The sequence below is a fragment of the Astyanax mexicanus genome, chromosome 21 (genome assembly GCF_023375975.1).
Source record: "Astyanax mexicanus isolate ESR-SI-001 chromosome 21, AstMex3_surface, whole genome shotgun sequence".
Lineage (NCBI taxonomy): Eukaryota > Metazoa > Chordata > Actinopteri > Characiformes > Acestrorhamphidae > Astyanax > Astyanax mexicanus.
In genome coordinates, this window is record NC_064428.1 from 14,570,402 (window position 1) to 14,642,490 (window position 72,089).

A 72,089-nucleotide genomic window follows, 5' to 3' on the forward strand; every position below is an offset into this window, starting at 1 on the left:
CTACATCTCAATTTGTGAAAGTTAGCCAGGATAAAGTACAGCTTTTAAACATGGTGGAGGTAGTTTTTATCATCTAAAACTCACAGTAAGAGCTAAGCAAGATAAAGTACAGCTTCTAAACGTGGTGTAGGTAGCTTTGCTCATAAGAATAAGTACGTATTACATATCTAGGCGTATTTTCCGTCCAGTTTTTTACTGTCGTCCTGCTTTATGCTCCCTCATGCCGTTCTTTAGCTCAGGGCTGTTTGAACAGAAAACATCAGAAGGAATGAGATGCAAAAGGAGTAGCGTGAACTCGTCACGTCCAGCGATGCCGGCCGCCCACGCGGCGACAGCGGCTCTCTCGCATTAGCATCCGCGGCAGTAACCGTCCGATTCGTCACACACTGCCATTCATATGTGCATGTATGATCATTAGCGCTAACGCTAACCCCGGCTATTACCGTCCAGTACAGCGAGCCAGGCCTACTGTACGTACATGCATGCATGCATTCGCATGTATATATGTATATATATATATATATATATATATATATATACAGATAGAGAGAGAGAAAAAGCAAGAGAGAGAGAAAGAGAGAGAGAGAGAGAGAGTGAGTTGGTCACACTCGCAGATTCAGCAGCGCTGCAAATTTGACTTTTCCACTTGAATAAGTGCAGAACACTCCAGGGCCCATTCAGGCAAGCGAGAGAGAGAAAGAGAGAGAGAGAGAGACAGAGAGAGAGAAAGAGAGAGAGGAAAACACACCCTCCTGCACTGTAATCTCCACAGAGCTTGTTAAAACACTCATCCCGGACTCCCTCGCTCTCGAATTAAATAAATAAAAAGATCTGCATTGGCTCCAGAGTCCGATCCACTCGAGACGCCGCTGTCCAAACTATTTAAATCGCCATTCGGGTCGATAGCGAAGAGGACGTCCTCGCCGTGTCTCCTGCATGCTAATCGCTGTGATGTCATCACGTCTCAAACCTTTTTGGGGAGTTATTTTCACCTTATTTTTTACCACTACAGATCTACTAAGGGTTCATCTGTATTTATTTAGTTCAAAGTGACCTATCAAACTATGAAGGAACACCTAAGGGATCATTTAGTAACTCAAAAAAGTCTTAAACAAACCAAAATACTTAATGAACTTCCTGTGCAAGAGAGGAAATTCAGAAAAAGAACATCCTACATCAAGTCAAGTCAAACATGGTGGTGGTAGTATGATGGTATGGGGTTGCTTTGGTGCTTCAGGCTCTAGACAACTTGCTGTAATTTATAGAACCATGAATTCTGGTCTCAAACAGAAAATCCTGAAGGAGAATTGGAAATCTGTCCAGCCATCAGTTTATAACCTTAAGCTCAGACAAGACTTGGGTTCTGCAGCAGGACAATGACCAGAAGTTCACCTCGCAATGGCTTTAGAAAAAAAAAAACTAAATGAATGTTTTGCATTGGACTAGTCAAAGTCTGATTGAGATGCTGTGGCACGATTTTAACCCTTATGATCGCTTGCATTTCCTCCTCTGGGCCGGTCCTGATGAGTGCCAATTTCACCGTTATAATGTTGAGTAGTTGTTGCTTCTCATAATCCAGATTAGAACATTATTAGAACAAATTCCAAATAAAAATATTTAAGTCATTTAGAGCATTTAATTGCAGAAAATGAGAAATGACTGAAATAAGAAAAAAAAATGCAGAGCTTTCAGACCTCAAATAATGCAAAGAAAACAAGTTCATACTGATGAAGTCTGAACTCTTAAAACTACTTTATAAGTATGAACTTGTTTTCTTTGCATTATTTGAGGTGAAACCGGAGCCCGACGGCACAAAAACACACATTAAAACACATTCTGCCCTGAAGACGTGAATATCATCACATGCCCACACTGCTACACTTATCATTTTTAGCTCTACTCACTGACCTGGAATCTGTGTATATGGTATCAGCAGGCGGTGCATGAGCTACATTAATAAAAGCTTGTAGCACGAGTAGAGTATAGCAGTGTGAGTGTAGCAGTGTGGGCATGTGATGATGATATTCACGTCTTCAGGGCAGAATGTGTTTTAATGTGTGTTTTTGTGCCGTCGGGCTCCGGTTTCACTCAGGAATGCAGAAACGCTCTTTTCTCAGGAACGTCCCCCCGGGCCCCGGGGCCTTTGTTCCGCAGTGAAAGGCCGAGTGCTATTAGCCCTGCTGGAAACACACCTGTGGAAAGGTAAAGCTGCTGCGGGGGTGAGGGTCGGGTTCTGTTCTCTGGTGTTTCAGAAGTTGATTGTTGGAGGAGTCTGTGGTCACGGCGTCGGTGTTCAAACATGCAGGAGTTCAGAGCCGGGGGTCTACGCTTTAGACCCACCCGCCCTGAGGAATCAACGTCTTTATAACCTTATAAAACCAACAGGAACTTTCAAACCAGTCCAGATCTTCAGCTACAGCACCTGCTGACCAGTAGAGCTGGGTATCGCTTAAAAAATCAATACCTGTATTGATACAATACTTTTATTATTACCTTTTTTGTATTTATTTAACCCTGCTATTATATGTTCACTTGTTATTTTACAAAAGATGACCTGAAACCCCAAAAAATCCAGTGAAAACAATCAGTGTACATATATTTCATTACTAACTCCATTAGTAATTATTCTATCAATATTTAAAGCAATGGTGTTCCTCTTAGAGGTAATGCTTCAGTTAGGATAATTTATGTAATTTGTTTTTTTGTTTTTTTTTTTAAATACATGTTTGAACTTTTTGAATGTTTTACACCTTTATTACTCTTAAAATACCAACATATAAAACAATACTATTACACAACATTAAAACAATTGCAATTTAGTTTTTGCAGGGGGTGGTTGTTGCAAATATGTGAATAAAAGCATTTTCACATTTTATCATATATTATATGTTGATTACAGTAATTAATAAAGCAAGCAGAAGAAGTTTCATACTGAAAAAAAAAAAACTAATCTTCCTAGATCTTCATACATTAAAACGGGTTAAATTGACCCGGAACATAAAAGTAGGGGTTATTACCCGACATGTTTTGCATCTCATTCTCATACTGTCACCATCAGAGACTCCATCTTTCTGGATCTAACAACAAACAACAGCTATACTTGAGCATAAACTCAACTAAAATCATGATTACTTCTTAGTGTAAATGCTGGAATTTCCCAGTATTGTTGTGAGGGACGGTAATAATAGTGTAGTGTGGTTTAGGTCTGTCAGACTAGATAATTTGTACTGTATTATAATATCTCAGGGTAGAGTTATATACTGTATATAACATTTAACCATTATTATAGTACACTATAATTATGAACCCATCAGAAACAGATACTCTAACTCAAACACTGCAGTATTGTTTATCCAAAAATCAAACGAAAGATAATCGATTAGAATAAAGAGGTGCATTTATTAGGTAATTTATTAAACACATATGTTTGTAATTATTGTGTAAGTCTTCTGTTTAACTATGTTTAGCTGTATATGTAAATGGTTACCACTTTAAAATAAGACTACCTTTATAAAGGGTTTATAAATGGTTTATAATTAGTTTATTAATGGTTACTAATTAGGTTGTAAATGCCTTTAAAATCATTAATAATCAGTTACAACACATACATAGAAAGGGAAACAATGACCTGTTGTTTGCCAAATAGTGAACCCACAGCCATCTATATTGTTGCCCTTTCTATGTGTTATAACTGATTAGTAATGATTTTTAAGGCATTTACAACCTAATTAGTAACCATTAATAAACTAATTGTAAACCATTTATAAACCCTTTATAAAGGTAGTCTTATTTTTAAGTGGTACCTTTTTCTTTTTTATAAAAGTGTGCAATAGTAGAAAGAATAAAGTAATAAGACTTTTATGTAATAAAAGACTCTTTGAATAAAACTAACAATATCTTACCAGGATTTAACAAATTGAGTGAAAATGTCCTGGTATGAAGCAGTCTGTATCTGTTTGAGACTGCTGGTCACTGGGTGAGGTTATATGCAGCTTCCTGTCAGTGAGAGTAAAAAATAAATCATGAAGGATCTTCAGTGAGAAAGCCTGTCCAAACTTTTGACTGGTGCCGAGATGCTGAGATGCCTTCAGATCAGTGTGGGCTCTTCACCCTCTATTGCGCTCACTTTTCGTCATCACCTGTAGAAACCGCAATGCCCTGAAGCAGCAGGACGGTGTCCTCATCCTCCTGGTGCAGGAACACAGAGCCCGAGAGTCCTGTCCAACCGTGTCTTCGCCCGCAGGATCTCAGAGCTTCTGTCAGAATAAAACATCCGGCCTTCAGCGAGCCTTAGATAAAAATAAAAAACAAAGGTCGCGGGATCACGTCCGAGCCGGCGGTGCTCACACCCTCGTTTTTCCTTCAGGTGAGACTCAAGGCTGCAGGACACTCGTCCAGCAGGACAGGCGTGATCTGAGCCTTGAAAAGACATTTGAGGACATGGAGTTCCAGGCGCAGTGAAAAGATAAAGCAAAATCATTCAGTCAGAGATCTAGAGATCAAGAGATACAGATAAAGAAAGGATGAGACAAATAGAAAGCAAAACGAGGATAAAGACAAAGAAAGCCATGCAAAAAGACCTGAGGACTCAAGATCAGGTGCATCACCAGATTATATAATTTTAGAAAGGGGTTCATGAGACAGCTCTGAGTTCAGCTCTTTGCTAAACTTTGCTGCGTAAGATTGCAAGAATTTATTCGATTGATTCCAAAGAGAAAATTGTCCTGATCTTTCCTCCTGATTCCTTCAGGTGGGACTCAAGGCTGCAGGACACTCGTCAGGCAGGACAGGCATGAGCTGGGCCTAGATCTGGAGTTTTTTGGTCACTAAAAGACATTTGAGGACATGGAGTTTCCAGGCACTGTGGCGAGATGAAGCAAAATCATTCAATCAGAGAAAGAGTGACAGAGAGATCAAGAGATTAAGAAAAAGAAAGAATGAGACAAATAGAGATAGAAGGAGGTGTACTGTATGTGAGAAAGCAAAACAAGGTTAAAGACAAGAGAAAGCCATGCAAAAAGACCTGAGGGCACAAAGCACAAAGTTACTGGGCAATGTGGAGCGATGAAGCAAAATCATACAGTCAGAGACTTGAAGAGAGATTGAGAAAAGATGAGAAAAATAGAAAGAAAAACGAGGATAAAGACAAGAGAAAGCCATGCAAAAAGACCTGAGGTCACAGATTACGTGATGTTTGAAAGGGAATAGAGTTCAGCTCTTTGCTAACCTTTGCTAAGTAAGATTGCGACGACTTATTCGATTGATTTCGAAGAGAAAAGTTTCCTGATCTTTCCTTCTGATTCCTCCAGAAGGGACTCATGACAACAAGACACTTGTCAGGCAAGACAGGCGTGACCTGAGTCTTGATCTGAAGTTTTTTGGTCACTAAAATACATTTGAGGACATGGAGTTTCCAGGCACTGTGGCGAGATGAAGCAAAATCATTCAGTCAGAGAAAGAGAGACACAGAGATCAAGAGATTAAGAAAAAGAAAGGATGAGACAAATAGAGATAGAAGGAGATGTACTGTATGTGAGAAAGCAAAACAAGGTTAAAGACAAGAGAAAGCCATGCAAAAAGACCTGAGGACACAAAGCAAGTTCAGGTGCATCGCTGTATTATGTAATTTTTGAAAGGGAATCGAGTTCAGCTCTTTGTTAAACTACGATAAGTAAGATTGGGACGGTACATTTGATTGATTCCACAAAAGAGGAAAGCGTCCTGATCTTTTCTCCTGATTCCTCCAGGACGGCTCATGACTGCAGGACACTTGTCAGGCAGGACAGATGTCATCTGGATCTTCATCTGGAGTTTTTTTTTTGGTCACCAAGAGACATTTGAGGACATGGAGTTTCCTAACGCTGTGAAGAGATGAAGCAAAATCATTCAGTCAGAGAGATCAAGAGAGATTGAGACAGTAAGATAAAGAAAGGATGAGACAAATAGAGATGGAGGGTGTCCTGTATGTGTGAATGCAAAACATGGTTAAAGACAAGAGAAAGACATGCAAAAAACCTGAGGACACAAAGCAAGATCAAGTGCATCGCCGGATTATATGATTTTTAAAGGGAATTGAGTTCAGTTCTTCGCTAAACTTTGCTAAGTAAGATTGCAACGGTCCATTCGATTGATTCCAAAAGAAGGAAAGTGTCCTGATCTTTCCTCCTGATTCCTCCAGGTGGGACTTAAGGCTTTAGGACACTCATCAGGCAGGACAGACATAATTTCAACCTTGATCTGCAGTTTTTTGGTCACCAAGAGACATTTGAGGACATGAAGTTTCCAGGCACTGTGAAAAGATAAAGCAAAATCATTCAGTCAGATATCTAGAGATCGAGTGATTAAGATAAAGAAAGAATGAGATAAATAGAAAGTAAATCGAAGTTAAAGACAAGGAAAAGCCATGCAAAAAGACCTGAGGACACAAAGCAAGATCAGGTGCATCGCAGGATTACATAATTTTTCAAAGGGAATCAAGTTCAGCTCTTCGCTAAACTTTGCCAAGTAAGATTGTCCTGAGAAAAGTGTCCTGATATTTCCTCCTGATTCCTCCAGGTAGAACTCATGACTGGAGGACACTCGTCAAGCAGGACAGGCGTGATCTGGACCTTGATCTGGATTTTTGAGGACATGGAGTTTTCAGGCACTGCGGAGCGAACAAAGCAAAATCATTCAGAAAGAAAGATCAAGAGAGATTGAGAAAGTAAGATAAAGAAAGGATGAGAAAAATAGAAAGCAAAAGACAAGAGAAAACCAAGGAAAAAGACCTGAGGACACAAAGCAAGATCAGGTGCATTGCTGGATTACATAATTTTTGAAAGGGAATCAAGTTCAGCTCTTCGCTAAACTTTGCTAAGTAAGATTGTGACGACTTAATCGATTGATTCCAAAGAGGAAAGTGTCCTGATCTTTCCTCCTGATTCCTCCAGGTGAGACTCATGACCGCAGGACGTTTATCAGGCGAGACAGTCGTGATCTAGACCTTGATCTGTAGTTTTTTGGTCACCAAGAGACATTTGAGGACATGGAGTTTCCAGGCGCTGTGGAGTGATGAAGCAAAAGGCCACAAAGCAAGTGAATAAGATTGCAACGGTCTGTTCAATTGATTCCGAAAAGGAAAATGTCCTGATCCTTCCAGAATCACAGAGGACGCCGGCTTCACCCGCAGGTTCCCAGCACTTGTGTCAGAATAAAACATTCAGCCTTTGGCGAGACTTAGATAAAAATAAAGACAAAAGATTCATGTTCATGCAGCTGTGCGAATATCCTCGTTTTTCCTCAAGGTGGGACTCAAGGCTACATGACATTTGGCAGGCGGGACAAGCGTGATCTAAACCTTGATCTGGAGTTTTTTGGTCACCAAGAGACATTTGAGGACATGGAGTTTCCAGGCGCTGTGGAGAGATGAAGCAAAATCATTCAGTCAGAGAGAGAAATAGAGAGAGACAAAGGGTGAGAGACCGAGCGAGAGAGATTAAAAAAGGATGAGACAAATAGAGACGGAAGGAGGTCTATGTGCGAATGCAAAACGAGGTTGGAGAAGAGGAAACCACACAAAGACCTGAGGACAAAAAGGGCATCAATCAATTACATCATTTTTGAAAGAAAATCAAGTGCAGCTCTTCGCTAAATTTCAAGACTGCAACAGTTGACATCAAGGGGGAACAACAGCATCGGATAGATTTAAAATTTGCACCATAAAGTCTCAAATCTGAATTTTGGTATATCCAGATTGATTGCTGTGGTATCTGTAGTCTGGGTTGCTGTGGTATCTGTATACATTGCTCTGGTATCTGCGTGGGTTGCGTTGATATCTCTGTGGGTTGTTGTTTTATCTGTATGGGTTGCTGTGGTTTCTGCATGGGTTGCTGTGGTGGTATCTTTATGAGTTTCTGTGGTATCTGTATGGGTTACTGTGGTGTGATTGTGGGTTGCTTTGAAATCCGCATGTGTTGCTGTGGTATCTGTATAGGGTTTGCTGTGGAAACTGCAAAGGTTTCTGTGGTATTTGTATAGTATAGGGATGCTGTGGTGTTGCTGTGGTATCTGTATTGATTACTGTGGTGTCTGTATGGGGGTTGCTGTGATATTTGGGAGGGTTGCTGTGGTATCTATTGTACAACAACTTTTTCTGTCATTGTGTAATTTTTTTTGTGTATAGGTTGCTGTGGTATCTGTATGGGGGTTGCTGTGGTATCTGTATGGGTTGCTGTGGTATGTACTGAACTACAACTTGGCACACAGCATTATTTCTGTATATTATACATTTGATATTATGGATAAAATGCTGATATTGCTGAACAGATATAGTGAAGTTTTTGTCCACAACTGGCCAATCAGAGCTCCTCAGGTGTTTGAGACAGTATAATCAGGATCAGATCTATGATCAGGAGAACGAGGTTAAAGAGAAGTGCGTTGCACGACTGTGTAATGTTAGAAAAGTCTAGAGAGCAGCTCTGCTCTGAACTCGGCTGGTCGGGGCTGCAGTGATCCGTTTGATTGATTTTGAAGAGGAAAGCCGGAGGTGCAACGAGGGACGACAGCTATAAATAGCCCCGGGGTGGCGAGACAGACAGGACGAGGAGGTAGCGGGACTCCACCGCTGATGCTGAGCAGGGGCTGACAGGCCAGTCATCTGCAGATACCAGCGGAGAGGATACCGGAGCAACCACCTGACCTCGCTTCTCCCCTCACTGCTCACAATTCAGAGAATATAATAATAATATCTCCCAGAATCCACTGCACAAAACACTGCACCCAGAACACCACAGATAACTACTGTACATCCACACCATCAAGAAATTAATCAGAACATTAATTGCATCTTGGAATTTCAAAATTCCTCAATCCCCAGAATTATGTTCACTAGGAGCTCTACTTACAGCTCTAACCATCAACCGCCAAGAAGAAAACTATCCTCATCAACTGGAAATAAAAAAACAGCATCACTATCAATCAATGGAAAAAAATATATCCATGGAAACAATATATAGTATATATATAATATCTGCTTCTGTCAAAAATAAAATCCCTGAATACAATCCACCATAAGTACAGCTAAACCAAGATCCAACACCCAACCCAACACTACACTCACACTTACCAACACCTGCAAAAATACAAAGCAAATAACAAAGCAACACTTGATATTATTTAAGAAATTTTAATTTTTTCCATTAATTATTTATTTATTTTTCCTCTTTTACTCTTCTATTCTATCCTTACCTATTTCTGATTGATTTTATGGGATTCAGAAACTCACCGATCTGTACACACTGCAACTAAAACACATTGGATAATTATATTAAATAATTATATAAAAATCTGGTAAAATTGGATACTCTAAATTGCCCAGAAAAATTGATACTCTAAAATGTATCTGGTGAGTGGTAGGTATGTAAATGTGTGTGTGTGTAAAATGTATGTATGACCAGGTATTAATTGGCACTCTGTTCTGGGTAAATGCTGTAGTGCTGGATGCAGTCCTCCTCCAGGTGGATGGTGGTTTCCAGTTGAGAGTACGCTGTGCGCTATTGGCTGCCGCTTCTCACCGGTGTGTGGATGAGTGTTGAGTATTAATGCTTGAGGGTAAAACATGAAGTAAATTGTAAAGTGTCCTAGGGTTTCTAGAAAGGCGCTTTATAAGTTGAACTTCATTCATACATCAATCACTATGATTATGATACTGGATTTTGGTCATTTGTATATTTTCGTTTCTTTCTTTTTCTTTTTTCTTTTCTCCTCTCGCAGCCCCTCCTGCATCTTACTCCCCAGTCCATTGAAAAAAAAAAAAGAAATTTGAGTTTATCGAGAGTTTTTCTTTCTTTCAGGATTGGGCGTATCTCCTGACCTTGGTCAGGTTGAAGTCTAAGTGATCTGGAGTGAAGTTGCACCGTTTCACCATTTCACTGTTTTGTAAGAGTGCAGCGCGAAAGCAATCCGCCGGCGAGTCTCAGAGTTCAGAGCAGAGAATACGAAGCCCGAGGGCTAGAGTGGTAAATGAAATAAGGGATGGTGCGGAGGAGGTCGGGGAGGTTCTCCTCTGGGAAAATCGTTGTTTAAAAAAACAGTATATTTTGTGACATTTTCCAAACGGATGCTGGAGGACGTGTGGAGGACTCTGACTGCACTGCGCTGTTCCAGTAAACAATCATTAATCCAGAACTGTGACACACAGCTGAGTATCGGTGGTTCATCCAGGACAAACTGCAGAGTATCTAACAATCTCGAATCAATTGTATGAATTGTTGACTCTAGGATTGGATGTTCTAGAGTGCTACAAAAAAATTTGTACAACAACACCTCAGCAATGACCTACTATGTTGACAGCATAGCAACAAGCTGGGATGTCATAGCAACTGCCTAGCAACCTCCTAGAAACCACCAAGCAATTATAAAGCAACCACTCACCACCAATTACCTACTTCCATCGCCAACCACTTCTGACACCAATCTTAACATATGAAATAATTAATAAAAAGGTCCATACTATCAATATCATTTTGAAAAATTAATACAGTATATTGATACAGTATTTTACTATATCCCTAATCGGCATTGCCTTTTCTACATAACTCTCTTTTCTAGTAAAGTATCTATCATGAATTTCACAGGAACCAAAAATGGGTGTTTTATTTGCCTCCGTGTTCTATATGTTTTAGGTAACTAAAACCATAAAAATGGGACAATCTGCATCATATTTAGCCTGAAAGTAAATATGGAGCGAACCTTGTCGCCGTTGTTGTAGTTAAACCCACATTGGGTACCAAAGCAACCAATTTGCAACACTCAAGCAATCACCTACTATGTCGACAGCATAACAACAAGCTGGGATGTCATAGCAACTGCCTAGCAACCTCCTAGCAACCACCAAGTAATTATAAAGCAGCCACTTTTCAGCAATTACCTACTTCCATCACCAACCACTTCTGACACCAATCTTTACATATAGACTAATAAATAAAAAGTCAATACCAGTGTTGGGAGTAACGGCGTTAAAACTAACGGCGTTACTAACGCCGTTACTTTTTTCTGTAACGAGTAATCTAACTAATTACTCTGACTGTAACTATAACGCCGTTACCATTTCCGACACCCCGTTACTGCACGTTACTTTAGCCGCTCTATGAACTTTTTTTTTGTTGTAACTTTGCTTTGCCCTGGTTAACCCCTCTTCTTTCCGGTGAACTTGAGCTTCTGGCCGCTGTGCCTGTGGTTTGGCATGGTGAAGTGAGGCACAATTGTGACTATTTGCTGCTCTAATTAATTCAGTGATTGCCGTGGACAGGCCAAGTTCCGAATTAAGGAAGTTAAGCTCTTTTTAGCTGCTCCAGTTTTTGTGGTGCTGCTGCTTTCTATTTTAGAGCTTAGATTCTCTGCCCGAACCCGACCTGACCCGAGGACCGTCCCAAAATCGGGCTCCTATTTTTATTTTATATAAAGCTCTGGTGTGATAATCACAATGTTGCTAAGTAACCAATTATTATTGTTCACTAAAGCGAACGAAATAGCGAAAATTGAAAGTGAAAAAACATTTGTGTTAACTGAATCTAATAAAAACGGTAATTAAAAGGAAAAAACATAACTATCTCGAACTGTATTTTGTGTTTATAAAACTAACTAAAACGAACTAAAATTACTGAATTTTCGTGTTTAATTTATTTAAAAGCGCTGTTGTACAGCGGAGTTGTACAGCGGAGTTGTACAGCGGGCGGTGTTGCTGAGCGCGCATCACCTCGTGGTCTGTGGCGTTAGTTCTTGTGTAAAGCGCTCGCGCTAGCCGCAAAATACGACAGAAAACACTGAAAAACTGCAGATTACATGGGATTACAATATGAGCGCAAGGCAGATGAAAGAGAAACAGGAGATACAGTGTGTGAGAACATTTACCTGTGAGTAGCTCATTCCAGAACAAGCAAATCTCTCGCTCTCTCTCTCTTTCTCTCTCTCTCTCTCTCTCACGTTTATTAGATTGATCTCTCTGATGAGATGTGTGAAAACTAATAAAAACTAGCAAGCCCACCCTAAAAACAAATTAAAACTTACTGAATTAAACTATAATAAAATGAAAAATGTAATCACGTAGCTCTGGGGGCACGTGAACGCCTCCGCGTTTGACTTGCAGCACTGTGTGTAGCTGTTCTTAAAATCATTTTAATTAAATAATAGTTTTATGCTATGTTACAGTGTTAATTAACATAATTTTGATTATATTTCGCTCATTCAATCAGTTTATGGTTTGGGTCTCATAATGACAGTTCATGGTTCGGGCTTGGGCAGAATGTGCACGGGCTCCGGCTGGGTCGGGTCGGATTTTTTGGGCTGATCTAAGCTCTATTCTCTTTTGGTGAAGCTATTATATTAATACTATTTTAACGGTCATTAACGTTTTTCCGTTTTTTCCCTTTTTTTCAGTATTGTATGTTTTAGTAATTTTCTTTGGTTGTGTGGAGAATTTCGTTTTTATTTTTTGTAATTCGTTAGATTATATTTTTGTCAACATTTTGGGTTTATTTTCGTTTGTTATTTTTCTAATAATAATAGTAAATACATAATTGATTTCCTTTTTTTTTTTGACGGGCGAATAATAAAAGTAACGCGATAGTTACTTTTACTGGTAACTAGTTACTTTTATAGTGGAGTAACTCCGTTAGTAACTCAGTTACTTTTTTGGAGAAGTAACGAGTAACTATAACTAATTACTTTTTCAAATTAACGTGCCCAACACTGGTCAATACTGTCAATATCATCTTGAGAATCAATATAGTATATTGATACAGTATTTAACTACATCCCTACTAGCCAATGTCTTAAAGTGGGGAACAGTTTTCTCTATAACTCTCTTTTCTAGTAAGGGGAAGAAAGGAAAATTGATCATAAATTTCACAATTTGCAAAAATGGGCAATTTTATTCGCTTCTGAATGGGTTCTGAATCAATAAAACCCTAAAAAGGGACAAACTGCATCATATTTGACATGAAAGTAAATATGTAGCGAAACCTGTCGCTGTCGTTGTAGTTAAACCCACATTGGGTACCACAGCAACGAATTTGCAACACTTTAGCAATCAACTACTATGTCAACAGCATAGCAACAAGCTGGATATATATATTTATGGTATTACATCTGCATAGCAACCTCCTTGCAACCTCCTAGCAACCACCAAGCAATTATAAAGCAACCACTCACCACCAATTACCTACTTCCATCACCAACCACTTCTGACACCAATCTTTACATATAAACTAATAAATAAAAAATCAGTTCTATCTATATATTAATTTGAGAATTGATACATTACTGTGAAACAAAGTATCACTATACTTTAATGTATTGATACAGTGTTTTACTAAATCCCTACCAGCCAATGCCGTGAAGTGGGGACCACTTTTCTACATAACTCCCTTTTCTAGTAAAACATAGAGAGGAAATCTATCATAAATTTCACACAAGGCAAAATTGTTTTTTTTGTGCTTCTGAATATGTTCTGTATGTTTTACATCACTAAAACCCTAAAAATGGGACAGTCAGCATTATATTTGGACTGAAAGTATAATTCCATATCCATATTGTAGGATATTTCTGTAAAGCATGAAGTGTTTGTCAGTCCCTAAATATGGAGAAAACCTTCTTGGCGTCGCTGTTCTGCAGGACAGGAGTAACGGCTCTCAGAGGCCTAATTATCCTCTGCAAGAGGCGGCCAACCACCGGCTTCATCCTCCAGCTAAACACCAGCCGTTAGTGGAGAAGAGCTAACCTGCCATGCTAATGTTAACACGGCGAAACAGGCCTGAACAGAGCCAACTACATCAATTAATTATTTATATATATATATATATATATATATATATATATATATATATATATATATATATATATATATATATATATACATATATAGCTCTGGAAAAGAAATTAGAGAGCACTTAAAGAGCTTCTTTGATTTTACCAAATTGAAAACCTCTGGAATATAATCAAGAGGAAGATGGATGATCACAAGCCATCAAACCAAACTGAACTGCTTGAATTTTTGCACCAGGAGTAAAGCAGCATAAAATTATCCAAAAGCAGTGTGTAAGACTGGTGGAGGAGAACATGATACATAAAAAAACTGGGATTAAAAACCATCAGGGTTATTCCACCAAATATTGATTATTTCTGTACTCCTAAAACTACTTTATGAATATGAACTTGTTTGTTTTCTTTGCATTATTTGAGGTCTGGAAGCTCTGCATCCTTTTTTTGTTGTTATTTCAGCAATTTCTCATTTTCTGTAAATAAATGCTCTAAATTACTTAAATATTTTTATTTGGAATTTGGGAGAAATGTTGTCTGTAGTTTATAGAATAAAACAACAACGTTCATTTTACTCAAACATAAACCTATAAATAGCAAAATCAGAGAAACTGATTCAGAAACTTAAAAGTGGTCTCTTCATTTTTTTTTCCAGAGCTGCTTATATACAAATGAGCTTTTGTCTGATTGGCTGGCCTTCCGTCCACTTTCAGGGGGGTTACTGTACCTGGTGAAAGTGTAAGTGTAGGGGTGCTGATATTTATTTTTTAGCCGTTACTGTATATATATATATATATATATATATATATATATATATATATATATATATATATATATATATATGAATGTATTAAAATGTAAATATGAAGGTAAGGAAAGGCTGTGGGCTCTTTAAAAACTTTGAAAGAGGTTGTTAGAGGATTTCAGTTTGTTTACCTGATCTTCTCTACCTGTCTTATCTTCAGGCAGGTGATGGGCGCCGGCGTAGGCGGTGTAGGGATGCCTGGCGAGGAGCACCCGGAGCGCTGGAGGGCTCGCTCCCAGCAATGCCGGCCTGAGTGGCAGCTGTGGATATGAGTGTGAGCGTCTGAGGCGGCTCATCCCCTGCACCACCAGGCCGGCGTGCCGGTTTTTGTCACGGAGAGAAACGGCGTGAATAAAAACAGGCCGCGGATTAGCAGCCGCCGAAAACACCCCCGACCGCACCACAACGACGGCGCTGATCCGCAGCAGGACCGAATTACCGGGATGTGAGAGGCTGTAACTGTGCCGGCTCTTCTGTGGATTTGGTCTCTTGGGGGGACGAGCCGGAGAGAGGGGGGCGTTTATCTCCGGCAGGATGAAAAGACCAATTCAACCGAAGTTCGACCGCCTCAAAAACCCTCCTCAACCCTCAACAATGGTCCTGCCGCTGCCACCGCCGTCCACGGGACACTGAGCACTGCGGATTAGAGCGCCGGGAGCGCGGGAGGAGTCTGACGCGTGACGGACGGACTGAACCGGCCCGGCTCTGGAGAAGGACAGAAGTAAAACGCTGGCCGGCGATGAATCGTTTAATTACTTCGCTGATGAAGAGGCAGAATAGCTCGAGGGAATTTTCCACGCCTCAGCTCAGCCCGTCTGCAAAGATGAGAAGAGTGAAGGATAGAAAGGAAGGATGGGAAGGAAGGATTGAAAGGATGGGAGGAAGGAAAGAGGGACGAAGGAGTAGATGTTGTATTCTGGTCTGGTCTGAAATAAAGCTACTCATATAAATTTAGATTAAGAAAGAAAATACTAATGTAGAGAACAGTACAGAGCAAACAGCCAAAAGAGAGTGATTGCAGCAGCTCAGAAAACAATGCTTGTTCCTACAGCCTAGAACATTCAGTAGAGACCATCATATACTGTATGATGTACTAAAGAAAGAAAGAAAGAAAGAAAGAAAGAATGAAAGAAAAAAGAAAGGAAGGAAGGAAGGATGTGAAAAAGAATTGGAGGAAGGAAGAACGGGAGGTAGAAAGGAAGAAAATATAAGAAAGAGAGAAAGAAAGAACAGATGGAAGGATTAAAGAAAGGAAAGAAGGAAAAACATAAGAAAGAAAGGAAGGAAGGAAGGAAGGAAGGAAGGAAGGAAGAAAAGATAAGAAAGAAAGGAAGAGGAGGATGGAGGAAAAAAGAAGAGATGAAGGATGAAAGAAAGGAAAGAAGGATGCAAGGAAAGAAAGAATGATGGAAGATTATTCTGGTCAGATTTGAAATAAAGTAATAAAGAGAACAGCAAAGAGCTCTGAAAGTGATGCTTGTTCTTACAGACTATAAAGGAAGGGAGGAAAGAAGGACAGACGGAAGGATTGAAGAAAGAAAGGAAGGAAGAAATGAAGGAAGGAAAAAGGATAAAAAGGGAGGGAGGAAGGAAGATATAACGAAAAAAATGAAAGATACAAATGAAGGAAGGAAAGAAGAAACATAGACAGAATGAAATAAATAAAGGAAGGAAAGAAAAAGTGGACAGATGGAAGGATTGAAGAAAGGAAAGAAGAAAAATAGAATGACAAATAAAGGAAGGAGGCAAAGGGGGACAGATGGAAGGACTGAAGAAAGGAAGGCAGGAAGAAAGGAGGAAATAATTAAATAATCTATAATGGAGTCCCACAGGGTCCATTTGAATATTTATTTAAATATATTTTGGAATTATTTATTTATAAAACTGATGTTTTTAGTAATTCCTGTGAATCATTAACATTTTTTATCACTGGGTTTGACAAATCTAACCATGTCCCACAGGGTTCAATTTTGGGCCCTGGAAACTGTTCTATTTTAGAAATTACTATGATAATGGTGTTTTCTGTTAACTGTTTTTTATCTATTTTTTTTTACAATTGTTAATCTTTATGCAGAAACCGTTATGAATTTTGTTTTTTAATCTCTTTTGTGTAACATATGGAGTCCCTTGAGATTAAATAAAAAGTTAAAGTGATGTTAATTATGACAGTAATGTCGTTACGAGATTAACAGAAATATCTGATTAATTACAGGGTTTTAAACAAAAGGTCCCTTATAATCTGTGTTTTACAAACTAATCTCTCTTTATCCCTTACGATTAAACATCCATTCGACTATTCGTCAAGACGACCTTCACAAGACGAGACGTCTTTGATATCTGACATTGTTCTTCTTTTGGCAGATTTATGTTGCTAAGAAACGCTGGATTTGAATTGTCTCCAGTCTTATCTAGCTGAGGACATGCTGTAATCCTTATTGACTTACTTTGAACAGTCTGAACCCAGGATATTTGATGTTTTGTTTAATGAACTTCATTTCCTTCACTTGCTGTTCTTTCTCACAACTCTTACAAGACAATTTAGCCCTGAAGATGCCAAGTGATGGAGAGTTTCAGGCGTAACTTTGACCCGTTCTTCCTGAAAACACGTCTTAATCACGTTAAGTCAAGTCAAGAGGCTTTTATTATCATTACATTTGAATCCAGGTACACAGTGTGTCACGGATGACCCAGGCAGGGAGACGAGGAGGCGGACACAAGTGCAGGTAGGGTGAAAATAAATAATAATTTAATAAATAAATAACAAGAAAACAAGGAACAAGTAACATGAAACAAAGATATAATAAATAACCAATAACCAAAACAAATAAGGAGTTAACGATAACAAAACAGGGAGACTAAAGAAACAAATGAGTAACTGAAACAAGACTAAAATAACTAAACAGAACAAGGATAACCAAATAATAAAATAAAACAAATACTAACAAACAAGGAACTAAAACAAGACAGGATTAACCAAACTGGGCAAGGGAGAAAAGAAGCAAAATAAACAAGGAGCTAGAAGTAAAACGAGATAAACACTGAACTAGGAAACGGGATATGAAAACACAGAGAAACGCTGAGAGACAAAACGACATGGGAAGGTGCAAAGACCGACGGAGGACAAGGTGGCAGAGGAGGGCTATTTATAGTAACATAAAACACACTAGAATTGGAAACACCTGGGGAAGGGGCGGAGCTACAAATGAGAAACACATGGTGGAAATCTACTGACAGGAGACACAGAGAGGCACAGGTCACGTGGGGAAGACACACAGAGACATGAGACAGGGCTAAGACGTGACAGTGTAACGAATAAAAACAAAAAAGTGCATGAACATCTCTGAAAAAGATGGAAAAGTGCTGCTGAAGGCAGGATATGTTGCTGTAAGATCTCCATTATCCAGTCATACTATATTTTAAACCATGCAAATATTCAAACGATATAGATCTGAGAGAATTAAGAGTAACGTATGTTAAAAAATAGCATCTATTGTTTTTTTTAACTAAGGAAAATACACTACAGTTACCAAACACGATCGAGCGGCTGATCGATCGATTAAGTCGTTAGGAAATAAGTAGGAAATAAATATGGAACTCAAGCATGCCCAGAAATATCTTTACCTAATGGCTGAGGATGGTGGTCTTCCTTCATTTGGTCCACTGAAAATTAAATAAATAAAGCAAAGGAACTATCTGCTTATCTGTGTTGGGTTGGTTTGGTTTTGTTTGGGTTGGCTGGTTGGGTTTGGGTTGGGTTGAGTTTGATTAAGTAAGGTTTGGTTTGGGTTCAGGTAGGGAAGGGTTTGATTTGGGTTGGATTGGGTTTGGATTAGGTTTGTTTGGTTCATGTAGGGATGGGTTAGGTTTGGGTTGGTTGGTTTGGTTGGACTGGCTTGGCTTGGCTGGGCTTGGGTTTAGGTTGGATTGGGTTTAGTTTGGTTTGGCCTGGCTTGGTTGGGCTTGGCTTGGTTTGTATTGGCTTGGTTGGCTTGTCTTGTCTCAGCTTGGTTGGCTTGGCTTGTCTTGGTTTGGCTTGTCTTGTCTTCTCTCGTCTTGTCTCAGCTTGGTTGGATTGGTTTGGTTGGCTTGGCTTGATTTGGCTTGGCTCTGTCTTGTCTTGTCTTGTCATTTCTTTTCTTGTCTTGGCTTTGTCTTGTCTAGTCTTGGTTTTGCTTGTCTTGCCTTGCCTTGCCTTGGCTTTGTCTTGTCTTGTCTTGTCTAGTTTTATCTCTTGGTTTGGGTTGGCTTAGATTGGTTGGGCTTTTGTTACATCCCCCAGGCGTGGGTAGGTAGTAGCAGTTATGCGACCCTGGGGTTAGCAGGGCCTGGATAGAATCTGGATGCAGGATACAGAGAAGACACGGTGAGACAGTGTTTTCAGTTTCAGGTCTCAGATTCAACTCTTTTCTTTATTCAACAACATACACAAACCAAATCACTTTAGTCTTTTTTTTCCTCTTTCTTTAGCAGTTTCACGAACACATTGCATATTTCTGCACTCCTCATACAGATCACACAGAAGATACTTAACCTTCTTAGTTACCCAAAACTCTGTATCTCACAATACATCTCTAGGTCCACATTACTGTTACCTTGATCAGCAAACCTCCTCAACACTGTTACTACAATATATATATATATATATATATATATATATATATATATATATATATATATATATATATATATATATAAGAATATATAAAAAATATTACTTCATATTAATATATTTATATACGCATACATATACTAATACTCACACATTCTACATTAACACCCTTCATTACACAGTTATTAATTAACTTGTACTAAGCACACTTTAACTCCATGTTAGTGCTTTTAATATCTCATTTTAAGTTGAGTTTTTAAAACTTGTATCTGCTTAGAGTATTTTTAATTGACCAAAGTAATAAACATGAACATAACTAAATAAAACAGGAATACTAATTAGAGAAATGTAAAACTGTAGCTTATTCAACTATAATAAACCCCATGCTGTGGTTGGCAGAGGCTCTAGCTTCACCTAACAAAGCCAAACAGGCTCTTTAATAGAGAGCAGAATTAAACTGGACACTTTAGAAACACTTACTTCACCTACAGAGACTTAGTTTAGTTTTATATATACAGATTTTTAATTAACTCAATTATTTATGTGTTTTTAACATACACAATGTGTGTTACTGAGTCAAAATGGCTGGTGCCGCTTAATACAGGCGCGAAATGGCGGCAGCAAGGCGCGTAATTACTCCAATGAGTTAACTAGTGTTAGCGGGAAGAAAATAGAGAACAATAGCGTCGGCCAGGTGTATAATTAGCAGGCCACGGTAGCTAATGCTAGCGTCAGAGTAATAAGAAACAATAGCGTCGGCCAGGTGTATAATTAGCAGGCCACGGTAGCTAATGCTAGCGTCAGAGTAATAAGAAACAATAGCGTCGGCCAGGTGTATAATTAGCAGGCTGCGGTAGCTAATGCTAGCGTCAGAGTAATAAGAAACAATAGCGTCGGCCAGGTGTATAATTAGCAGGCTGCGGTAGCTAATGCTAGCGTCAGAGTAATAAGAAACAATAGCGTCGGCCAGGTGTATAATTAGCAGGCCACGGTAGCTAATGCTAGCGTCAGAGTAATAGGAAACAATAGCGTCGGCCAGGTGTATAATTAGCAGGCCGCGGTAGCTAATGCTAGTAGAACTACACGAGAAAATAGCGACAAACGGACACTATTACAGAGCGGAGATAACAAATACTACAGCGAAAACACACGAGAGATAGCGACGGACTGAAACACGGTTAAAGAGCGGGTATATCTCACGCCAGAGCGAGGGGAATAACAGCGGAGCGCCGGCTAGGTGCGGTTAGCGAGCGGCGGTGGCTAATGCTAACGGCGGAGAAATACAGCGAGAGCGCCGGCCAGGCGCGCAGTTAGTGGGCTGCGGGAGCTAACGCTGCCCGATGCTGAGCGTCCACCAACACACAGGACCATAGCGGCTCATATTACACACCGTAACACTTTCAAAGCATATACACACTCAAATAACCCTATTATAGTGCTTTACAAACATGTATACTTGCACAGTTTCACATATTTCCCCACCTGGATACAGGATACAGAGAAGACACGGTGAGACAGTGTTTTCAGTTTCAGGTCTCAGATTCAACTGAGACTAATCTGCTGATGCCCACCTAAGCCTCTGTATAGCGCCCGCCCCCTAGCACTGCTCCCTCTACTGGACTGGATGATTCACAATACAATACAATAAACCCATTTAAAGCAGAAAAGAGTATATATACAGATGCAAATAATATTAATATATAATATATAAAATAAATAATCACTTAAATGTGACTACACTTTTAAGGGTGTCACACTTTTCTTGGCTTTTTTGGCTTGGATTTGATTTGGCTTGGCTTGGTTGGCTAATCGAGTGAATCTCTGGTACATAATCAGTCATGTTCATATGATTTTATTTCAAATGAATTTCATCACTCTGAAAAGTGCGTCAACACAGACATTCGGTGAGGCTGGAGTGGACAACAAGTCTTGGAATTCGTAAACACGTCGAAAAGGTCAAGATTCTTTCCTGACAGTCGTTCAGAAATAAATACGGAACTCAAGCATGCCCAGAAATGTCTTTACCTTAATGGCTAAGGATGTTGGTCTTAATTTATCCGGTCTATCGTAAATTAAAGCGATAAATGGTCTAAATCAGAGTAAGCAGTTTACTAAAGACTATCTGCCTCCTTTCCAGTAGAGTGAATAAGTCTTAAAAAGTTACGCATGATAATATTAGCCTCGGCATTTCCTCTTTAAACAAATAAGGACCTCTAGCAGAGGCAGCATCTCGAGAATCCAGGCCCGGTCCATTCCAGAGTATTAATGCAGGTCTGAAAGCACTTTCTCTGGGCGTATATACAGTATATATATAAATATATATATATATATATATATATATATATATATAATACCAGTGTTTATGTGCACTCAGCTACCGGCAGGGCTCTCGGCGGCAGGGGCTGGGCGGGGGCGTACAGTCTGGGGCTGTAACTGGGATGTATGATGTGCAGCTTAAGTGGCGACATGCTGTACTGGATATCAACTCTGTCCTGTAAGAGAGTGCCAGCCGGCGACAGTGAGCGGCAGCTGAAGTGGCAGGAGTGTTCTGTATGTGCGGATGTATGTCCCTGCTGAAATATCCAGCTCAACATATCCAGTTTCTGCTGCAGTGTAAAAAAAAAGTAATTTCGCTGGTCTTTAGCCAGTTCTCAAAATACCCAGTACAGTAAAGTACAGTACAGTACAGTACTGTAGTATAGTTACATAATTTGACATAATGACGTGACCTGCCTTTGAGTATTTTTTGGTCCTTTCGTTTATGGGCCATTTCACTGAATGGGTGCCATTTGCTTGTTGTAACTCTTCCAAATTAAACCCATTTTTATTTTATTTTTTCATATCGCTTTTTTAATCTAATAACACATATATTAACTATTTAAAACATGTACTGGTCTACATTATGTCTGTCCATTTTATGTCTGTGTTGTAACTAATTGTTACCTAGTTAGCTGTGTTTTATATAAATTATAGACATTTTTAAGACTTACACTGGTGTTTTACTTTGGAAAAAGTCTTCATTGTTGCTTTGTTGAGAGTACTACCATACTTAATAATATAAAATTGTGTTTTTATATGCAGTAACTTAAAAATATTTGTTACACTTTATAGTTAGTGTCCAAAAACAATCACAAACAGTCCTAATTACATGTTTAATTACATAACCTGCACAACTGTAATTAATCTATTTGTAACAATGTGCACTTGTGTTCAAGTAGTTACACTGTTATTACATGATTGTTAATGTGTAACTACACAGTTACACATTAAATACCAAAATATAATCTGACTGTTATGAATGTGGTATAAACTGGTCTTTGATGGTCATAATGGTTGTTTTAATCAGATTAATCAGTTTGATCTTCTTGAACTGGAACTTCTCTTCACGTCTCTGGCGTTCGCTCCATCGCTCTGCCGTATCCACGGCTACAGCGTGAAGTGTTGTATAAACCGAGTTTCCATGAGCGTGTTAGCGCTGGATGCTAATGTAAACACTGTCTATAGGCCAAGTTTAAACGGCCGTAACTTATAGACGTACCTAAGCTCAGAATATCCTCCAATAAACACTCGTAAAACACTCTGATGCTCAGGAAAGAGCAGCGTTAGCATGTTCACTATACATCAACCAGCTCTGGATCTGGCTTTATTACAGTGTTCAAAATGAAGCCAGTCTACGCTAAATATATATATATATATATATATATATATATATATATATATATATATATATAAGTACAAATACGGGGTTTAAAATAAAATCAAATATAAAATCAGATTCTCAGTCTACATTAGATCGTATCAGATACTCAGTCTACATAAGACTATATCAGATACTCAGTCTACAGTTGATCAGTCTAATCTTAGCTAAAACCAAGTGTAGACCAACTGTTCTACAGTAGATTAATCTAGTTCTGGATTAAGAAAGCGAAGATCAAACCAGTCTACAGTATACCCATTTAGTTCTGAATTAACACAGTAAAGATCAAACGAGTCTTCAGTAAATCAATTTAGTCTACAATTCCTTCTGGATCAACCTATTTATAGACCAGTGTAAAAACCAGTGTAGATTAACCCAATGCAGACTAAACAAGGGTAGACCAAACCAGTCTACAATAGATCAATGTAGTTCTGGATTAACACAGCGAAGATCAATCCAGCCTATAGTAGATCAATGTAGTTCTGGATTAACACAGCGAAGATGATTCCAGTCTATGGTAGATCAATGTAGTTCTGGATTAACACAGCGAAGATCAATCCAGTCTATAGTAGATCAATGTAGTTCTGGATTAACATTGGAAGATCAATCCAGTCTATAGTAGATGAATCTAGATCTGGATTAAAGCAGTGAAGATCAAACCAGTCTACAGTAGATCAGTGTAGTTCTGGTTTAACACAGTGAAGATCAAACCAGTCTACAATATGTATGTTTCCTTCTGTGTAGATCAATCTAGTTCTGGATTAATGCAGTGAAGATCAAACCAGTCTATATTAAGTAAGTTTCCTTCTGGACCAACCCATTTATAGACCAGACCAGTATTCAAACCAGTGTAGACCAACCCAGTGCAGATTGTCCAAGTGTAGACTAAAGTGCAGTCTACAGTAGATCAACCTAGTTATATTTTGATATGACTAATATGAAATAAAATTAGAGCAGGAGGTTCTAAGGTGGGTCGGTCACTGTGTTGTCATGGTCGTGGGGGTGGTTACAGAAGCAGCGGTACAGTCGTAGACGGGTCCGGTTGTGGGCTGTGTGGTTTTTGGGGTATGTGATCTGGTTATCTCCACAACATTAGTCTCATTACATGCAGAACTGTCCTGCATTCAGAAAGAGACGACCTAAAATCACTGCTGTGAGGGTCTGCTGTCGTGATGCCAGTCTGCAGGCTGGTGCTTATTAGCTGGAGCGTATTAGCGTTAGCGTCAGCGGGGCAGAAGTTTGTGAATGCCTTATTTTCTTTGTTTTGACTTTATTTTATTTTCATTGCATATCAAACCCAGTGAAGCTTGTTTAATGACCCAACTCCCACTCGCTGCTGTCCTCAGCGCCGTCACATCACGCAAAACCGTCGTTACAGCTGCAGGCAGCGTGACTGCGAGCGACTGCATTATAAACGGACAAACTTTTAAGCCCCTCCCCCACCACCTCCACCCCCACCTCTTCTGAAATATTCAGCGTCACACTGATTTACACACTTGGAATAAATACAGAGCTCCAGAACGAGAACATTGTTTTGCACTTTGCTGCAAAGCCGAGAGCAGCGGACTGTCAAAAACTAGCGGGACAGAGCACGAGTTCAACCAGCACATCCCTGCACTTGTTGTTCAGTCTTAAAGTGAAAGTTCAGACAAGAAAAAATAATTAAATAAACATTTTTGCAAAGTTTTTGTATTAAATGTTATCTATACAGTGGATACATACCATATGCTATGATGCTAATGTGTGTGGCTAGCAAACACTGAAAGCATACACACACCAATTAGCATGATGCTAAAATCATGGTGTTCAGTAATCTCTAACAGACTCACCTGAATAGAAGGTAAAAATCAATAAAAGCTCATCTACACCAATCACCACAAACACAAACACATAAACACAGTGTGAAATAGTTTAGTAATCTATAATAATTACTTAATTGTGCAATTTCAAACACTTTGTATGATTACAAAGAACACAGAGACAGAAAATTCCCAATGCGTTCACTATTAAAGCAATACAAAATGTAATATAATTCATCAACCACCATTCCATAATATAGACCTATATATTTTATATTTGCCTTTATAATGCCATGTCCATTATATAGGCATGATTACTGTACAGGCCTATATATTACATATGCTACTATATAGCAGTGTCCATTATGTAGGCTATTATATAGGCATTTATATTATATATGCTATTATAGAGGCATAAATATTTTCTAGTCTTATAAAATATATAGGTTATTATATAGCCATGCCCATTATATTGACCTATAAATTATATATACTATTATATATGCATGAATATTATCTAGGCCTATATAATATATAGGTTATTATATAGGCGTGATTATTATATAGGCATTTATAATATATAGCCATGTTCATTATATAGACATGTTTATTATATAGGCCTATATGCTATATAGGTTATTATATATCCATATAATCCATGATTATTATATAGATCTATATATAATATTTATTACTATATATCTATGTCTATTATATGGTGATTACATAGGCTATTATATAGACATGTATATTATATTGGCCTATATATTAAATATGCTATTATATAGGCATGTTTATTATATAGACTTATATTTCATATATATTACATTATGCTATTATATATGATTTTTATATAGGCCTATATATTATATAGGCTGTTATGTAGCCATGTGCATTACATACACTATTATATAGAAATGTTTATTACATTAATAGGCATGTATATTACATAGATATTATGTATCATATTTATATAATGTGCATTATATAATCAATACAATATTACAACATTAATAATGAAAGAAATGATATTGATTAGAGATCAAACAGTAATCCTTTATTGACCAGTCCCAAGGAATTGCACCTGCATAGGGAATATGATATGATATGAAATGATATATAAAAGAAACAAACCCAGTGCTGGACGTCTGTTAATGCTGCTAATTTATGTTACATTTACTGTATATTTAGAGTTTAGGTGGCCGGTATATTGTAACACACTCAATATAAACTTTATTTACATCTCAGAGATCAATCAATTAATCAGACAGTCAGCCCATCAATCAATCAATCAATCGATCATAAACACATGAAAAGGCACACAGACATATATAAATGTAAAATTATGTACAAATATAATTATATATACATACAGAATAAATAAATCTGATCTACGTCGGTACAAAATAAAGCTATGGTGCTCTTACGTACAGTGAAACATTTCAAGGCTGAGCTTTGCTTTGACGTTGTTTTTTTTTGTAACTTTTTTCACTTTTTTTTTTTTCGTCAAACAAAGATGTGATAAAACACCCTGCATAAGAAGAATCATGCTGAGAGAAAATATAGAGTCTGTTATAGAGTTCTGGAAAAAAAAAAAATTGGAAATAAAAAAAAAAAAACAACCAGTAGCTGCACTCACCAGGTATCTCAAATGGACAATTTCCCACCCATAGATCCGCCTGCCTTCCTCACAGTACTTTGATTGTCGGGTGCCATCTTTTTTATTTATTTATTTATTTTTTCGTAAATGGCGTTTGGAGTAGTGCAATTCTATTTTTTTTTTCTCGTTAAATTACGACTCTGCAGCAGACGGGACTTCAAAGCTGTGGGCTGTGATGAGATGCGAGTGCTTATCTTATCTGAACGACGGAGGAAACGACGGCACGGACAGGGAGGGTTGTAACTGTCGCTGCTGCCGCTCACTGTTATATATGGGATTTTTGTGGCTTTTGTGTCGCCGGTATACCGATAAAAAAATAAATATGAATTCACAGACCTGTCGCATGGGGACAAAAGTGGTGCGTATTAAAAAAAAGAAAGTGCTAGACGTACATTTCAGGTGTGGGAAGTAAGTAGAAAGTAGTTGTGTTTTCGCTACATGGCACGTGAAAGACGCTTATGGCAAATTTTCAAGAGTCGCAAGACTTGGCAGAAAGAACGGAAAAAGGAGAACGCCTACCAGACCTGATGTGTCTACCTGCTGTAACAACATCCCTTCCCCCGTCCCTCGGTGGAATTACAAAAGGGCTAAACGTCCCTCTTTCTTTACAAGAACCTGTTAAACCATCCTGTCTGACCCCTGGTAAACCAGGTAAACGAAGATAAGAGGCAGGTGTCTTACCTCTTACCTTACTGTCTGGCTTTTTGATTCAGTTCGTTTTGTAACAACTCTAAAGACAGCTCGAAAAAAACTAGTGAAGGCACTTTTTTATTGTGGAATATCGTCTTTTATATCTAAGCTATCTTTCAAACCATGCACCACTAATGTGGAGCGTGACTCCAAAGTACAACAGCAGTTCATGCATCCTAACGTCCTAATTGAATGCTGTCTGATGCTCTAGCACTTCCAGGTAGTCTGGTTCAGTGTGCAAGTTGGCTTTCAGCTCAAAGTACTCGTTCTTAGTCTGGTGTTCCACCATGACCTTCCTCGGCCTGGTGTACATGAGCGTCTCCATCAGTTTCAGCTCCTTGTGGTGCCCGGGGACTTGCATGTCCACGGCTGGCTGTAGCTGCGAGATGTTTTTCCTGAGGTATTCCGTGATGCTGAGCTGCTGGAGCTCACGCTCTCGCTCCAGGATGTTTTTGTACAAGGAGCTCGCATCACCCAGAGCCACAAACTCAGCAGGGTACTCGCTCACGGCCCTGTATTTCAAAGTGGATCCCGTTAAAGGAGAACCGTTCTCCTTGTCCGTGATGCTGTGGCAAAGGTGGTTGGGTTTCTCCGTCTCGTAATCCTCAGTGTCGTACTCTTTGTGCTGAGAGCAGTAGCTGGGATTTCGGCACACCTGGACGATGGGACTTCTGGAAGCTTCGTCGTACATGGCCGTGGCGTGCCTCTCGGCGACGTGGTGCGTCGTCTTCTGGCCGTACATGCTGTAATGTAAGTGGATGGGGCTGCTTTCACGTGGCTGTTCCTCAACCTGCTTTTTCTTGGACTGCCGGCGACGCCGGTGCAGGACAAAGACCACGATCCCGGCGGAGCAGAAGATGACAGTTAGCAACAGGATTAGGAGGCAAAGAATGAGGACAGAGAGAGGGACGGCCTCCGTCAGGGATCGAAAGAAGCCACTGGTTCCACCGTCAGGGGCTGCAGTTGTGGCGACACCAAACTCAGCTGAGTTCCCCAAAGAGTCATGGGTGACCAGACCTGGGCAGAGGAGGTCATGTCTTAAGCTCCTGATCTCTGCATTTGCCACCTTCCTAGGACTGTGGCACAAGATGGTACCCACCAGTGTGTCCTTCCTCAGCTTTTCCGCCCATTGCTTAAGACCCACCAGGTCGCAGGTACAGTCCCAAGGGTTGTCCTCAAGATAAATCTGCTCCAGAAAGTCCAGCTGGTCCAAGACATTGCTGACCGGCAGGTGCATGAACAGGTTCTTTCTCAGGTTCAGCTTGGTCAAGGGCACGTTTCGGAATATTTGCGCCGGAAGAGCGTTGAGATGGTTGTTGTTCAAAAACAGGAGCTTGAGGTTGGTCAAGGGGTTGAACGACCCCGCCTCTATTTCCTTGATGATGTTGTATTCCAGGTACAAGTATTCCAGATTGTGGAGACCCAGAAACATGGTCGCTGTGATTTTCTCAATCCTATTTCCATTCAGGTAAAGCTTTTTAAGGTTGCTCAAACTCAAGAACGTCTCGTTGTCGATGTAGTCGATTTGATTGTTGGCGAGGTTCAGCAATTCCAAACTGTCGAAGGTGACAAAATCGTACTTCAGGAGTCTCTGGATCATGTTCCCAGTTAAAACAAGCTTACTGGGACTCTGCTGGAGTATTCCTAAATCCGATATCCTCTGAATGCCTCTGTCCTCACAGTGGATCAGGAACCCCGCACTGGGATGGTTGTGACAAGAGCAGTGTGCAACACAGGCTGTCTTTGGGATGTGGGCAGGTGTTGGGATCTTTGCGTCGTCTCTGGCATCTGGAATCTGCATGACCTTTGTGGAAGGGGTGACCACCATGTCCAGGGACTTGGACGGTTCCTCGAGGTTGATGTCTGCATGCGAGGGACAAAGTACGTCCCTCTTGACCTTGGCCAGGGTACTCCCCCTGAGGTGATGGGGACTGCTGCAAACCACCTCACCGATGGACGACTGGGCTCGCATGTTCTCGATCCAGATCTTTAAGTGCAGGATCTGGCAGTCGCAGACCCAGTCGTTGTCCTCCAGCAGGAGCTCGATGATGCGTCCGATGTGCTCAAGGAAGCCCACGTAGGGAAGCGTTTGGAGCTTGTTCCCTCGCAGGTCCAAGTGCGTCAGAGGCACAAAGCGGAAGATGTTGTTCGGGAGGAACTCGATGGAGTTGTCGTTGAGGATCAGGACCTTGAGACGGACGAGTTTGCTGAAGGCCCCAGGCTCCACGACCCGGATGAAGTTCGTGTCGGCCTGGAGGTACTCCAAGTTCACCAAGCCGTGAAAAGTGTCCTCCTTCAACATGACCAGGAAATTGCTGTTGATGTGCAACTTCTTCAGGGAGCCCAGCGCGCTGAACACCCCCGGCTCCAGCTCTTGTATGCTGTTGGCGCCGAGATGCAAAGTGACAGCGTTCTTGAAGGGTTCCATGTCCTCCGGCAGGAGCTCCACTAGGTTGTTTTTGTACAGATTCAGGTGGAAAGGTCGGTCCGGCGGCACCTTCACATCCGAGATTCTGGTGATGCCGCGTTCCTCGCAGTTCACGTACAAAACCCCGTCCTTTTCTTCGCAAAGGCACAACGCTTCACAAGCTCCCTTGTACGATGCCTTGAAGCCCTCGACATCCTGCAACTTGGCGCCGGCGAAGAAGGAACAAAGGAGAAGAATCCTGGCCAGCATTTTCTCTCTTCGGTATCTGCAGAGACAAAACACAAGAGGAAAAAAGGAGGATTATTGCAAAACTGCAGTCGACAGAAGAGGGGAGTTTTTGACAAAAGATGCATTTAAATATAAAACCGAACTGATTAGATTGCGGTGTAACAAAGGCAGCGGCAGGTAGTGATATAACACAAAGCAAAACTCCTTTATTATATATTTTAGGCATATATAGTCATATATAAAGATTATTTATCTTATAGATCTATATGTATATTATTAATATACATATAAAAGCTGCAAAGTAGATTCAGAGGACATTTGCTTTTGTCAGAAACCTGTAGAGAGGTCTTTCATATAAAACAGTGCTTTACATTTTCCTTAAATAAAAAAAAAAAAACACAATAAAATACGAGGAGGCTATTTTATGTTTACACTGTGTTTAATATAAAATTCACATGTAAGACTGAAGGGAGTTGCATAGTATTTGTAAAAATAAATAAATAAATAAATAAAGGTTGAAATTTGATGGAAAGGAAACATTAGGTTGCAATTCAGTTTTTTTCATAATGCTGTCTATTTTTTACTTGATGCACATTCATATCAAAACTATGTATACAGAATACATGGTTCATGTTCATGTTAACATTTTTATATAACACTACATTATATTATATAGCCATATACAGCTCTGGAAGAAAAATGAAGAGAGCACTTCAGTTTCTGAATCAGTTTCTCTGATTTTGTTATTTATAGGTTTATGTTTGAGTAAAATGAACATTGTTGTTTTATTCTATAAACTACAGAAAACATTTCTCCCAAATTCTAAATAAAAATATTTAAGTCATTTAGAACATTTATTTGCTTTCAGACCTTAAATAATGCAAAGAACACAAGTTCATATTCATAAAGTTTTAAGAGTTCATAAATCAATATTTGGTGGAATAACCCTGATGGTTTTAATCACAGTTTTTTTTTCTTTTCATGCATCTTGGCATCATGTTCTCTTCCTCCACCAGTCTTACACACTGCTTTTGGATAACGTTATGCTGCTTTACTCCTGGTGCAAAAATTCAAGCAGTTCAGTTTGGTTTGATGGCTTGTGATCATCCATCTTCCTCTTGATTATATTCCAGATGTTTTCAATTTGCTAAAATCAAAGAAACTCATCATTTTTAAGTGCTCTCTTATTTTTTTCCAGAGCTGTAATATGCATACATGAACATATACAGTATATATATGGTTCATTAAAATTAGTTCTATTGAGAGTGTCGATTAAAAACCTCTGTAAAATATATCCTACTTTCGCTCCTCTGTGAGAGATAATTCCTTCATTTGCACAATCACTTCACTTCTGATCACATGACTGTGAGTCTGAGTGTTACATAATCCCAGCCTTCAGCGTTTCACACTTACTAAAAACACTGTTTTATCACCAAAGCTCTAAAGGTGTCCACAGGCCACGGTCTGCAGCGTAACCGCTCATGAAACACAGTGTACTAAATATATACTGGATTTATAACACACACACACACACACACACACACTATACAGACACACACACACACATGCATATATATATATATATATATATATATGCATTTGTAACACGCTAAAATTGTAGTACAGTATATTAAAATATATTTGTATACCCAACGAAGTATACCAGAAGTGTTCTACCTACAAGAAGCATATTTATACTGTACATTGTAATGTAAATATATTTAACTTCAGTTTTTGGTACATTTCTAATATACCCTGTGTATAAAATAGTGATACAGTTGTAATACTTCATAAATGTATAAACATTTTACTGTAAAGCATATATAAAATATGGGGTTACACACATGAAGTAGTTTAAATGTTTAAATGTTACTTAAGTATATTTAAAATACTTTCATTTTAGTACGGTTAAGTACACTTAGCACAATTTAACATTTGAGCATTCTTTAAATATACTGATTAATAGCAATGTGGCTACAAGAACTCTTTAGTGCACTATAGCATAATAATACTTAGTATACTTTAATCTACTTTTTTCACTAGTAAACCTCATAAAACTGACTTAGCTGACTAAATGTTTGTTTTTTTACAATACAATTTACAACAGCACTGATAATGTTCATTTACAAACATAATAGCATTCCTGAAGTACATATATGAATAGAACAGCACTGCTGAAGTAAATATATGATTAAAATAGCACTGCTGAGGTAAATGTATGATTAGAATGGCACTTCTGAGGTAAATATATGATTAGAACTGCACTGCTAAGGTACAGTAAATGTATGATTAGAATAGCACTGCTGAGGTAAACGTACGATTAGAATAGCACTACTGAGGTAAATATATAATTAGAACTACACTGCTGAGGTACAGTAAAGGTATGATTAGAATAGCAATGCTGAGGTACAGTAAATGTTTGATTGGAATTACATTGCTGAGGTAAATATATAATTAGAACTACACTGCGGAGGTACATTAAATGTATGATTAGAATTACATTGCTGAGGTAAATATATAATTAGAATAGCACTGTACAGCTTGTTCTATACCATAAACCTCTTCAAACCTCTACTGACACCTGTATAAAGACGCTACAGCGAAGGTTTTAATCGCGTCCCCTCGACACAGGCCAGCTGCAGCCTCTCCACCTGCCACTCTGACTGTGACGGGTGGACGGATGCTTAGTATACTTTAATCTACTTTTTTTACTAGTAAACCTCATATAGCTAAATGAGAAAATTCAGCAGAGACGTGTAAAACTGATTATCTAAACAAGAGGAGCTACTTTGAAGAATGTAAAAGTGTGTCCAAACTTCTGATTAGTACTGTATGAGCATATACAGGCGAAATATACTACATGTCTGTATGGGTAGTCCTATTTAAAGTGTAAAATTATGGCCAGGTCCGTGTCAAATTGTCAAATGCGAGAAGACTGAAGATAAAGAGTGTTGAAATGAAGCTCAGTGAATCTGAGAACACTGAAACTCTTCATCTTCCTCATGAAGGGAATCTGAAGCTCTGATAGCAACGCTGCTGTTTGATTGGCTCGCTGTGATCCGGTTCTGTAGACGTAGCTTCTGTAGCTTTACTGGGACTGATCTCAGGCTCTGGTTAGACTGGCCAACAAGTCTTTGATTAATTTTTGATCAGTTACTGCTGAACATCTTTAAAAACAGGAATTATTATTTATCATTAAAAAGTCAGGTTTAGGTTCATCTCCTACGTGCCGAGCGTCAGTTTAAGCGTAATCCAGAAGAAGCTGTAACTGACTAAGAGATAAAAGCGACAGTTCAGATCAGAAATATCAAATTTACCTTAAATTTCCACAAAATCCCAAATCAGCCTACAGATGTTTGGGGTCTGGTATTCTAGAACATACTCAAAACTTGGCTGAAAAGTCCAAAGGTCAGAACCAAACAAGGATGGTGTAAAAGCTCCCCAAGCAACTTATAAAAAACATGCATTTCTGGACAATCTGAGAGATACAGAAGGTAAGAGCTGGAACAAAATATTGTTATAGCAATTACATCGTATCATTTTTGTTTTCGCTTGTAAACCATTATCGATGTGTCACAATAAATATGGATAAATATGGATATATCTCTATATGAATAGGGTAAACCTGCATTGAAGAATATGATTGGAATAACACTGCTGACGTAAATGTGTAATTAGAGTGGCACTGCTGAGGTAATTGTGTGATTAGAATAGCAATGCTGAGGTAAATGTATGATTGGAGCAGCACTGCTGAGTTAAATCTTGGATTAGAATACCAGTGCTGAGGAAAATGTATGATTAGAATTACATTGCTGAGGTAAATATATAATTGGTATAGCTCTGTACAGCCCGTTCTATACCATAAAACTCTATAAACCTCTACTGACACCTGTATAAAGACGCTACAGCGAAGGTTTTAATCGCGTCCCCTCGACACAGGCCAGCTGCAGCCTCTCCACCTGCCACTCTGACTGTGACGGATGGTCACGGCAGGCTGCTCCTGCCGCTCAGGCCTGTTCTGCGGGGAGGGACGCCACCGCTCGTTTTTCATCAGGTGTAATGCGATTTCGGATCCGCCGCTGCCACAGCGCCGCAGCTCCACTGGAGCGCAGTCAGCGCCGGCGCATCTGTCCGACAGCACCCGCCGCTTGCATCGATTTCCCCACTGAAATCAAACACTGATAGGTGTGGCAGCCGCCACCGGCCCCCGGAGCTGCCGCCACCGAGCCGGAGCGACAGATGACATGGATCAAACTGCCGCCGGGGGACACCGAGATACCAGCTGAACAAATTAAACTGAACTGAAGCAACACGGAGCGTCCGCGTGACCGGCGTACGGGAGAGTATCGACCTGCCAGTAATCATACATTTACCTTAACAGTGCTATTCTAATCATACATTTACCTTAGCAGTGCTATTCTAATAATATATTTACCTCAGAACTTCTATTCGAATCATACATTTACCTCAAAACTGCTATTTCAATCATACATTTACCTCAGCAGAGCTATTCTAATCACACATTTCCCTCAGCAGAGCTATTCCAATCATACATTTACCTCAGAAGAGCTATTCTAATCATACATTTACCTCACCACTGCTATTTCAATCATACATTTACCTCAGCAGTGCTATTCCATTCATACATTTACCACAGCAGTGCTATTCTAATCATACATTTACCTCTGAACTGCTATTTTAATCATACATTTACCTCAGCAGTGCTATTCTAATCATACATTTACCTCAGAACTGCTATTCTACTCATACAATTAGCTCAGAACTGCTATTTCAATCATACATTTACCTCAGTAGTGCTATTCTAATCTGCAGCAATCTGTGTATAGAGAATATTGGAGTTATCACAGGAGGAGCATTAGCAACCTCTACATCTCTTTACATGCTGAGACGTCTGATATGTTGCTAAAGTTACACATGCGTTACTCATGCTTTTGCTCTGTCATCTGCTGAAGAGCTGGGGGATCTGCTGGTGTGTCGTGGTGGATACGCTCGGCGTTCTTCTGTAGATCTGATAATCTGAAGTCTATAGAAGTGTAGCGAAGCTCACAGTTCCTCATAAACACTGAAGAACTCGTCTGTCTGCAAACACATGATCCAAAGCCTTTCACTTTCTCAAAAACATCGATTCTAACAAAACACTGCATTCCAGCCGTCAGTAGAGCTTTCAGAGGTTTACCTACAACACCAGAACACTGGTAACCCCCCACACTTCGGATGGATGTGGCTGAAAACACTGTATTTTTACTTTTTTCCTACATAGTAAATGAATAATGAAGTGATCTATCAGACTGTGAAGAAACACATAAAGAATCATGTAGTAACTTAAAAGTGTTAAACAAACCTGTACAACAGAGGAAACTCTCACTCTTCTATCCTTTCCTAAGTCCTGATAAATGCCAGTTTCATCTTTTTAACATTTTTGATGGTCTTTGCAGTGACTGCACTTGAAGATAGTTTTGAAGTTCCGACATTCATTGTAAATAATCACCTCATACAGTATTACTACTCTGTAATTTTACAGTCAATGAACTGTTTTTTGTTAAGTAATATTAAACTGATTGTGAATCATAAAACTTTCCAGAAACTTTCTGGACTCTCCAGCAGAATTAGCCTGGAAAAAATAAAGAGAGCACTTCAGTTTCTAAATCAGTTTCTCTGCCTTTTCTATTTATAGGTTTATGTTTGAGTAAAATGAACATTGTTGTTTTATTCTATAAACTACAGACAACATTTCTCCCAAATTCTAAATAAAAATATTTAAGCCATTTACAGCATTTATTAGCAGAAAGTGAGAAATGGCCAAAATAAAAAAAAAGATGCAGAGCTTTCAGACCTCAAATAATGCAAAGAAAACAAGTTCATATTCATAAAGTTTTAAGAGTTCAGAAATCAATATTTGGTGGAGTAACTCATCATGTTCTCCTCCACCAGTCTTACACACTGCTTTTGGATAACTTTATTCCTTTACTCCTGGTGCAAAAATTCAAGCAGTTCAGTTTGGTTTGATGGCTTGGGATCATCCATCTTCCTCTTGATTATATTCCAGAGCTTTTCAATTTGGTAAAATCAAAGAAACTCATCATTTTTAGGTGCTCTCTTATTTTCTTCCTGAACTGTATATATCATTAACTATTTATAAATGTAACACTCTATAAATGAGTTGAATAAGTGTGTGGATGATCTAATCTTCATAACTGAGGGATTATTCAGGGCTCGGCTCAGATCCTGGTGCTGTAACTCGGTACCGCTGTGCTGAGGGATGTTCTGAGATGTTCTGGAGATGTTCTGGGTTCCCACATCCCCGATGTTGTGAGTGTCGTGTGGTTCGCCGTGCTGAACCTCAATGTAATGGGTTTTCTATTCTCAGCGCTCTGATTAGCGCTCCGTGCTCCGGGTGGAATGCTAATGCACCCGGCTAGCGTTAGCGCTGTATAAAAACCTGTTCGCTTCCAGTGCGCTGTGCTAAACCGCGGGACGCGCTCCAATATTTACAACTCGCTCGTGTCTTTGTGGGACTCCTCTTGAATTAATGAGGGAGTTAGCATCTCGTGGCATCGCTAGTTAGGCAGCACTCGGCGGCTCCTGGGGGAGCTGGTGTCTGTGGGCGGCAGCAGCAGCGGCGGGCAGCGTGGTGCCGGGCCGGGCAGGTCGGGGGATTAGCGCTGTTCCTCACGCCGCTGGCAGGGCGGGTCATTCATTATGCATGTGGGTAGTAATGCCACACTGTTAGCGTACGGTTCACTAGCGGAGCGGAGACGAGCGTCCACGACCCATCAGCCACAGTACATCAGCTGCTAACTGCTAACCGTCACGCCACTGTCCAAACTTATGCTAATCTGACGGACAGGTTGATCCCCATGCTAATGTTTCACCCATACTGAATATCTGAAGTAGCTTTTTTTTACTTAGCTGAACTCGAATACTAGCACATTAACACTAGCCTCTTAAAGTTATAATAGTTATGATAAGCAATTGTTTGAACAACACATTAATTACTAAAGCAGAACTGCTGAGGTAAATTTATGATTAGAATAGCACTGCTGATGTACAGTCATATGAAAAAGTTTGGGCACCCCTATTAATCTTTTTTATCAAAACAATAATGATTCTATAAACTACAGACAACATTTCTTTCAAATTCCAAATAAAAATAATGTCATTTAGAGCATTTATTTGCAAAAAAATGAGAAACGGCTGAAATAACAAAAAAAGATGCAGAGCTTACAGACCTCAAATAAAGCAAAGACAACAACAAGTATTCATAAAGTTTTAAGAGTTCAGAAATCAATATTTCGTGGAATAACACTGGTTGGTTTTAATCACAGTTTTTTTTTCATGGCATCATGTTCTCCTCCACCAGTCTTACACACTGCTTTTGGATAACTTTATGCTGCTTTACTCCTGGTGCAAAAAGTCAAGCAGTTCAGTTTGGTTTGATGGCTTGTGATCATCCATCTTCCTCTTGATTATATTCCAGAGATTTTCAATTTGGTAAAATCAAAGAAACTCATAATTTTAAGTGGTATCTTATTTTTTTGCTTGAAAATATGGATATTGCCCTACAGATTGTACTGAAACCTGCAGGACAGACGCACTACAGGACCTGTTTGAGAGCCCCTGTTTGAGATGAATATTTTAACAGTGATCTGCTCCTATTATATTCTCTTTCTGAGAATTAGGACAGTCAGGTCCCCCCCCCCCCTCCACATCCGGAGAGACTCAAGGTGATCGCACAAGGATACGCCACCATTAAAACCACTTCCTGCTAAAGTGGGCGACGACGTTCTGTTCCGCCAGGAAAGAACAATATCAGCATTTACCCAAATACGACACAACACCTCTCAAACTACAGACTGCAGCTCAGCACAAACTGCACATCCAGACCCCTGATTACTGCTAATATAAACAAACACGTTCAAAGCACTTCTGCAGACGATTCAGAACAGAGTATTAGGAAAACGTTATGGTACATCCTGTATATTCACACTCCTGGACACTACATAAACATAAATACAATATTTACACAGGGTTATGTTCAGTATTCATCATATCTGCTGATACCTGCTATCTCTTATACTTTATAATATACTCTGTATTACTGCACTACCTCATACCTACGTTTGGTTACTTCACACTTTTTATAGCTTTTGTATTTATACATTCATGTATATATTCTTCATTCTGCATTTTTTTATTTTTACTTATATCTTATGAGGTATAGTTCATATTTCAAATCTAAGTTTCTAAGAATCTTTTCTAGTCTTATATTTCTTGCTGTGCTTTATTACTTCCCTTTTATAGTTGTCTTTCTGCCAATCTACCTATTTACCTACCTACCTATATACCTAATTACCTACCTACCTACATAATTAAAATACCTCCTTACCTACCCAGCCACTTACCTAGCCTAGCAACCTACCTTCATACCTAGCTACCTACCTAAATTCCTACCGTATGCCTAAATATGTACCTAGCTATGTAGCTATTTAGAATAGCAATACTGAGGTAAATGTGACTAGAATAGCACTGCTAAGGTAAATGTATGATTAGAATAGAACAATATCTAAATCATTTTATCTTTTCAAGTATCTTATCTTTTCAAATCAAGTATAACTACAGAGGTATATATATATATATATATATATATATATATATATATATATATATATATATATATATGAGTAATTGTAATAGCACTGCTGAGGTCAATATATATATATATATATATATATATATATATATATATATATATATATATATATATATATATATATATATAGTTAATTAAAGGATTTTAAGTGTGCCTTATAGAAAAATATGGTACTTAGGTTCACAGCTAAGGCTTTAGGTCATGCTACAATACTAGCCTTAGCTTTGGGCTAATATGCTACTTGCTAGCTAAGGCTCTCACCTTGGGCTAACACTGTGATTGTCAGCTATGGCTAAAGCATTATGCTGTTGCTATCTATCGGTAGACCTGTACTAAGCTAATTAAAGTCCTAGCCTCAAGCTAATACTCTAAAAACACAGAAGGGTCCTAACCCTAACCTAAAACGCATGTTTTATATGTGATTTATGTAATTAAAGTTCTAGCCTTAGCTTTGGGCTAATGTGCTAGTTGCTAGCTAAGGCTAAAGCCTCATGTTGTTGCTACTGTATCTATCGCTAGCACTCTACTGTATGGAGGGAAAGGGCTTGTGTGCTTGACATTATATTATTGTATGCTAATGTGCAGTACTGAGATATTTGGAGCGTTTCTATTGGTTGGTTCTGGTAGAGCTGCTGGAACATTAAAATAAACTCATACTGGAGCTTAGCTAAAAATAGCTCAGGTGAAATTGATGTATGCGGGGATGGTGTAATTCTGTGTAAGGGATTTTTCGCTAAAGCTAATTTGCAGCGGTTATTTCCCAGGCGTTAGCCGTAGCGGATGGAGACGGACAGCTGGTGCCAGCAGATGCGTCTCAATCTGCGGAATCAGTGTCATCACAGCGCGACCGGGTTCTCCGTCTTCTCCAGCTCTGAGTTTTTTTCCGATTTTCTCCTCAGCCGGATTCGGTTCTGACAGATTCTCTCTTTCTTTTTCTCTCTCTCTTTTTTCTCTCTTACTCTCATCAACCCAGTTCTGTCTCTCGCCCGGATTCGTCCTCTGAAGCTCCTCAGCCGAAACACAACAGAGGAGCCCTGAAATAAGAGCTGCTGAATTATGGATAACGCTCGTCGCGATAAAGAGCGAGAAACATCTGCTCCTGGTTCTGAAGAACTGGTTCTGGGAGACGGAGCTCATGCTCTGCTGCTGATAGCCAAAAAAAAAAAAACAAGAAGCTACGGATAATCAGGAGCTTCCCGAGCAGCGTCTGGAGCTAACGGCGTGACGGCTACAGAAACAGCGCCGGCGTGAGCAATGATTACAGCGACGCTGTCCGGCCGACGCTCTGAGATGTCCTGCTTTTGTCTGGAAACTGCTGACGTGCTCTGATGCTCCTCCTCAGCAAAAAAAATACCAAACGCAGCAAAGCTAACCAAGCTAACCGCGCTTACACGACAGATGTGAAGTAATGAGGCCCTGGGCTTGAGTTAGCATTATACAAGTAAAATTCGGCCCTAGCAACAAACTTTAGCTTTAACTCCCAGCTCTAGTTCTAAACCAAAACTAATGGTTTATGGTTTATTTGTGAGCTAATAAAAGTCCTAGCCTAGCACTTTAACGGTTCTAGCACTCTAAAAAAATACACTAGGATCCTAAACCTAACCCAAACACTTCAGTTTCTCTAATTTTGCTATTTTAAGTTTATGTTTGAGTAAAATGGACATTGTAAACTATAAACTACAGACAACATTTCTCCCAAATTCCAAATAAAAATATATTAAAAAATATAAAAATAATGCAAAGAAAACCAAAAGTTTATATTCATAAAGTAGTTTTAAGAGTTCAGAAATAATTAATATTTGGTGGAATAACCCTGGTGGTTTTTAATCACAGTTTTTTTTTTCATGCATCTTGGCATCATGTTCTCCTCCACCAGTCTTACACACTGCTTTTGGCCAACTTGCTACTTTACTCCTGGTGCAAAAATTCAAGCAGTTCAGTTTGGTTTGATGGCTTGTGATCATCCATATTCCTCTTGATTATATTCCAGAAGTTTTCAATTTGGTAAAACCAAAGAAACCCATTTTCATTTTTGAGTGCTCTCTTATTTTTTTTTTAAACAGAGCTGTATTTGAGTTAAGGTCCTAGCCTGAGCTAACACTCTAAAAATACACTAGGGTCCTAACTCTAAGATAAGATAAGGTCCTAGCAGGTGTAGAATTTTTAGGTGGAATAACATAAATGACGAAAACAAACCAAGTTCTAACACTCAAATGTCACTTTTTCAGTTTAAGGTGGAACAGAAAAATCTAATTAGCAGCTAGACACGCTAATTATGTACCAGCTGCAAGACTTAAATGTCAAAGTGAAGAAAACGAAGCCACCTTAAGTGGTGCAGCAGTTTAGTGTGATTGCATGAACACAGAGGCAGCTTTTAAGGTGGAACTTGGAGATAACTACCTCACTTTTTTAAGCTGGAATGCAATAGTATAGTGTATTTGGGAGAGTTTAAATGAGCACTAGTACAGTATTTCTCGTTCAGTGTTTGGTTAGCGTATGTTTATTGTTGTGGTGTGTTTATAGTGAGTGTGTGTAAGTGTTCGTGTGTGTGTGTGTATATATGTGTGTGAGTGTGTGTAAATGTGTTCGTGTGTGTGTATGCGCATGTGTAAGTGTGAGTGAGTGTGTGTGTGAGTGTAAGTGAGTGTGTGTGTGTGTGTGTGTATATATGTATGTGTGTGTGTGTGTTTATTGACCTACAGTGGAGTGGTGAAGGTTGTTGTATCACACCAGTGGGACACCCCAGAATGAGGCGAGCAAGAGAAACGAGAGAGCAAGAGATAACAATACAAAAGAAGAGAAAAAATGGAGAGAAAGAGAGAGGGAGAGAGAGAGGCAGAGAGAGAGATAGAGAGAGAGAATAGCTACATCGATAGATAGATACATAGATAGATAGATAGATAGATAGATAGATAGATAGATAACAATACAAAATAAGAGAAAATATGGAGTGAAAGAGAGAGGGAAGAGAGGTAGAGAGATAGATAAAGAGAGAGAGAGAGAGAGAGAGAGAGAATAGCTACATAGATAGATAGATAGATAGATAGATAGATAGATAGATAGATAGATAGATAACAATACAAAAGAAGAGAAAATATGGAGTGAAAGAGAGAGGGTAGAGAGATAGATAAAGAGAGAGAGAGAGAGAGAGAGAGTGATAAAGGGAGAAAGACAGAATGAGAGAGAGATAAAAAGAGAGAGGTAAAGATAAAGAGACAGATTTAGATAGATAGATAGATAGATAGATAGATAGATAGATAGATAGATAGATAGATAGATAGATAGATAGATAGATAGATAGATAGATAGATAGATAGATAGATAGATAGATAATCAACAACCATATACTAACACTCACTGCGCAAATACATACTGGCTACAATAATGCAAACAGGCTATATTGCCATACTGGACATGTTAACACTAAATATAGGAGTACACACTGGCTACAATAATGCTGTAGAGTTGTAATATAGAGATACCTACTAGTTACAACAAGCCAAACAAACCATATTAACACAGTAGATATATTAACACTCGAAATATTAACACAGATTATATTAACAGATATATTAACACTAATTGAATACATACTGGGTACAATAATGCAAAAAATGCTATATTACCACATTGGATGTATTAACTCTCACTGAAGGAGTACATCCTGGCTACAACAAAGCAAGCATGACATACAGTATTAACACACTAGTTATATTTACACTCACTCAAAGAATACATACTGGCTACAACAATGCAAACAGGCCATATTAACACACTAGATATATACTTCCTCTCACTAATTGAATACATACTGGGTACAATAATGCAAAAATGCTAATATAACCCATTGGATGTAATAACACTGATGGTAGGGATACATACTGGTTACAACAAAGCAAACAGGCCATACCCACACTATATTATATTAACACACACTGAAGGAATACATAGTGGCTACACTAATGCAAACATGCTATATTGCCAAGCAGGGAATACTAACCGGCTATAGGAATACATACAATACAATAATGCACTCGGTCTGTATTACCACACTGAATATATAAAACACACACTGGCCACATAAATCTATTCTGCATATATATTTTAACATATACTGGCTACATAAACACATATTGGATATACAAGCACACACTGACACTGAATACACACTGGCTATATGGCTTATCACATACTCAGCAAAATACACATAAATAAATTTATGTGTAAATTTAACGTAAATTTAACACTAACTGTGGGAATACATACTGGCTACAACAATACACACTAGCTACATAAATACTACTGGCTATGATATCATAAGCTATCATAAGATAAGTATAATAACACACTGGTTAATTTAACACTAATTGTAAAATGCATGCTGGGTATCTTTACACTAAATATATTAACAATGGATGTAGGAATACATACTGGCTACACAGTAGTACACAGAGGCCACATTAAAACACTGTATAAATTAACAGATACTGGCTATAATCTGTATTTTCTGCATTAATACACACTGGGTTTATTGCCACATTGGTTAGACAAATACATCCCGTTCATGATATCATAAACTGAGTATAATAACATACACAGGGTAACTATAAATGTGGAATACATACTGGCTACAGTAGTCCACAGAGGCCACATTAAAACACTGCATTAAAACACTACAATAATGCGTATTGGCTATATTAATACACACTGGATATACCCTCACACTGTATAGATGAATACATACTGGTTATGTTATCACATACTGAGCATAATATCAAACACTGGATCATTTAACTCTTAACTCTCTATCTTAACACTGAATATATTAGCAGTGACTGTAGTAATACATACTGGCTACAATAATGCACACTGGCTGTATTAATACACACTGGATACATTGCCACATTGGTTAGACAAATACATACTAGCTATTTTATCATATATTGAGCATAATAACAGACACTGGTTAATTCAACACTAATTGTAGAATACATACTGGCTATCTTAACAGTAAATATATTAACACTGACTGTAGGAATACATACTGACTACAGTAGTACAAAGAGTCCACATTTAAAATACTATACACATGCACACATACTGGCTATAATAATACACACTGGATACATTGCAACAGTGGTTAAACAAATACATAAAGACTATGTTATCACACACTGAGCATAATAACAGACACTGGTTAATTCAAGACTAATTGTAGAATACATACTGGGTATCTTAACACTAAATATATTAACACTGACAGTGGGAATACATACTGGCTACAATAGTACACAGAGGCCACATTTAAAAGACTATACACATGCACACATACTGGCTACTATAATGCATATTGGCTATATTAATACACACTGGATATATCCTCACACTGTATAGATGAATACATACCGGCTAAAATGAGTAACCTACCCTGTTGAATACATACTGGCTATCTTAACACTGAATATATTAGCCGTGACTGTAGTAATGCATACTGGCTACAATAATGCACACTAGATACATGAACACACACTGGCTATAATAATGCACACTGGCTGTATTAATACACACTGGAGACATCGCCACATTGGTTAGACATACAGGCTATGTTATCACATACTGAGCATAATAACAGACACTGGTTAATTCAAAACTAATTGTAGAATACATACTGGCTATCTTAACACTAAAGACTGTATATTAACACTGCCTGTAGGAATACATACTGGCTACAGTAGAACACAGAGGCCACATGTAAAAGACTATGCACATGCACACATACTGGCTAACATAATGCATATTGGCTATATTAATACACACTGGATATATCCTCACACTGTTTAGATGAATACATACCGGCTAAAATGAGTAACCTACCCTACCCCTAAATATGAAATACAGTACATACTGGCTACACACACACACACACACAGACACACTTGAGATGTGTGGAAACGCTCAGTACAGAATGATTTATTTAATGTGTTTATTAATAATTGATTGGTCTGATAAAGAGCAGATCAGTATGATAATTTAAACAGTTAATGATTATTAATTATTGATTATCAGCCCTCAGCTCGTTAATAAATGTAGGAGGAGCTTAATGATGTAATTAGCGTCCAACTCGACACCGATATCCCCGACTCTCCGCCAGCAGGTGCAGCAGCACCATGGGATCTGAGTGTGTGTGTGTGTGTGTGTGTATGTGTGTGACTGTATTGTGTGTGTGTGTAAATGTGTGTGTGTGACTGTATTGTGTGTATGTGTGTGTGTGTGTGTGTGGGTGTGTGGTCAGTTGTACACAAGAGCTTTTGTACGAAAGCCGTTTCTGAATGAATGCTTTCCAAATAAAGAAATAAATAAAAGAGTGTGTGTGTGACTGTATTGTGTGTGTGTGTGTGTGTGTGTGTGACTCTACACACTGCAGTTCAGCGCGAGAGCCATCAAACACAGCAGAGCGGGCAACACTCCAACCACTACAGCGTGCCCACACACACACACACACACACACACACACTATACACACACACACACACACTATACACACACACACATTATACACTCACACACACTCACTCGATATAAACTCACGCAAACTCGTAATTAATACACGCTGGCTACAATAAAAAACACACCACAAATATGCCGCTAAAAACAGTCTTCAATTCTACAATACATACTGGTTACTATAACACATGCTAACAATATCAATGCACTAAAAATATAACACTGCTACATTCCCCACTAATACATACTGGCACATATAGTAGTACATACAGGCTACACAAATATGCTACACATATACTGTACTCAATAATACATACTGGTTACAATGACACATACTTTGTAGTGCACTGATATGGATATAATGTGTCATTTGTTCCAATCCTTAATAATACATACCGGTTATAACCGGTTATAACACATGCTTAAGATCAAGATCAAGATCAACACACTACAAATATAACACTGCTTCATTCCACACTAAAACACACTGGCATACAGTAATACATAAAGGCTACACAAATACGCTACAACTATACAATCCACAATAATACATACTGGTTACTGTAACACATTCTATCCACATCAATGCACTAATAATATAGCAATGCTACATTCCAAACTAATACATCCTGGAATTTATAGTAACACATATAGGCTACACAAATACACTACACATATATCATACTCGATAATACATACTGGTTACTACAATAGACACTGCACATATTACCATAGTCTGGCTACAGATGAATAATACATACTGGTAATGTTAACACATGCTATCAATAGCAATGCACTACATTTATAACACTGCTACATTCCGCACTAATACATACTGGCATATACAGAAATACATATAGGCTACACAAATACACTACACCTACACAACCTTCAAAAATACATACTGGTTATAATAACACATGCTTTGTACTGCACTGATATGAATATAATGTGTTATTTGTTCCAATACTCAATAATACATACCGGTTATAACACATGCTATCCATAGCAACACACTAATAATATAACACTGCTACAATCCACAGTAATACATACTGGCATATGTAGGAATACATATAGGCCACACTAATATACAGCAAATATACAATCCTAAATAATTCATACTGGTTACTATAACAGATATTGCACATATTACGACAGTCTGGATACAGATACAGCACACCAATAAAAACAGCCCTGAATAATACATACTGGTTGTAACAAGCTTTTACATATGTAAACAGTCCTCCAAAATACATACTGGAACCAATGGCTACACTGTCCATGTTAATCCACACTGGCTATAAAACACATTACAAATAATCCATTGCAAACAGTCCTCAATAATACACACTGGTTGTAATACCAACTGCTGCTCATATTAATGCACTAAACATATAGCAAATATAACACTGCTACATTCCAAACTAATACACACTGTGTGTAATAACAAAGTAAAACACACTAATACACACTGGATATAATAAAACACTGCAAATACACAATACAACAGTAATACATACTGGTTGTAATAGTCAATTTTGCCTACATTTAAAAAAAAAATCTGAAGTACATACTGGTTGCAATAACACATAGTGTCCATCCTGGCTACAATAAAACCCACTACACACGTACACTCATAAAAAGTCCTCAATAATACATACTGGTTGTAATATACCAATGCACTATAAATATAACACTGCTACATTCCACAATAATTTAAACTTGTTATAATAACAAATGCTGCCCACATCAATACACACTGGCTGCACAAACACACTACAAATACACAATCATCAATAATACATACTGGTTGTAATATACCAATGCACTATAAATATAACACTGCTACATTCCACAATAATTTAAACTTGTTATAATAACAAATGCTGCCCACATCAATACACACTGGCTGCACAAACACACTACAAATACACAATCATCAATAATACATACTGGTTATAATACATACATAAGCAGACCTTAGCCATACGAAGTAGCTACAACAATACATACTGCCCATATCAGTATACTATTATCATATATCATATACACTCATAAACAGTCTTCAGTAATACACACTGAATAGAACAGAACATATTACCAATATTAATACATACTGACTATTATAAAAACACAATACAAACTTTTATCTTTGAAAAGGCTTTAAGCGAGCATTTATGCAGCATTCTAGTAGTAACAACCCAAACTGTGCATGCTAATACATACTGGCTAAACCCTGAATATGCAAATCATTCTAAACAACAATACATTCTGAGTACAATAGCAGACACTGTCCACATTAATACATACTGGCTTTAACAAAAGAACACTAAAACATACACATGTAAACATTCCTCAGTAATACATACTGGTTATAACATCCACATATTAAAACAGAGACTTTACTAAAACAAACTACACACTTACTGTCCTGAAATATACATACTGGTTGTAATAACTGCATTAACACACACTGTTTATATTAATACATACTGGCAAGAAAATCATATACAGTCATAATAACATGCCTTATAATAACCTAGCAATAGGTTACAACACACTGATTATATGAATACATGCTGGCTATATTACCATATACATAAATAAGCATACACTGATTCTGCAAATACATAACTGCTTTATAATCACACACTGGCTATGTAAATACATACTGGCTGTATTAACACACACTGGATATATACCATAAGCACACGTATACTTTACAAATACATACTGGCTATATGATCAATTCCTGGCTACATTAACTCACTTAATGTATTAACACTCACTCTTGGAATACATACTGGCTATTTTACCACAATGGATATAGAGAAAAAAGCATGAATAGACTTCACTAATACATACTGGTTATATGATCACACACTGGTTATATTAACCCAATATGGTGATATGTTAAGACACACTGGCTATGTATGTGAATATATACCGGCACACTGGATATACATAAAAAGCACACATACATACTGGATATATGATCACATTCTGGCTACTTTAACTCACTTAATCTACAAACACTCACTGTTGGAATACATACTGGCTATTTTACCACAATGGATATAGAGAAAAAAGCATGAATAGAATACATACCGGCACACTGGATATACATAATAAGCACACATACATTCTGGATATATGATCACATTCTGGCTACATCAATCCACTGAATTTTTTAACACTCACAGTGGGAATACATACTGGCTATTTTTAACATACCGTATATATTTAAACTCACTGTAAGAAGAATACATACTGGATGTATTAAACTGTTGTCAAGCCTTTTTAACACGCCAACTATATAAATACATACTGGCTATTTTAACACACTGGTTAAATTTACAATCACTGTAAGAAGAATACATACTGGCCATATTAAACTGCCATCAAGCCATATTAACACACCAACTATATGAATACATACTGGCTTTTTTAACACACTGGATATATTTACAATCACTGTAAGAAGAATACATACTGGCCATATTAAACTGCCTTCAAACCTTATTAGCACACCAACTCTGGTTTAATTAAAAATAAGCCGCGCTGTCAATAAAAATACATACTGTATATATGAACTCTACTTATTACCACATACACAAACACATACACCTTATTAGCATACACACACTCACACACACTCTTTAGCGGACTTTAGCGCACGGGCGCACTGTGGGAATGTGCGCGCGCGCTCCTCCCGCACTTTCCCGCGGGGTCACTCACCGTGCCGTGCTGTTAATTCCAGCGCGCGCCGCTCCGCGCGCTAAGCCCCCGCATCCCGCAGCGCAGCGCGTGAAGTCCCGCAGCAGCTCCTCGCGCTGTAACTGAGTGAGTGAGCGAGGGAGCGCGCGCTCCTATTGCCTATAGCTCCTCCCCCACGTGCACGCTGTCGCCTCCACCGGGGGGCGCCACTGCGCGCGCGCACACAGACACAAACACACACACACGCACAGGCACGCACGCACAGAAACCTCAATTAGTCACACACTCTCTGTCATCTGTTTGGCTGAGCTCCACATTGCTGCCAAACTAATTAACACAAACTTCAGCATCAGAAAAAAACAAAGAGTGAAAAGAAACAAAATAAACTAAAAATAATGAAGTTATAAGATTATTAATCATCATAACATCTCTCTCACTTTTACTGGTGTAACTGTGTTACAGGTCATCGGTGTAACAATAAACTGCATTACGGGTAATTTGTGTAACAGTGTAGATTGTATCAAATGTCTGTGGTGTCACAGTGTAAATTGTGTTAAAGGTAATTTGCGTAACAGCAAAGACTATATATTGGGTCAATGGTGTAACAATATAAAATGTGTTGAAACAGTGTCAATGGTGTAGCAGTGTGAAGGGTGATATGCTTCAGGAGTGAAACAGATTAAGAAGTGTTATCGGTCAGTGGTGTAACAGTGTAAAGTGTGATATGGTTCAGTAGTGAAACAGTTTAAGGAGTGTTATAGGTCAGTGGACTGTGTTAGAGGTCAGTGGCGTAACAGTTTGAAGAGTGTTAGAGGTCAGTAGTGTACCAGTGTGGAGTATTTTACAGGTCAGTGGTGTAACAGTGTGAATAGTGTTATAGGTCAGTGGTGTAACAGTGTGGAGTGTTTTACAGGTCAGTGGTGAAACAGTATGAAATATGTCACAGGTCAATGGTGTAACAGTGTGGAATTTGTTATGGGTCATTTGTGTAACAGTGTACATTGTGTTGATTGTCAGTGGTGTAACAGTGAGAATGGATTGTGTCATAGGTCAGTGGTATAACAGTGTAAAGTATGTTTCATATTAGTGATGTAAAAGTGTAGAGTGTGTAACAGGTCATTGGTGTAACCTTTTAGTATGTTGTGGGTCAGTGGTATAACTGCAGTATATTGCAAGTCAGGTTTGTTACACTGTATAGTGTGTTTTGTGTCAGTGGTGTAACAATGTGGAATGTGTTACGGGTCAGTGGTGTAATAGTGTAGAATGTGTTGCTGTCAGTAGTGTAACAGCATGTAGTGTCGCTCTGAATTTCTTTCTCTTCGCTTTATTGGCTCTTATTATTGTCAAAGTAATTAAAAGTCTGAAAGCAGGAAACTGGAACATTTAATATTTCAGTAAACAATACACTGTTTACCAAATATTAATCACCAACAATCCCTTGCATTCTCTCTCTCTCTCTCTGTCTCTCTGTCTCTCTCTCTCTCTCTCTCTGTCTCTCTCTCTCTCTGTCTCTCTCTGTCTCTCTCTCTCTCTCTCTCTCTCTCTCTCTCTCCTGTCGCAGATGACAGGCAGCTCTTCTGTTTTCTCTAATTTGTTCTTTTAAACCTTTTCGCTCGTCTGCTGTCAGACCCGTAACTTTTAAAGGATGATGTTTCCTGACATTTCTTTGGCAGTTCCAATTCTTTACCTCCACGTTCCATACAGAGAATCACCCACGCAACCGAGGGTGTTATGAGTCACTGGTGCGACAGTGTAGAGTAGTGTAGTGTAGATTGTGTTTAGGTCAGAGGTGTAACAGTGGTGTTACAGTCCAACAGTGTGGAGAGTGCTACAGATCACATGTTTAACAGTATGGAGTGTGTTACAAATCAGTGGTGTAATAGTTTTGAGATTGTTATGAGTCAATCATGTAACAGTGTGAAATGTGTTATTGGTCAATATTGTAAAAGTATAGTGTGTGTTAGGAATCAGTGGTGTAACAACATTGAGTGTTTAATGATTTAGTGGTGTAACAGTGTAAATGTGTTATGGGTCATTGGTGTAACTGTGCGAAATGTGTTATAAAATGAAACAATTACTCTTCATGTGTCTTTGATGTAACAATGTGGGGGTGTTATATGTAAGGTGTTACAGGTCATTGATGTAACCATGAAGGATGTTACAGGTCCCTGTGTTTTTCACATCAGTCATGTAACAGTTTGGAGTGTTTTACACGTCAGTCGTGTAACAGTATTGAGTGTGTTACAATCCAGTGGTGTAACAGTGTGAAATGTGTTATGAATAAATGGTGTGAAAGTATGGAGTGTGTTACACGTCAGTTGTGTAACAGTATTGAGAGTGTTATGTTCCAATAGTGTAACACTGTAAAATGTTTTATGGGATGTAACAATTACTCTTCATGTGTCACTGATGTAACAATTTGGGGGTGTTATATGTAAGGTGTTACAGGTAATTGATGTAACCATGAAGGATGTTACAGGTCCCTGTGTTTTCACATCAGTCATGTAACAGTTTGGAGTGTGTTACAAGTCACTGGTGTAACAGTATGGATGGTCTTATGGGCCAAAAGTGTAACTATGTGAAATGTGTTTTAAGTCAATGGTGTAACAGTGTGAAATGTGTTTTGAGTCAATGGTGCAACAGTAGCGTGTCACACGTCAGTAGTGTAACAGTGTAAAATGTGTTTTGAGTCAATGGTGTAACAGTATAGAGTGTTTTATGATTGAGTGTTGAAACAGTATGGAGAGTGTTATGAGTAAATGTTGTAACAGTACATGTAACATCAGTCATGTAACAGTGTGGAGTATGTTGGGGTCAATAGTGTATCTATAATGTGTTACATGGCAGTGGTTTAACAGTGATGATGGACTGTGTTATGAGTCAGCGGTATGACAGTGTAAAGTGTGTTTCATATTAGTGATGTAACAGTGTTTATTGTGTTACAGGTCATTGGTGTAACCTTGTAGTGCGTTACGGGTCAGCGGTGTAACTGTGAAGTGTATTGCAGGTCAGTTGTGTTATGCAACAATCTATATTGTGCTCAAATAGCTAAAAATAGTGCAACAGTGTGGTCATCGATGTAACAATACAGGGTGATATAGGTCATAAGTGTACTTTAAGTCATTATTATAATCTCTTTAATCTCTGCCTCTGTGGTTTATTGTTGTACATGATTACCAAAGTAATTATGAATTTCAAATCAGAAAAGAGAGAAATGAAATGTTCCAAGAGGGCAAAAAGAACAAGAACAATAGTAACAATAAGTTGTTTACAAAAATATTAATCATCAACAAGTTTAGGCAGAACTTTCTCTCTCTCTCTCTCTCTCTCTCTCTCTCTCTCTCTCTCTCTCTCTCTTTTTCTCTTTCTCTTTCTCTCTGACAGGCAGCTCTGTCTGAACTGCAGATTCTTTAATCTGTTCTTTTTAAACCTGCTGTCAGATCCGTAACTCTGAAGCTCATGGAAATGTGTTTTTATTTAGTGATGTTTTTGTATAAAACCAAACAAAGTTTAAAGAGAAAACACAAAGCAGAAATACCGTAAAACACTCCTCAAACATCCCCTAAATTCATTGTTCTCAGACCTCTCTAAGAACTGTGTGGGAGTGGTCATAATATTCTAATGAATTTTTGAGGAAGCAAGCATTAGTTTACCATGTCCCCATGGCAACACACAGCCTTGAGATGGATGAGCGTTGCTTGGTGATAATATTTGGATAGCTCGCCAGTTAGCTTCAGTTCTGCTCGCCAGTTCCAGTTGCTCAGACTCAAAGAGAGGGGGCAGGGCTATGTAGGGTTTCTTCCAGAATTTGTTGGCATCAATAAAAAAAAAAATCACACTTCTTCCATTAAGAAAAGTTCCCTGTGTCACTGGCTGCAGCACAAGCCCAGAGCATGATCCACCCACCACCATGTTTAACAGTTGGAAAGGTGCTCTCTTTATCAAATTCTGTACCCTGCTAAACTGTGCCAAAATGTATATTTTAACTTAAATAGAACATTGCTTTAAAAACCTTGGATGTTTAATATATATACAGCTCTGGATATGAAGAACTAAACATGGAAATAAGAGAGTTTCTTTAATTTTATCAAATTGAAAACCTCTGGAAAATAATCAAGAAGAAGATGGAGGATCACAAGCCATCAAACCAAACTGAACTGCTTGAATTTTTGCACCAGGAAAAAAGCAGCATAAAGTTATCCACCAAAAGCAGTGTGTAAGACTGGTGGAGGAGAAGAACATGATGCCAAGATGCATGAAAAAAAAACTGTGATTAAAAATCAAGGTAATTACAAATGTTGTCTTTAAAAAAGTATAAATGCTTGCTGTTCTATCATCAGTATATCAGTGGCATTTAATGATCTTAAAATGACAATATTAGAATTTATCTCAAACCTACCCTCAAGCTACTTTACATGTACGTAAACTTGTAGATCAATTATTATGAATAACTGCCTGGTCTCTGTGTTGTAGGCTGTAAGAGCAAGCATCACTTTCCGAGCTGCTAACTGTTACTGTAAATCTATAGCAATTTCTTTTTCTGCTTAATTTTTAAAGTATTTATATAAATCTATATATTACTTAAGAGTAAATACAAATATATTTTATATACATCCATATTTCCAATTTCTAAAAATTCAAAGTATTTTTTGTGCAAAGCAATTAAAACAAAACTCCAAAATTTAATTAAATTATAATTATGACATAATAACTAAAATGTTTAGATCTAATAAACTTACGTTTTCAGTAAACAATACTTTTTTTTTCTTTTTAACGTTAAATCAACATATCCTGACTTTATTTTTAACAGTGTAAAAGTGGAGCTATCCTAAAGTTTTCTCTCTTTTTTTTTCGAGGCAGATTTCTTACAGTTTCTTAATCTCAGTATGAAATGAGGAAACGTCTCCCTAAACAAAACACTCGCATATCTTATCCCAGTCTTTTTTCAGCTCTGTTCCATCAGTTATTCTAATGTTCAGAGAGATAAATTTGCATCAGCTCACCTTTTCCTAACGACGGCCGTGAACCAGCCGCGGCGCTAACGAGCTAATTAAAGTGTGAGACCTGCTAAAAGTTCTCTCGAGAGCTGAAAAATATCACTAATCACTAATCTGGCTTAAAATGTTGAAATAATGTTTTAAATGAAACTTTGGACCGTGTGTAGATCAGTTTTATAACTGAACTGCTCACAGTAAGATGTAACAGAATACAATCGCATCAGTTTCGGATAGTGATGCACAAAAAATAATAAATTATTTCATAATAAAAATAATAATTAAGGATGCACTATACCACAATACCATTTTTTCCCAATCAAGGACAAGTATTTTTGTTAAAGATGCATATTCAGAATTAAGAAATCACGAGTATTGTGTAATAGTGTAGTTGTTGTTGGTGTAAAAGTAGTGCAATGCAACATTTTGTTTATTAATTTAGAGTTTTGCTGTGACAGATTTGCATTATAAAAAGAAAGAAATTAGGAAATTAAGAGCCTTAAATAAAAAATGCAGGTTAATTTTACTCTTTAGATGTATGTTACTATTATTTCCCCAGGCCATTATGTGACGTCACAACCACATCAGCCAATTGGATGAGTTCTTAAAGAGGCACTAAACCCTAAACCATATCTTTTTCATTAAAAGCTAAATTGTGATCCTCTGAAGTAATGAAATATTTTAGTCCTGATTAAAAATTGTATAAACATTTTCTAACCTTTATGAAAAACACTTTTTTTGTTTTAATTTCTGCCTCTGCAGCTCCTCTCAGGTTCAACTGTGCTATAGGTGTAGATGATGTTTTTGTGTACTTTGGAACGCAGATGCTCACAATATGCAAATCAGTTAATCAATTGAAATACCCCGGCCCCCTGCTGACGTCCAATCATCTGTGTGTCACTGCTGTCAGAGGCACACTGCTCAAACCAATCAGCTCTCCCTCCTGCCCCGCCCCTAAACCCATAGAACTCCCAGTGCACCCAAACTACTTTTATTTTTTTTTGGTGGATGTGAGATTGAATATACAGCTCTTTAAAAAAATAAAGAGAATAAATGTAGAATAGAATAAAAACTACGGACAACATTTCTCCCAAATTCCAAATAAAACTATAGTCATTTAGAGCATTTATTTGCAGAAAATGAGAAATGGCTGAAATAACAAAAAAAAAAAAAGATGCAGAGCTTTCAGACCTCAAATAATGCAAAGAAAACAAGTTCATATTCATAAAGTTTTAAGAGTTCAGAAATATAACAATATTTGGTGGAATAACCCTGGTTTTTAATCACAGTTTTTTTTCATGCATCTTGGCATCATGTTCTCCTCCACCAGTCTCACACACTGCTTTTGGACAACTTGCTACTTTACTCCTGGTGCAAAAATTCAAGCAGTTCAGTTTGATTTGGTGGATTGTGATCATCCATCTTCCTCTTGATTATATTCCAGAGGTTTTCCATTTGGTAAAATCAAAGAAACTTTTCATTTTTATGTGCTCTCTTATTTATTTCCATGTACATATATATATATATATATATATATATATATATATATATATATATATATATATATATACATATTATATATATACATATTATATATATATATATATATATATTGTTTTAGATATATAGATATTTTTATATAGATATGATTTAGGTGTTGATTGTTTATAACTTGGTTTGATTTGGTTTTTGATAGGTGGTGATGGGGACACATTTATATATTCCAGTCCTGAACACACTCCTTCCCCTGCCCGTACCTGCAGCGCCGGTTCTGATTGGACAGGATCACGCCGGTTCAGCCCGGCCCAGACAGCTGTGGAGTAAATTGCAGGTTTGAGACTCTGTTTCTGTCAGCATAGCGATTTAATTAGCCAAGTTTCGAGGTGTGCGGAGTGAAGGACAGCCGCATGACCTGAACTCAAACCTCTCCTCTGATTATATCATGCGGCGCCGGGCGAACACACCCTGTGTTTACTCTGCTTTTATCTCCGCTAATCCGCTCATCCACTCACCTGAGCTCCTAAAGAGCATGATGTCATCACCTGCCCGCTACGAGCCGCTAACCTGCTGAGTAACGCAGCGCTAAGCTAACGCTCTGCACGTGTGCTAAAGCTAACATACATTCAGTCCAGTCCACAGATACATTTAGAATGCTAAAGTTCCTTCTTCAAAATAAATCTCCTTTATAAAGTGTTTATAGATAGTTTATAAATGAATTTGTTAATGGTTATTAAGACAACCTGTACCTGTTTTACTTTAACTTTTATTTATTTATTTATTTTAGTTCTTCTCTTAGTTCTTTATTTCCTTTTATTTCTTTCCTTATTATTTTTTTATAGATTTTGTACTCGTGCTTTTTAACTAATTTTGATTTTCTTTTATTGTTATTACTACTATTATTCTTATTATTATTTTTGCTTTTATTTTTAATAATTTAATAATAATTTAATAATAATTTATTTATTTGCATGTTTTTATTGTATTATGTAAAGGTAGTTCTAGGTTAATTTTAACTAATTTTTATCTTATTTTGATCTTAATTTCTACAATTAATCTAAGCATCAGATTAATGTAGCACTATCCTCATTTAGCCAGCTTAGCTTATTTTAGCTGAGTTTGTCTTATCTTATCAACAAAACTACCTAGCCACCTAGCTAACTTATGAGTGCCCATTCCATCAGCAGCAGATTTAAAAATAGCTTATCAGCTTTTTTATTCAAATGGTTTGTTTCATGGGTATTCCATCAGCTTAGCTAGTTTACCCAGCAACAATGTTAAGTGTAAAGGTGTGGCTAAGTGGTCACTTTGATGATGTGTCAGTGTGTTGGCATGTGGTTGATAAGGTTTTGCCAGGTGGTTAATAAGGTTACTGTTTTGATGGAATCTGATGGAAATGTAAATGGTTCGGTTATGAAATACAGCTCTGGAAAAAAGAAAAAAAAAAAGACCAACTAAAAACCGATGAGGAATATAATCAAGAGGAAGATGGATGATCACAGACCATCAAACCAAACTGAACTGCTTGAATTAATTTTTGCACCAGGAGTAAAGCAGCATGAAGTTATTCAAAAGCAGTGTGTAAGACTGGTGGAGAAGAACATGACGCCAAGATGCATGAAAAAAAAAAACTGTGATTAAAAACCAGGGTTATTAAAACCACCAAATATTGATTAAAACTTTATGAATATGAACTTGTTTTCTTTGCATTTGAGGAATGTAACGATGACGTCCCTGTTTTTATGCAGTAAATGGTAAATATATCTCGGTTTCCATGGTTTCTGGCACTGTAAGACTCTCTGTTTTGTAGAAACCTGCAGTAAACTGACGGAGGACACCTGAGGTGATTTTTTTTGCTGAGCTGTTGGTTTGACAGGTTCTTAACTTTACAACGGATGACTTAACTCCGCTAATCCTGCAAAGCCGCTCTGTCTCACCGTAATCTAAACAGCGTCTATACGGGATTACGCTGCTCCTACCGCCAGTGATAAACTTTATAACACAGGAGCCCAGCCCTGCTTTCAGAGCTTCAGCATGCTCTACAGATCAGATCCAGAATAAACCCAGCACTCCTGATCCAGGTGTAGAGACTACAGGTGGAAGTTAACTCTGTAGAGTAAACATACTGAGATCATGAGATGATTTTAACATGGATCTTAGTAAATATGGTTTGCATTGGTTGGAATCTATGGTACAATTGGAGGAATAGATGAGTACAGATATGGATGGATATAAAGCATTATACTGCTTAGGTACAGACATGGTTTGGAGACACATTAAATTCATTGTTTTTTCATTATTTTAATATGTTCAGAATATGTTTTGAATTTTGGTTTGGGTATGGCTTCCTATTGGTCTGAATATATGGTGTATATACGGTATTATGGTGTATATTAAAGTGTATGTTAGTCTGTATTAATAATTAGTGTACGGGGTCTGGGAGTTACGTATGGCCTACAGTTGTTGTTCTACAGTTCTACAGTTACATGTAGTCCACTGAAGGATTTTCTCAGGGTATACACAGATTTAGGAGTGACGTATATTTCAAACATTACTGTGTTTACTCAGCTCTTCTCAGGGCTAAAGTACTCAGCTCATTTATCCATAATCTCCCCCGCACGCCCCCCACGTCCCCCCCAGGCTACATGACGGTTCCTCAGAAGAATCCGGAGATCCAGTGCTCGCCAACCTGGACCGAATCCCTGCCTCCGTGCCCTCAGGACCGGACACGTCACCTCTAAAAACACAAACTAGTCCTGATGCTGGGCTTCCTACGAGGGGGCAGGCAGGCGAATAAAAAAAAAAAACGCTGCAATTTGACAGCAATTATGGCGGAAATCAGGATGTACGTTATTTTCATGCAATATTCATGTTGCCTGTCTTCGTAAACGTCGGTAAACGGGATTTAAAGCGAACCTTCCAAGGGTGGAACACTGACTCATGTTTAACTCATCAGCCAAACCTTCTTCTGACCTTATTTTATCAATAGACTCCAACCGTATACATCATTATCCACTCTATCAGGCTTAGCAGCTCCTTCAAGATCGCCCACAACACCTAGTTATGGCGTTTATAAAATTTATATTGATATTGGAGCATCTCTAACAGAGCCTTCAACTCAAACTTGTTTGTTCTGGACCTTCAGACTTTTCAGTTTGAACCTTGTACTTTGCTCAGACAATAAACGGTGCTGAAAATCTAAATACTTAATTTCAGATTTAGGTTTTATCTGTGCAAACTTTGCCACCAAGTAACCAATAACACGAAAAACAGAAAGCTATAAGAGACTATGGGTGAAAAACAAGCAACTTTGAAGCTGACAGAAGATGGAAAATCAATCAAAAGCCATTAGAGCACAAATTTTAACCATAGCCAGAATAACCATTTGGAATGTCCTGAAGAAAAAAGTTGTCACTGGTGTACTAAGTAACAGATGTGGATACAGGTAGACCAAGGAAAACCACAGCAGTTGATAAAACAGAAGCATTGTGAGATCTGTAAAAAAAGAAGACCTTAAAACAAGTGTTAGTGACATCAGGAACAACCTCTAGAGTGCAGGAGTGAAGATATCTCACAAACTACTGTTCACAGAACCAGCACTAATAACAAAATAATAAAGCATATAAAAGCCAGGCTGGAATTTGACAAGAAGTACAGAGACTAAATCCTGTGGACTGAGTATGTACTGATGAGACAAAGACTAACATCTACCAAAGTGATGGACTAAAGACTAAAGTCTGGAGAAAGAAAAAATATCTGCACATGATCTCAAACATATCATTTATTAATCTTCAAAGAACTCTCAAGATGTAACTGTTTGGGAGACTCTCCATTCATCATGCAGCAAGATAAGGACCCATAACACACTGCCAAAACTAAAAGTTCACAATGGGGCAAAAAGTGGAAGGTTTTACACTGGCCTGGTCAATCTCCAGAATAAAAACCTATAAAGCATGCATTATACTGTACCTTTAAAAGAGTACCTGTAAGTGTACTGTACCTGTTTAAAGAGGAGACTAAAGGGAGTAACCCCCAAAACAAACACCAGCCATGACACTACCTTCAATGTGTTTCACAGATGAGCTGGTATGTTGGAGAACAGTTGTTTTAGGGTCTTTCTTTACAGAACTCACAATATTGTAGTCATTAACTGCTGTGGTTTTCCTTGATCAACCTGTATCATCATCTGTTACTTAGTACACCAGTGACGACTTTCTTCTTCAGGACATTCCAAACAGCTTTTCTGGGTATGAACGATATTTGTGCTCTAATAGTTATATTTGTTTTTCACCCATAGACTCATAACTTTCTGTTTTTTTATGTTACTGGTTACTCCGCTAACTAAACATGCTCAGTCTGCACACATAAAACCCAAATCTGAAACAATGCTGAGTGTAGATATTCAGTGTTTCTTTATTGTCTGATTAATTAATGTATCAGGAAACACCTGGTGCTGAATCTTCTGAACTGTGTATCAGATCCATATGTAAATATATAGAAATAGAAACCGAAATGTTGATATTTGGTCTTATATTAATCTTTTAATATAAAACTGAAATGTTTTCAGTCTACAGTAGAAAAATTGGATTGACCTCACGTCCAATACCTTTGGAGGGGACTGTATTGTATATGTAGATAAAAACAAATAAAAGCATTAAAAATGAAATAAACTGGACCCATCAGAACCTCCTTAAAGCATTAAATTCAGAGAATATTCCAGATGGTTGTGTATGAGTCTGTATAAGCGTGGGAAATCATTAAGCGATCAGTGTGTAGTGATGGGAGTGATGGGAGCGCTGGTGTGTGACATGTCTCCTGCTACTTTTTTTATTTCCTATTAAATCGCTGAGCGAATCCTTCGTTTATATTCAGCCGGCCGTCTGCCGTACCTCTGGAATATGTGATGAGACTGCAGCTCTGACGTACGATAACATAAAAAAAAACAAAAGTTAGAATACAAAGCAGGTTAGATATTAAATAAGTTTATTAGTGAACACTAGTGAACAAACAGCATCATGAAGAACCAAGAAGGAACTCAGCAGACAGGTCAGAGATAAAGTTGTGGAGATAAAGAAGTTTAAAGCAGGGTTAGATTATAAAAACACATCCCAAGCTTTGATCATCCCAAGCAGCTCTGTTCCATCAATCCATCATCCAAAAACCAATAAAGCTGAAAAAGTTGTTCTACTAAAACTGTTTCTACAAACCTACCAAGACATGAACCAACCATCCACCCAAACTGACAGATCCAGCAAGAAGAGCCGAGAGACCCATGATCACTCCCGAGGAGCTGCAGAGATCCACAGGTCAGATAATACCAGATGATCAAAGCTGGTAGAGAAAAAACCTAAAAGGGTTGAAGCTGTAATTGATTGATATAGGGCGGTATTGATACGATACTGTATAAGTATTGATATACTGAATACTTTTGCACGTCACACTTTTGAGATTTTTACTTTAATCTAAACAAACTTCAAAAATGACTTAAAATCTCAATATGTTTGTGGTTGTAAGGAGACAAAATGTTGAAAAAGTACAATGTTCCTATCCTAAAAATATAAATAAATGGTTTAAAAATGGCAAAATTGGCAAGAAATTGGTTACAAATTATCAATAGAATACACTTTTTTTTTTTTTAGGAAAATAGTATGAAAATATGTCAGTGTTTACAAATACAGGAAAAGTCTTTGTAATCTTTTTGCCATTGATTAGTTTATATTAGTGTAAAAAGGCTAACAGAATGTAACATTTTGGTCAGATTGGGCTAAGAAAGCTAGTTTAGCCACTGTATACTCTACTACTGTACTACTATAGTGTTTAAGCTGAGCTAACACTTCTAGCTCAGTTCCTTAGCTAACTCCCCAAGCTGTCCAGGTAATTCTGAGCAGTATCAGATGAACCTGAGAACAATAACCTGAGTTTAAAGCTCTACAGGTGCTGTTCAGGTGCTGTTAGCTTTGTTAGCGTTAGCATTGTTCACTGTGTTTACCTACAGCATGCTAGCCTTAATTTAGATTAGCCCAGGCAAATTAGATTAGCTCAAAAACAAACTGCTGCTGTACACAGTGTGTGGGTTATTTACTCATTGCGAAGAGAAGGAGGGATGTAAACCGATAGCACTGCTGCTAATATGCTAATCAAGCACAGGTCGGGTTACCTGGCATTCCACACCTGAACATCCATCACTCACCATACTTTCCATACGGCCTCAGGCTAATGCTCACAGGCTGTGTTACATACAATATATACAGTATATTACAGTGCTAGTAATCTTATATCCTGTGCAAGATGCGTTGTGATGCTTATTGCTATCTTACACCCCACCTTCCTCCTGCCTGGTTTAAACAGCAGCAGAGCTTCTGAATATATCTACACTGATGGGCGTGGTGTTCTGGTTATGAAATGAGGTGTGTTCAGGTACATTTCTGGAGTTTTGCTTGTTTATCTTGGTAACAGAAAACACAGGAGCTCCACTGACTGAATACAACCTAGACAGACGCCAACAGTCAGACATTCATTGCTATCTTGGTAACACAGAACTTTTACATCAACAATAAACAAAATAGTAAATAAAATATCATTGCTGTTCCCGTAATAAATGAGCTGCTGGAGCTCCTTCACAGCGTCATCCAGCAGCTCAGTTTCCTCTGCTGAGAAGCGTTTGTTGGACACGTCCAGGTAGCTGCACCGTTAAAATAACAATCCGCCAAAGACAGAGCTCACCTGGTTCTACTCTTAAAGAGAATGATGAGCTCTTAACTAAAGAGACACTCTGATTGGTTAATTATTTCACGTTACGCCCAAAACTAAATAACCACACCCATGATTAATTAAGAGAATTAGAACATGACTTTTGCTTTGGGTTTTGAGACGAGCAAGGTGTACTTTTCCCGTCGTTACGATAGCAAAGACACACTAACTCACACCTTGCCAGTTTCACACTGTAGTTTGTGCAGGGACTGAGTGCAATCAAACTATTCAAATTGGAAGGAAACCAATATTTGGTGGAATAACCCACACAGTTTTTTTTCATGCATCTTGGCATCATGTTCTTCTCCACCAGTCTTACACACTGCTTTTGGATAACTTTATGCTGCTTTACTCCTGGTGCAAAAATTCAAGTAGTTCAGTTTGGTTTGATGGCTTGTGATCATCCATCTTCTTCTTGATTATATTCCAGAGGTTTTCAATTTGGTAAAATCAAAGAAACTCATCATTTTTAAGTGCTCTCTTATTTTCTTTCTAGAGCTGTATATAAGAGTAACGTTCTGAACTCTGAATCTGAAGAACTATTCTTCTGACTGATGGGAAAATTGGTGGAGGGTATTGTTAATGGAACCTGAGAAGGTCACCAAGAGCACAAACTCCTGAAACCAGTTCATCAACATCAAAGAGCCACATGATCTTTATTCAAGAGCCATAGTCAAAGTCTAGTGAACTTTATTGTCATTCAGACTACACAGCAAGGAGTGCACAGCCTCCCATGTGCATACTGCATACACACAAATATAACACAAAATAAATACAGGTATATTTTTACTATTTATAATTTATTTATAAAGCTCTGACAAAAATCACGAGATCACTTCAGTTTCTGAATCAGTTTCTCTGATTTTTCTATTTATAGGTTTATGTTTGAGTAAAATGAACATTGTTGTTTTATTCTAAAATGGTCTTAAACGGCTGAAAAACAAGAAAAATATGCAGCTTTCAGATCTCAAATAATGCAAAGAAAACAAGTTCATAAAGTTTTAGGAGTTCAGAAATAATCAATATTTGGTGGAATATCCCTGGTTTTTAATCACAGTTTTTTTTTCATGCATCTTGGCATCATGTTCTCCTCCACCAGTCTTACACACTGCTTTTGGATAACTTTATGCTGCTTTACTACTGGTGCAGAAATTCAAGCAGTTCAGTTTGGTTTGATGGCTTGTGATCATCCATCTTCCTCTTGATTATATTCCATGTTTTTAATTTGATAAATTCATCAATCAGAAGTATGTGAACCTTTGCATTTAATAAATGCTTTGTCAAACGTGTGGCAATGTTTTTTTTCATTGGACAGCAGTGGCTTCCTCCGTGGTGTCCTCCCATGAACTCCATTCTTGTTTAATGTTTTCCTTATTGTAGGTTAGTCAACAGAAGTATTAGCATGTGCCAGAGATTTCTGTATTCAGTCTTCAGCTGAAACTCTAGGATTCTTCCTCACCTCATTGATTCCTCATTCTGCGCTGTGCTCTTGCAGTAATCTTTACAGAACTTTACCCCACCTATTGAGAGTAGCAGCAACAGTGCTGAACTTTCTCTATTTGTACAGCGTCTGTCTTACCGTGGACACATGAACATCAAGACTCCTGTAACCCTTTCCAGCTTCATGCAAGTCAACAATTCTTGAACGTAGGTCTTCTGAGAGGCATTCGCTCGGGATTCAGATCAAGCAATGCTTCTTTAGAACAGCAAATCTCATCACATCCTGCCTCCAATTAGCGCGTTAGCTCTTAGAAATGTCATTAGCCTTGAGGTTCACATACTTTTTCCCCTACTCACTGTGAATGTTAACATGTTGTGTTTAACAAAAAACATGCAAACATATACAATATTTGTGTGGTACTAGTTTAAGCAGCAGCCTGCGTTTGTCTATTGTTGTGGCTTAGATGAAGATCAGAATTTAACATTTAATATAATCCCAAAGGGTTCACATACTTTTTCTTGCAACTGTATGTCGTAATAAACTGTATGTTTTATCTGATTGCAGTAAAATCATGCATTGTGTCTCTCAGCCATACCGTAAACTGTTTAAGGGTGCTTTCACACCTGAAAGTCCGGGCCGTGGTCCGAATCGAGGTTCATGTGTTTACTACATTGTATATATTTGATCCGCTTATTTTTGTTTTCACACTGTAGTTTAGAGAGCGCACCAAAGACCTTTGTGTGATACTCCCACATCCTTTCATCATCACTTACGTATCAATGCATTTTCCTTAACTTGACGCTGATTGGTTTTAGAAGGACGTGCGTCTGACGTTGGCGTGTTGACCATTCAGCGGGTGGTTCATTCGGTGGAAAGTCTTTCCAGGATAAGGATACAATTATTAAACAGATTCATTTCATCTCCATAGTAGTGCTGCTGCTATTGTGGTTTTATACCAGCAGCAGCAACTTTAGGCACAGTACTCCATGTTAGCTCAAATTCGCCAAACGAACGTGCTTGTCCTGAAGCAACTGTATCCACGGCTCATTTTTCCTGCTTTTCCGGTTATTTTGAGAGGGTACTGACTGCAGCCTGCAGGAAGGTGGAGTTGGACGTCCAGTGCGTCCAGCTCTGCGTCATGTCTTAGCTCTGCCTCTAAACGGAAGTAAACAATGTACAGGGCAGTTAGCGGACTTTAAATATGATGGTGATGATGATCACACTGTTGGCACGTTGTCTCTCGGTGTTACGTAACGAAGCTCTGATTAATCAGCAGTGTCATCTTTCATCTCCAGTTCAGATTAAAGCAGCGTTTTGTGGCACAGATACAAAAACAGCAGTTAAAAAAAACACAGCGAGGAACATCTGCCAACACCATAACGCTACCGTCCATCACTCACACCACTGACACGCCACCGAACACGCCGAGACCTGCAGATACACAACCACCAGTCTAACAATACACTCACTTACCTCCTCACCTTAACCCTGTACTGTCTGTTCTACTGTACACATACTGTGTGGAACTAATGTGTAGTAAATGATGAGTAACATGAATAATTAATCAATGTAACCTGTATCTTGTTCACATTTTAATTTTTTTTATGCTTTTTATTATTTTTAAATGTTCTGTATTATAGATTAATACTAATCTCATTTTATAAACTATAAATAAAAACATATACATATAAGAAAAAGTGTTAAACAAATATATAGAATACATAGAATATAACAGAATATGTATTATATTTTAGATTTTTTTTTAAGTACTTCCTCTTGTTACGATCTCTGCTGGATTTTCTCTTTCAGCTTTATGAGTAGAGTAGAGTCTCCTGGAATTCAGGCTTTCAGTTAACAGCTGTGCTGAACTCATCAAGAGTTAATCGAAAGTAAATTGAATTTCTGTCTGTCTCTTAATGTAAAGTTTGAGCGCATCAGTTAAAGTAAAGTAGTGAAGTGGTAGAGTTACAGGTATACAGTGAATAGTGAATATTTGAGTAATGTTCGAATCCAGATTATGAGAAGCAAGAACTACTCAACTAAGTAAAGATAAAAAATAAGTTATAATGTTTAATTATTATAAGCATAACACTTTACCCATATATTGTATAGGTACTATACATAACATAAATTACAGTGACCCGTCTAATAAAAACAATAATAATAATAAAATAATAAAATCACACCACAGGACAATTCATATCTTAGATATATTTGAACATAATACTTCATAAAAAAAAAATATATATATATATATATATATATTTTTTAATATTGATTTCACCTCATTTGTTCAAATACCCAGATGATTTCAGAGTCACATATAGTTTATATAAAGCCATTAAATCCAGTTAAAGGGTTTAATATTTAATATTTTATATATTATTTATAGTAAGTCCAGTATTTGAGCTGTATCTGAGCAGCAGGCTCTAGAGCCGGGCGGGTTATCTGGAGCCGGGTTTCAGGTGGGAACATGTATATTGTGGGCTGGAAGATTACAGGGTTGAGGTTTTAAACAATGAAAGAACATAAAGCTCGACACGCCAGCATTACACAGCCCGTAAACACCACTGAGGAATGTGAACTGACACGTTTCACACAGTAAACAAAACACAGGCCAACCAGCACTCATCACCAATCACACTCCTGATTAAACACTCTGCATTATATAAGAGACACTGTAAACTCATTACTTATATATAATATATATTAGTATGCCACATTAAAAATTAATTCAGCTCTGTAGAAAATGAAGAGAGCACTTCAGTTTCTGAATCAGTTTCTCTGATTTTGCTATTTATAGGTTTATGTTTGAGTAAAATGAACATTGTTGTTTTATTCTATAAACTACAGACAACATTCCTCCCAAATTCCAAATAAAAATATTTAAGTCATTTAGAGCATTTATTTACAGAAAATGAGAAATGTCTGAAATAACAAAAAAGATGCAGAGCTTTCAGACCTCAAATAATACAAAGAAAACAAGTTCATATTCATAAAGTAGTTTTAGGAGTACAGAAATAATCAATATTTGGTGGAATAACCCTGCTTTAATCACAGTTTTTTTTCATGCATCTTGGCATCATGTTCTCCTCCACCAGTCTTACACACTGCTTTTGGATAACTTTATGCTTTACACTCCTGGTTCAGAAATTCAAGCAGTTGATGGCTTGTGGCTTGTGACTCATCATTTTTAAGTGGAGTCTTTTTTTTTCCCAGAGCTGTATTTTCAATTTGTCATGAATTGTCATATCACCAAGAATATTGTTTTCGCAAATTGTGTTCATTAAAATGTTGTGATATTATTCTCATTAAATCAGAACAGCTCTAATCTGTCATTTTATGGCCTACAGTCAAGCATGGGGGTGGAAGTATCACAATCTGAGGCCATGTAGCTATGTTTCCCTTTTAATTCAGGTGTAAAGATAAGTAAACAAAACTGTAATTCTTAAAAAAACTGTTTATTTGAGTGAGTAAATCGCTTCCATTTATTTACAGTAAGCTTAGCTTTTTAAATTTCCACTAAGGCTGGGTGCAGCAGCATTAGCCACGGTTAGCGGCTAATGCCACCCGACAGTGCTCCACTGAGATATTGGCTAACAGTTCGTCCAACATAGCATGTTTTAACATAAATAATTAATATTAAATAATCTGTATTAATCTTGTCTTGTTTTTCCTTTCGTCATTCTATGTTATTTTTATTTAGTTGCTATTTTTCCTATTCTTTTAAATATGTACTGTCAACAAATAAAATATTATTATTATTATTATTATTATTATTATTATTATTATTATTATTATTATTATTATTATAAACTGAATTAAACTGAAACTCCTGTATAACTCTTTACTGCCCCTTAATACCTGACTGGTAGAATTCATATATAAGGAGCACTGGATCATAAGAAGCACTGATGATTTTTGGGGAAATTAAAGGATTTTAAGGGCACCTCATTGTCCAAAAAAATATGGTACACTAAATTATATTTAAGATGAATTTCTATGAAAAGAAAGGAGGATACTGTATATTGTGGCATTAGCTGGGGAATGGGCTATTTCATATTTCGCTATTTTTTTGTGATCTGTTGAGTGTATTGTTCTGAAGCTGTTTTTCTAAAGAATATAAAGAATCTTCTCTTGAGGAATGTAGAGAATTATCACATCCTTAATAAAAGTCCATATTCACACCCCGTGTCCTGTCAGCTCCAGTTATGATTCCTTTATTTAAGCAGGAATAAATTCAGTATACAGGTTTATTATGAAGAGCTGGGCGTCCCCCGGGTGATGTGTGAATATTAGTACTGTGAAATGTCACACCGGAAACTAACGGACATTCCCACCATATACTGACATTTACCGTTACCTTTATACCATATAATTACCCAACCCACACCTTATCTCAGGAAAACCGGAAAAAAAACTACATTTCATTTATAAACAAACACCCACAACTTCCTACACCCTTCACACAAACCTCAATACAATATCAACCACCTAAAAACATAGTATAAACAACCCGTTACCATAGCAACCGCCAAGCAACACATTCGCAACCAACAGCTATACTACAGCAACACATAGGAACACCCAAGAGTCAGTTTACCAACCACCTAGCAAGCACTTGGCAAAAAAAACTGCAACTACATAACAACCAACAAGCATCACCATAGCAACCTACCCATTAGAATAGCAGCTACCTTTCATCTTCATCTTACCAACCACCTAGCAACACTTTAGCAACCAACACATATGACATGGAAACACTTTAGCAATCAACAACTGTACCATAGCAACACCTAGGAACACCCTAGAAACAGTTCACCATCCACCTAGCAATCGTTTAGTAAAATCTTAGCAACCAACAGCTATACTATAGCAACGTCTTAGCAACCACTTGGTAACCAACAAATGTACTGTTGCAAGACATTACATACAACCTAGCAACACCTTAAAACATCTCATTACCACAAAAACCACCAAGCAACACCTTAGCAACCAATAGCTTTATCATATCAACACTTTACCAACCAACACCTGTACCATAGCAACACCTTAGCAACCAACGGCTTTATCATATCAACAGTTTACCAACCAACAACTGTACCATAACAACACCTTAGAAACCAACAGCTTTATCATATCAACACTTTACCAACCAACAACTGTACCACAGCAACATCTTAGCAACCAACAGCTTTATCATATCAACAGTTTACCAACCAACAACTGTACCATGGCAACATCCTAGCAACCAACAGCTTTATCATATCAACAGTTTAAAAACAAACAACTGTACCATAGCAACACTTTAGCAACCAACAGCTTTATCCTATCAACAGTTTACCAACCAACAACTGTACCATAGCAACACCTTAGCAACCAACAGATTTATCATATCAACACTTTACCAACCAACAGCTGTACCATAGCGACACTTTAGCAACCAATAGGTTTATTATATCAGCACTTTACCAACCAACAACTGTACCATAGCAACATCTTAGCAACCAACAGCTTCATAATATCAACACTTTACCAACCAACAACTGTACCACAGCAAAACCTTAGCAACCAATAGCTTTATCATATCAACAGTTTACCAACCAACAACTGTACCATAGCAACACTTTTGCAACCAACGGCTTTATCTTATCAACAGTTTACCAACCAACAACTGTACCATAACAACACCTTAGCAACCGACAGTTTTATTATATCAACACATATCCAACCAACAACTATACCATAGCAACACCTTAGCAACCATCAGCTTTATTATATCAACACTTTACCAACCAAAAATTGTACCATAGCAACATCTTAGCAACCATCTAGGAAAACCTTAGAAACCAGCAACTGTACCATGGCAACACCTTAGCAAACAACAGTTTTATCATATCAACAGTTTACAGTTTAACAACTGTACCATAGCAACATCTTAGCAACCAACAGCTTTATCATATCAACAGTTTACCAACCAACAACTCTACCATAGCAACATCTTAGCAACCATCTAGCAACACCTTAGCAACCAGCAACTGTTCTATGGCAACACCTTAGCAACCAACCCATATATAACAGAAACATCTTAGCAACCAAGACATATACCATAGCAACACTGCAGTTATTAATAATTATGCAGAACATCACAGTTTAATAATTTTTATAGTATTTTTTAAGTTTTAGTTAAAATACAAACTTTATTATAAATAATATAACCTTCTTCTGACTCCATCTAACAATGTTTCCTCTCTTTAACTGATGCCTGAACGTGACTCTCGTTTTCCCCTTTGATCTTTGATACGTTGTTTTGTGTTGTGGAATGTGATGTATTTGAGATAGGTTCTGTTTCCTGAGGGCTGGCAAGTAGAGGGTTAACTCTGAGGTTACTGTGAGATCAAAGCCTGTTGTCTTGTCAGCTGGATCTTCTTCCCTGGAATGTGGAGCATTTAAATAGATAATAATAGATAACAGAGATGATTCAGAGATAAGAGACGGTGTGGTAAGTTCAGACCTCGTATTCTGCAGTCCGTCATCATTAAAGAGCTGAAGTTCCTCAGAAGTTCCTCATCCAACCTGCGGTTTTCTCTACATAAACACGGCCTCTTATCACAATATTTTCATGTGGTTTCCTCATATGCATAAAAAACACACTCGTCAACAGTCAGACGTTCATCGCTACCTTGGCAATGCAACTTTTACATCAACAATAAACAGAACAGTAAATCAAATAACATTGCTGTTCCCGTAAATGAGCTGCTGGAGCTCCTTCACAGCGTCAACCAGCAGCTCAGTTTCCTCTGCTGAGAAGCGTTTGTTGGACACGTCCAGGTAGCTGCACCGTTAAAATAGCAATCCACCAAAGTCAGAGCTCACCTGATTGGTTTATTTCATTTTACGCCCAAAATTAATTAAACACCCATGATTAATTAAGAGAATTTGTTTATGCCTTTTGCATTGTGTTTTGAGTTAAGCAAGGTGTACTTTTCCTGCCGTTACGATAGCAAACCAAAATGACAATGCAACCAACAAGCATCACCTATCAACACCATAGCAACCAATGCCTATACCATGCCATAGCCACATCTTAGCAACAACTTGATAACACACAACCGTACTGTTGCAACACATTAGCAACCCCCTAGCAACACCTTATAAACAAGCTATTGCAACAAATATCAGCCACCTAGCAGCAGCTTTGCAGCCAACATCTATGTCTTAGGGCAACACCTTACCAACCAAGCGCTGTACCATAGCGAAATCCTAACACCGAGCTACCACTTAGCAAAACCACTGCGGCAACTTAGCAACCAACTACTAAAATATAGCATTACCTTAGCAGCCTACCCATTAGCATAGCAACCACCTATCAACACCCTAGAAACCAACAGCTCTACTATAGCAGCCACTTGGTAACCAACAGTTGTATTGTTGCAACAAATTAGCAACCACCTGGCAACATCTTAAAAACAACCCATTACCATAGCAACCACCAAGCAACACCTTAGCAACCAGCATACATATATGCATATATACTTTTATTGACATTAAACAATTTCTCACTCTTTGTGTTCTTTAATGAATAAAATATGGCTTTATGAGATTTTCTAATCATTCCATTGAGTTTTTATCTACATTAACTTACATTCTAAACAGCGTCTCGCCTTTTGTTTTATAGAGGTTGTATATTACTTTATACTATACAGCATTTCCTCATTAGTTTGGCCCATTAGCAACCACCTAGCAACACCTTATAAACAACCTATTACCATAGCAACCATCTAGCAGCACCTTAGCAACCAGGCGCTATGTCTGAGCGCAACACCTTATCAACCAACCGCTGTACCATAGTGACATCTTAACAACCCCCCTAGAACCACTTTAGCAACCAACACATGTAACATAGCGACACCAGCAACCATCGGCAGTATTGAGTTTTATTACTATAGCATTTTGAAATAACAGAAGGTCAAACTTAGGAAAAATTGTTAATATATTTTTATTGACATTGAACAATTTTTCACTTTTCTTTGTTCTTTTCTGAATAAAATATGGGTTTATGAGATTTTCTAATCATTGCATTCCGTTTTTATTTACATTTACTTACATTTTGAACAGTGTCTCGCCTTTTGTTTTATAGAGGTCGTATATTACTTTATATTATACAGCATTTCCCCATTAGTTTGGTTCATCAACTCCAATAAAAGCAGCTGAGGCTGATGGAGATCATAAATCTCCTGAAAGTATTGTCTTCTGCACCAGCAGAGTTAATATATTTCGCTAAAGCTACATAAACAAAGCTGGGACTGAAGTATGAAGAAGCTCCGGAGGCGCCGAGACGCTTGTGTATCGTGGCGGTGGATCTAAACACTGCGCTATATTTTATTTTCTGATACGTATCTGCAGATATTCCTCCAGTATATCCCTCCCCCTCCCTCCTCGCTCTCTTATCTCCTGCTAAATTAATTGCTCGTTTATTCGGCTCCTCCAGAGCGCCAGTGTTTCATCATCGCGGCAGATAAAAAATAATCCACTTATTATCATCTCTCTTTGATCCTGATGATTTGATAGGATAGGGATGATTCAGATATACAGGATTCTATAGGTGTAGCCTCTTTTCCTCTCCGGATCCTTTAGAACCCAAAGTTAACTACAGCCATGCTTTACCGATAAAGCCGACTTAGACCGGATAGACGGGTTATGGTTTCTTTTTCTAATTGCTGTGTTGGCTATCACATATTGGCTGTAAGTAATTGCTGTTCTTGACTCCCAGTCACTGACTGGATCAGATATTTAACATGC

General features: G+C 38.0%; 1 protein-coding gene across 1 annotated transcript; it reads right to left on the minus strand.

Annotated features, from left to right (window-relative positions):
- Positions 1-25,739: 25,739 nt before the first annotated feature.
- Positions 25,740-48,726, minus strand: slitrk6 (SLIT and NTRK-like family, member 6). Its single transcript, XM_007232254.4, has 2 exons — positions 48,627-48,726; positions 25,740-29,747 (listed from the first exon to the last, which is right to left on the minus strand). Exon 2 carries the CDS (start codon positions 29,729-29,731, stop codon positions 27,239-27,241), a length of 2,493 nt encoding a protein of 830 aa, XP_007232316.3. The 5' UTR covers positions 29,732-29,747; positions 48,627-48,726; the 3' UTR covers positions 25,740-27,238.
- Positions 48,727-72,089: the final 23,363 nt, after the last annotated feature.

What these genes read in the sequence shown, in the direction of transcription:
- slitrk6 (XM_007232254.4), bottom strand. Translation starts at nt 29,731, where the DNA reads ATGCTGGCCAGGATTCTTCTCCTTTGTTCCTTCTTCGCCGGCGCCAAG.